Raw genomic sequence first — 72,089 nt, 5'->3', positions numbered from 1 at the left:
CAAAGCAGCTCCGGCGTTGAAGGCCACCTGACTGGCCTCATGCACCACTTTCATTTGCCCCATCACAAGGTTCAACTGAAGAAGAGCTTCCTTGGCGGCAGACAATGGGTCGTCCGGGGTTTGATACGCAGTGAAAAGCGATGATGGCAGAGCAGTCGGAGCAACCGCTGGGTCTGATGCGTGGGGTTGTATTGGTACAGCAGAAGTCTGAGCAGCTGATCCTGAAGGGCAATCAGTCGACAACGGGATAGCGAAAGTGACGTTGGTACGTGCCGGATCTGACGATCGCTCGACTGCCATCCCAGGCATCTCAGTCGACTGAGGAACCTGGGCCTCAGGCGCTTCCCCGCTCAGTTCCTTGTCCCTCCTCCTCCTTCCCCTCAGCCGCACTTCTTATTCATCGTCCGGGAGCACAACAACGTCACGTGGCACCGCAAAAAATAGAGAAAGTCAAGGAGATAGCTGACAAACGATCCAGTCGTCCAAATAAACTTGAGTCGGGCAGACTTACTGGCTTTGGAGGTAGCTGCGTCGTCGGTTTCCTCGTTGTCTGGGGTCTTGTCGATGTCCATATCAGTCACAGCCGAGGCCGGTCTGTAAAGGTTCATCATCCACGCGGTCAGTACAAGAGAATCGGTCAGAACAAGAAAATACGGGGAGAACATTTACCCAGAAGCAACAGGAACGTCCAGCTTTATTCTAGGCAAGGTCTTCCGAGCCTTCGAAGGATTGATCTTGGGCTGCTTGGTGACTTTCTCAGCCAATTCTGGAGTCGAAGACCGAGCGCGCTTTTGAGATGGAGCGCTCAAGGCCACAGCCTTGCCGTGCCTGCCCGCGGGATCATAGTGCTGCTTGGATCGATGTTCATAACGAGGTGGTGAGTCGGCTACCTCCTCGTCGTCCGACTCATCACTCTCATCTTCATCATCGTCGGCTGGTGACTCCCACTCGCCGCTCTCCTCCGCGCTGTCCTCGCCTTCATGGTACTGCTCCAGAGCCTGTTCGCCATTGGGCATTGAGTACATCTTTGTATAAATCTACAAAACAAGGAGCCGAGTGGAAATCTGTCGGATCAACAAACAGTCAGAAAACACATCCAAATTCAATCAGTTGTAAAGGCCAAACCTTGTCCGGCTGGTTGCTGTCGTTGAAAGGTTTGACTCTCCTGGCGCCCCTGGGATTGTCCTTGTTCCCGGTGATGCCGCTCAACCACTCGGCCACTATTTTGGCCGTCACCTCCTCCGGATGAACCCGAGCGGTATCACCAGCCCCGGAGTACATCCACATGGAGTGGTCACGAGCTTGGAGTGGTTGAATGCGCCGACTAAGGAAAACCCCTAGCAGATCCATGCCGGTGACACCTTGGTTGATCAGTTGAACTACCCTCTCGACCAACATGCCCGTCTCCGCCTTCTCCGCGGTGGTCACTTTCAACGAAGATGGAGTCTGAGCACGATCAAAAGAGAAAGGGGGAAGTCCAGTCGAGTGGGCTGGGGTCGCGATATCCTGGCAATAGAACCAGGTCGACTGCCAGCCCCTGACCGACTCAGGAAGAGTCATCGGAGGGAAAGAACTCCTCTTCCTCTTCTGAATACCAAGACCCCCACACATCTGGATAACATGGATTTTCTCGTCGTTCGAGTTCGCTTTCTTCACTGTTTGGGAGCGGATAGTGAAAATGTGCTTGAAAAGACCCCAGTGCGGTCGACATCCCAAGAAATTTTCGCACATGGACACGAATGCGGCAAGATATGTGATGGTGTTGGGAGTGAAATGATGGAGTTGAGCCCCGAAGAAATTCAAGAAACCTCGAAAGAAAGGGTGTGGAGGAAGCGAGAAGCCGCGGTCGACATGAGTGGCGAACAGAACACACTCACCCGGTCGCGGTTGTGGCTCCGTTTCCCCCTCCGGCAGCCGCGCAGACTCATGGACGATCAGCCCCAGCTCGGCCATATCGTCCAAGTCCTCCTGCTGAAGTGAAGATCGGATCCAATCTCCCTGGATCCAACCCGACGGCAGCCCCGAGCGCGATGCAGATCCCCGATTCGTCTCCTTGCTTTTCCCGGCCCGCGTCGCCTTCTTTGCGCATTCCAGCGCCGCCGTTTTCTCCTTCCCCATGGCGGCGGAGCGGCGGCGTCGAGAGCGGAGAAGCCGAACGAGGTAAAGGAGCGAGAGGAAGAAGAGGGAGAATGTGCACGCATAGTGCAGACGCCTCGGCCTCGCCGCTTTTAAGGGCCTACTTCCGAGTGGCTGACGCGTGGGTCCGGGCGATCCTGTCAAATCCCTTAACAGTCGCACACGGGATACGTGGCGAAAAAGGTGGCGCGGAAATCGAAACGCCCTACTTATCTACTCCGCTTACCACGGCGCGCTCCGCCTGGCGCGCTTCCACCAAAATTTCGAATCCCACGAAATCCGGGATCCTCTACAACTGATCACGCCAAAGATTCCATGACAAAGATAACACTCAACTGATGACGTTATGAAACCAGTCGGTCATTTCTGAATCGATCAAGACCACTGAAACGAGGCCGAAGTTCCAACAACTGGCATCCATTTGGAGATGAAAACAAGAGCCAGAGAAAGGTCAACTTCAACCTTCTTTTCACTCGGACCTCAATCCATTCGGGGGCTAATGATGAGGACGTAGACCTGGGGTAGGGTAATAAGCCTGACCTATACCTCCTACCTAAGGTCCTTGTCCTAGAAGCAAAGAGGTTCAGGAGTAAATAGAGGGGACCCAACAAAGGTGTCGAGTGCAATCCACTCGACCTACCATTCACTCGGAGATCCCCCTTTGTTTATGTCACTCGACCACTAAACCACTCGACGTGCAGAAGACCTAAAGCCACTCCGCGCAGCAACGGTCAGGCATTTACTCTTAGACTTAATAGTCATTTATATTACTTTACTACAGACGTTACCTATAACGCTCCTACTTTATGAACATTGAACTCCTTGTAACGTGGGCTGGCTGGGGTCCTGGCGCACTCTATATAAGCCACCCCCTCCACTGGCACAAGGGTTCGCACCCCCTGTAACACACACGCATATAATCCAGTCGACCGCCTCCGGGCTCCGAGACGTAGGGCTGTTACTTCCTCCGAGAAGGGCCTGAACTCGTAAAACTTGTCCGTACAGCTTCTGCATAGCTAGGACCTTGCCTTTACATCCCTACCCCCCATTCTACTGTCAGAATTAGAACCACGACAATGGTGTCAAGGTGTTTGACATTCATTCCCATTTCTTGCATGGGACCTAAGCATGCAACCAAGGACATATATTTGAATTTTCAACTAATTTATATGCATCAGAGCATGTTCCTGTAGTTCAAATTTGAATTATGGACATGAATGCATAGAAAACTCAGTTAATGTATAAAAATGTCCAAGTGAACCCCGAAAAATCCCAAAAATTGACACAATACTCCTGTTGTTCTATGTTGACACTAGGAAAAAAAATTGAAATCGAGAAGAGGGAACGAATATCATTTCGTCCATAAAGGTGAAACGTTCCCTACCGAAACCATCACACTTGTTGTGAGAAGCTCTAGTTTATGAGAAGCTTATACCCAAACCTGCCGCAAATGGGACAAATGTTTTACCACGGCATGTTGATGCCGCTCCATGATAGCATGCCAAGTTTCATGAATTTAGGATGAATTTTTGATTTACTAGAATTACGAAAGCAAGTACGTCGACGTTTGCCGGAGAGCCACGATGCTGTGGTGTTCGAATTTCATCCCCATTTCTTGCATGGGACATAAGCATAAACCCATGGACACATATATGATTTTACAACCCATGTTTGTGCACCGGAGCATGTGCATGTAGTTTAATTTTGAATTGTGCACCTGAAATGGCTAGAAAACAAATTTAATGTATAAGTTGTTCAACCGAACCCTGAATAATTCCAATTATTTGATGACACACATATAATTGCATGTTCATTGCAGATAAAAGGTCTAGCAATTCAAACACCATCCATTGCCGCTGTGACCCCATTATGTAATTCTAATCAAGATGAAAAATCAAGTAGATTGCACACAGTTTATTATCACCAACCGTGTGAGATGCATCACAAAATATCCTGCAGCACCGTCGGTGTATAGTATGCCTATGGCTTACGCGAGAAGGTGCGTTGGCTACAATCCACAACCGGCTTCTAAAGCACACTAGCTCGCTCCCCAAATATCATTTCACTGTTCAATCGTCGCCTGTGAAAGGTGGGCATGTGGACCCGCGTCATGAGGGCAACTTCGGTGGCCCACTCCAGTGAGAGGGCGGCCGCAGCCGCCATGCGCTTGCTAACAAGGTGCATGAGTGCGTCCGTAATCTGCGACTGGGCGGCCAAGGCAGCCCAAACGGCCGCTGTTGCTTCTCAGGTGGCGGCAGCAACATCTGCCTCGGGGATAGCAACTGGCGAGAGCGGCACAACAGCTGTCCGTTCCGCAACAGCGGCCTTAGCCCTGATGGAGGCTGCCCACGACCATGTCGAGGCCGCCCATGCCAAGCTCATGGCGGTCAACGCACAAATCGAACGAAGCTTCTACGACAACGGTCGGCAACCCACGGCCGAAGAGCTGGCAATCGCCAAGAGTATTCGAGCAGCCGTCCGTTCCTCTGCCGCATACCTTGCGACGACGGAGCCCGTCCAAGCCCAGATCACGGCCGCCCATGCCCAGCTCGTGGTGGCCTTTTCCAAAGAGATGGCGGACGCGGATGGCGAGATGCTTGCCGAGTATGGTGTGATGGATGCCATGGAGCCCCTTCCCTAGGAGACCGTCGGGCGCGAGCTGGACATGGAGGCGGCGGCGGAGATCGACGAGCACCAGCCATAGTAGTACTCTTTGTTTTGTTTAATTAAAAGTGCGGGTCTTTAATTTGTTGGAGTAATGTTTAGGTCAGCTAGCTCTGTTTAATTGCTGAACTTGCTCGATTAAGAAGTGTGGGTGTGCTGTAATCTCCTTTGTGTACCCAAATTATGCAATGACGTGGATGAGCACTGTAACCATGGAAATTCGAACCAAAATTTTTGACATTCAAACTCATCACACACGGGTTAAGCTATCTGAATTGTTTGTGATGTTCACATATCGTACACGGTTCTGAATAAGGGATCGTGTCTGATGACACTTTGCGCGCCAGTTTTTTCGCTGAAGCAATTCCAAATTTTCGGCTTCCGCGGAAATATCTACCTCCCCACCCTTCCCTTACCAAAATCCACATTTTCCTTGTTTCCTCCTTCCTTTCCAAGTTGAAACCTTCACTCCTTGCTTGCAGCGCCGCCTCCTCGCCGGCGACCCTCCTTCACGCTGCTCGGCCTCGTCTATCCAGGCAGGTAATCCACACCAGACCCCCTTCCTCGTCCTCCTTCCACATCCCACATGCCCCGACCGCCGGCGCGAGCGCGACATCTTCCACCCAAATCACCGACCCCTCCACAAAATAAGCACCGCCCTAAGCCATGGTGCACGCAGTATAGCCAGGATCCTAAGGAGCATTTGGCAGCGGAGAAGCAAATCGCGGCAGCACGTGCGGATGAGGTTGCGATGGCTGCCATTCGTGCCGACCCCCAGATCTTGGAGGAGCACCTTGCCATTTGCTAGCTACGCCGGTTAAGCATGCTCGGTTTACCCGTTGCGTGTGCTGCTCCTGCCTTTTCTTCACAAATTCTAGTGAATTGTGCTATCTAGTTTTACCATGCAATCTGTTGCTCTAGTGTATATGTTTTATATGGTGTGTAGTGTGGTGCTCACTTATTAGCTATTTTGTTAATTAGTTGTCGTCTTCAGTTAACTGTTTGGTTCAATTCTGCAAATGTGATGTTCAATTCTTCAGGCTACAATTTTGTATTGTCTTCCATGTGAGAAATAAATCGAATTTATCTTTACAAAGTACATGAGAAACGAATACAATTGCTATATTTCCAAGTTGTCAAGCATGATTGGTTTGGTTATACATTGTGCAATGTGGTGGTCAGTTAACATTTGGTTCATTTGTGTTGTGATGTTTAGTTAACTGTTTGGTTCAATTCTGCAATGCCATGTTCAATAGTTCACTACTAGAAAAATGGCTATAGCCAATATCCCTATAGTGGCGCACCATGGTGGTGGTGCGCAACTGCTATGTAGCAGTGGCGCACCAGAAGCAGGTGCGCCATTGTTATTTTTTTAGTAGTGGCGCACCTTTAGTCCAATGCGCCATTGCTATTTTTTCCCCGGGTCCACCCCCTTCCCCAGGATTACCAGTGGCGCACCTTTGCTAGGTGCGCCATTGCTATTTTAGGTAGCAATGGCGCACCTGGCAAAGGTGCGCCATTGGTAAGCCAGGGGAGGTGGGCATTTTCGGCTAGCAATGGCGCATCAGCCCCTGGTGCGCCATTGCTATGTGCTGCACCGACCGGCCCGCCTTTTTCTTTTCTTTTCTCCTCTCACCTATCCACCGCATAGCTCGAGCTCCATCTCACGATTTCTCACCTCCACCAACAGCCGCCGGCCACCACGTCCCCTCACCTGCGCCGCCGGCCGGCCACCGCAGCCCTCCTTCCGCCGCCGGCCCTAGACCTCTCCTACCCCATCCGCCTCCCAGTCCTCGCCCGAATCCCCCTTTGTCCCCGAGCTCGCGTGAGACCCAGCCTCGCCCCACCTCCGCCCCGCCGCCTACCAGCCCTCCCGAACCTCGCCACCGTCCGGGGAAGCTCCGACGCCGCCCCCCTCCATATTCCCTCGCGGACACGCCTCCAATCGAGCCTCAAGCACGCCGCCACGAAACCCTAGGCCAGCCGGGACCTCGCATCTGGATGTCGTGTCCGTGCTGGTGGAGGCGTCCAGCGGCGTCGCCGGCGTTGTGATGTCGACCACCGTAGCTTCTGGTCAAGGTATGAGTCGTACCCCAACAGGCAGCCCCCAATCCTCTTCTCCCCCCGCGGGATGCAGTGGTAGCACGACGCAGGTGAGACGAATTCGTCGATCTGCTGCATTGATTTGTAGCTGCAGGATTTTTTTAGGGGAGAAGAAATGCAGTTTCTTGTCACGTTTTGTTGTGCATCGATGGAAATCAGCTCTATAGATGCAACAGTACCACTGCATGCACTTTCCTTATCGATTTTCCGATGAGATTGTGATTGACTAGCTAAAGAAATTACTACCTGGGATGATATTTGTTTGCTTCCATAAAGCTAATGCTAAAGCAATTATTTTTCTTCTGTAACACTTTAAAGCACTTCCTTGCATAATATTGAACCTGAAGCTTGTAGTTCTACACTTCTACTGATATATTGTATATCGACTGCCTCAAGGGAGCATAATAATTGGTTCCCATTTCTTATTTTCTGCTAAGCTTCATTACGTAGTTGTTTGCTAAATGATGCCCGTGATTGACTGAATATTGTTTGGAATTTCACAATCATAATTAATCTTTGATTTGACCGTCTTGATTGATTCAGATGTGCATTCTGTGTTCTGCCAAAAAAAATTTACATGCTAATCTGCGAAAAACATTATGCTGTTAGTGGATCCTTTTAATTTAGGATCTATTCTCCTACTCTCTGAATATTGTTTCCATAAGCTCCATTTTATCTTCAATTACCTCTCCGACATGCTGCTCAAGCCCTAACTTTTTTTTGTATACACTGGTGGTGCTGGCGTCTCTGGTGCCGCCGTTCGGCGCTGTGGTGCCCACTATGGCTGGTGTCGTCTGCTGGTGCAGCAGAGGGTTCCGCCATGGATGGTACCATGGTGCTACGCCTTCACTGCCTCGCCTCTTCACTGCATCGACGCTCCTTCTGCATCGAGATCTCTAGGTAATCCTCCTTCTTCTCTCTCTGCTCTACTTCTGCATTCTGTACTGAACTGTCACTAGCCTAGGGTTCAAGCTCTGAAATTTTAGATGTTTAGATCGATTCAGTAGTTGCTTAGGTATATAGGAATCTATGTAGTGCTTAGGATGTCCTAGTTGCAGTAGAACATGTGTAGGTGTTTTACTGAATTTTACTTCCGATTCAAGGTTTTGTGAGTGGCTGAGATACATGTTGAGAGAACATGGAGGTCCCTTATTGGATGCTTTCAGATCAAAATACCCTGAAAGGTATCGCGGCTCCGGTTTTTTACTTGCTGCTCTTATTCTTCTCATAATTTTGCAACTTTGTTATAGCTTATTACTCCATGTCCTCAGAACCAACAATGTAAGTACATATTTTACTATTGGTTAAACAATCTCCTCAGAACTTTGCACGTATCAGTGCTGGTTTCCATCGTTGAACAACTAAAAGAAGTTAGTAATTTGCTGATGTGGTAGGCTGTGAGGGCAGGAAAAATGTTTAGTGGGGATTGACTTTATAGTTATATAGGATTATTACAACTATAGTGTACTTCATGACAATCACATTCTAACGATGAACCGTATGCTTCCTTCATTTGTTTTGTGCAGGGAGGGAGCTTATACTTGCTTTAATCAAACCGTTGGAGCTGAAGAATTCAGTTATGGTTCTAGAATAGATCACATTCTCATTTCAAAACGCACACACTGTTGAGATGAGGACCCTACGGCACAGCGAGCCGCACTGGACGGTGGCGCAATGCATGAGGTACAGAACTTAAACTCCTTCATCGTCACATCAATCACAATGTTTATGTCACTAAATAGTTAATTTCTTAGGAATAGAGCATGTCTCCTTGGGCTAAACTGTAACAAAGTTCAGAATATTAAAGTTTAGATTATTAACCTTAAATTTCATTTATCAAAGATCTGCACACTTTGTTTTGGATCCACACACCTAGGCTCGTCTAATGTGATCGGATCTGGCCAGATTCCTTTTGATGCATCACCTGTTACTCTTTTCGGTGAATTATGTTAGTAGTAATCTTGATTAGCTAGTTGCATGTGTGTTGTTAGCAGGATTAGCATGGCCGTAGCTTACGTCAAGCATGTACCTTATGTTTTGTCTCATGTAAAAAGGTTAGGACTGTGTTTACTAAATAATTAAGTTCTTCTGACAGGGAACTATGCATCCTGAATGGCATAGACTCTTGGCTTCATGAAATGACCCATGTCTATGATTCAAGGTATCTTAGATCTTCGATGTCGGATGCAAATAATTGCTCAATTTCACTTCCCTGCAATGTTCATTCTCACATATTTCTATCATTCTTTGTAGGGATAAAGTAAAGAAAAAGAAGAAAAGATTACTCGAAGATTAGTTTTAGAATTTTATTTTATTTCCTTGTAATTTTTCTTTTATTTGATACTTGTAAAGACATTGTAATATTCTTACTATAATAAAAATTATGATTCTATTTCATTTTTTGTTTTTAAATTATTTTTCCTTATAGGTTGTTTTCTGTAAATTTGGAATTTTTTTGTTTTCCAAACACATTACTAGTGGCGCACTTCAGCCCTTATTAGTGGCGCACCTTCTTTTATTACTAGTGGCGCACCTATAAGGCTATTAGTGGCGCACCTAGAGGGAATACCAGTAGAGCACCTAAGGATTAGTAGTGGCGCACCAGAGGTGCGCCATTACTATCTGGATTACTAATGGCGCACCAGAGGTGCGCCATTACTATCTGTTACTAGTGGCGTGTTAATAGTGGCGCACCTATAGTGCGCCATTACTAACGAAAACAGGTGCGCCACTAATAGGGCTTTTTCTAGTAGTGGTTGTGGGTGTATTCTGTTATTGTATACCATGTGAGAAATAAATTGAATTTGGTTGTAGTAAATACATGAGAAACAAATGCAATTGCTTTATTTCCAAGTTGTTAAGCATGCTTGGTTTGGTTAACTGTCTGATCTTTTATTATGAGTATGTTATATTGTGCAATGTGGTGCTCAGTTAATGTTTGGTTCATTTGTTGTGGTGCTTAGTTAACTGCTTGGTTCAATTCTGCAATGCGATGTCCAATTGTCGTGGGTAGAATTTTGTATTGTTGTGCATGTGAGGAATAAATTGAATTTGGCTGCACTTAATACATGAGAAACATATACAAGTGCTATATTTCCTAGTTCTTAATCATGCTTGGTTTGGATAAATGGGTTTTCCATGTGGCTTGAATTAATCTGATGAATCTGCAATGTGCTTATTTTCCATCAACATGTTTTATCGATAGCATGCGAACCCTTACTTAACATGATGACTAACTACCTTATATGTGTTGCAGGGAAACAATGGGAAGCACTGAGGTTTACAATCGAGGTTAGCACGTTCATGGTCCGTTGTCTAATAGCACATTATTGTGCAATTGCGGGAACCATTCTAATATTTAGGTTTTTAACAATTTGGTCTTGCACATGTAGGTCCTTCTGTTAGAGGTTTTGACCCACTGTTCGACCCTTTTTGCATATGGGTAAATGAGTTGTCCATGAATATCAATCAAATCAAGAAACTCAGAAAGACCTTAGGATAAAGAAATTAGCAACAAAAAACAACAGGATCTTTGTCTGCACAATGAAGAAGACATCAGTGCACTACAAGATGGTACTAACTATTATACCTTGCCTTTTTTTACTCCTTTGCCCCATTTGCAATATAGAGAAGATATTTATGCACACCTTTGTTTTCAGGCCTTTCCAAAGCAGTTCACTGATGATTACCTCTCAAACCACATCTATGGTCAGGAGGCGAGGAAGGTTTTCATACAACACCCATGGTTCAATATTGAAGTGTTCCCGAAGAGGACAAAGGACGGATGGTCAATCATCCACAGACACTGGCCTAAAGTTGCAAAGACCTTCAACATGAAAGAAGGCTCAATATTCGTCTTCCGCTTCAGCAGTTTTCCAGATGAGATGCATCTTTCTATATACCGTCTATGATGCTAATTTCAAAAGGTTCTACATGTTGCATGTGAAACTTGGTGCTGGTGCAGTTGTGTAATGGGGTAGCTGAGTGCTGAAGCTATATCATGTTGTACTCTGATGTATTTCAATTATGAAATTCTGCTTCCTTAATATGGAAATGAAATATATTATTTGCTTAATATGAATGTCAGTTCGATTAATAAATGGATTATTAACAATAGGGCAACTAGCCTGCTAATGGCGAATTAGCCTGCTAATGGCGAATTAGCCTACTAATTGGGTTTTACTATTGCAAATGGTTATTAAAAAATACGGTGGGCGATGACCTCAGGCAATGCACACAGTTTCTAGGAATAAACTGTGTTGGATCAATGAACTATCATACGCGACTTTCTCTTGAAAACTGTTTGCATTAGGCCACCTTGCGCAAACGTTAACACATAAAAACTGTGTTTGATGGACAGCCTTTGCCACACAGTTTCTTCTACGGACCGTGTGTCATGCATTCAATAACGCAAACGATAAAATTGTTAATATCATGTGCAAGAAACGCTATCACAAACGATTTAACGGGAAAAATTGTGTGCGATATACCTGTGAACGGAAACGTTTTCCTTGGAGCGACTATGTGGGATGTAAATACGAACGGAAACGTTTAGCGGGGACTGACTGTGTGGGATGTACTTGCGACCGGAAACAATTTTGCCTGTATAATTGTATTTTTTAGCTCTACTGTACATACTTTCGTATTTGAGCGCTCGCCGGTCGCACACGACCTCATTTTGCCGAGCGTGTGTGCCAGGAGGGCATATCCTCGACGGTTTCTGGGTCATGTGGGAAGGACCCCCTATCGCCGTCACTCACTAGGCGACGGTTCCAAATTCCGTCGCGGCAAGGGGTCAAAAAGCGTTTGTATAGCACAGACGCGTACTAGTGTATGGGAATAAAGAGGACTTGATACTTTAATGCTATGGTTGGGTTTTACCTTAATGATCTTTATTAGTTACGGATGTTTGATAGAGTTCCAATCATAAGTGCATATGATCCAAGAAGAGAAAGTATGTTAGCTTATGCCTCTCCCTCATATAAAATTGCAATAATGATTACTGGTCTAGTTATCGATTGCCTTGGGACAAATAACTTTCCTATGACAAAAAGCTCTTTACTAAAACTAACTTAGTTGTTTTTTTATCTAAACAGCCCCTAGTTTTTATTTACGCACTCTTTATTATCTTGCAAACCTATCCTATCGCACCTACAAAGTACTTCTAATTTCATACTTGCTCTAGGTAAAGCGAACGTTAAGCGTGCGTAGAGTTGTATCAGTGGTCGATAGAACTTGAGGGAATATTTGTTCTACCTTCAGCTCCTCGTTGGGTTCGACACTCTTATCGAAAGATGCTACAACTGATCCCCTATACTTGTGGGTTATCAGCGGTGGATAAGGATACCAACTTTTGTTTCTTGGAAGACCAAGAGACAAGGGATCTACCAAGAAATTGACATGTACCCGAAGTGGACTTTATATCAACCTTGTCACCGGCATAGTCCGAGTCGGAATAGCCAATAAGATCAAAAGATGACCACTTACGGTACCAAATGCCAAATTTTGGTGTATGAATCAAATATCTCACTATCCTTTTCACGACCTTAAGATAACATTATTTAGGAGTAGCTTGATATCGTGCACACATGCACACACTTAGCATAATATCGGGACGGGGGCACGAAGATATAATAATGAACCAATCATAGATCGGTAAACCTTTTGGTCAACCGGGTTGCCATCCTTAGTCCGGTCAAGATGTCCACTAGTAGGCATGGGCGTTTTCATACCTTTGCTTTCTTGCATATTGAACTTCTTGAAAAGATCCTTGGTATAGTTTGTTTGTGAAACAAAGGTACTTCCTTAGTTTGCTTGATTTCCAAACCAAGGAAAAATTTGAGTTCACTCATCATAGACATCTCAAACTTCTCCGACATTAACCTTCCAAACTTTTCACTAAAATGAGGGTTAGTAGAACCAAATATGATATCATCCACATAAATTTGGCACACAAATAATTCTCCATTAACCCTTTTATTAAAAAGACTAGAATCAATTTTCCCAATTTCAAAGCCTTTTTCAATAAGAAACTTAGTCAAGCATTTATACCATGCTCTAGGAGCTTGTTTAAGACCATAAAGAGCTTTGTGAAGTTTGTAAACATGATTAGGTTTCTTGGGATTAACAAAGCCGGGAGGTTGTTTAACATAAACTTGCTCCTCAATTTCACCATTTATAAAAGCACTTTTAATGTCCATTTGGTATAAGGTGATATCATGGTGATTGGCATACGCAAGTAAAATATGAATGGACTCAAATCTAGCAATGGGGGCGTATGTCTCACCGTAGTCCATACCTTCGACTTGAGTGTAGCCTTGACCAATGAGACACGCCTTGTTGCGTACAACTTGTTCATCCTCATCTTGCTTATTCCGGAACACCCACTTGGTTCCAATGACATTTTGATCATCGTTGGGCTTTTCAACCAATGTCCATACTTGATTCCTCTCGAAGTTGTGTAGCTCTTCGTGCATTTGTACGTCCACGTTGATGGAGACCTTTTTCTTTTGTTGGCAACTGAAACTAGGTGGTATAAATTTATCAACAATATAATTAGCATAGTTAGCATACTACTGCTTATTTTTCCTGTATTTTTGAAAATGCAGCTTATTTTCGCTGTATTTGTATAGGTTTTATACACAGTACTTTCATCATATGATTTTATGACCATGATTAGTTAGTATATACAACAGTGGGTGAAATGAATGTGGATTACGTTCAAGTGGAGGCAACATGTGGTGCATGTCGAAAGTATACTACTAATCCAAACTTGATCTAGTTTGGATCAGTAGTACTTTCGATGTGAACCACATGTTGCCTCCACTTGAACCTAATCCACATTCTATCATGATCAACATTATCGTCATATTAATATAAAAACTCTTGCATCATATCATCACCAACAACACTAGCTAATAATCATCATAGTCATTACCACCAACACTATTTAATCATCATAGTCATAGTGTACTATCTAATCACCACCTACACTAGCTAATAATAATCATCATAGTCACTACCACCAACACTAACTAGTTAATCATCATAGTCATAGTGTAGCACATCATCATGTTCAAACTCATTCTAGCTAGCTAATCACTCCTGCTGCTCTCTCTCAGTAAAATACCATAAAACATGTGTAGCACTCCTGCTTCATCATATTGGAGAACGCGTCTCCTAATTGTGGCCTGCGCGTCTGATTGCTGCCCCCTAGTACTTCTTTGCTGCGATCCTTCACAATTTTGCTCCAATCTTTGACTATTTAGACTTGCTCGCTTCGAGAAATGATGAATGCACTCATGTGCAATGCATGATATCTTGGCCGTAAGCTAACCATTGTCATGCGACCTTTAGGCTCGATCCAACGAGGCACAACACTCATCGGGAGTCCTTGTTGAAGAACGTCGTAGTAACATACTTAGCAATGAAGTTTACCTTAAAAACTAATGTATGCAAAAGATGCACTAAGGACAAATAGTAAAAGTCTTACCAACTTCCGTAAATAGATGTGACCGTAGTTCAATACGCACACTAGTGGTCACACGTTTTGAGTACTAATATCTCGAAGTGTGACACCCCAAAATTTTGACTTCGTTTTATTAATTAAAATTTTGCCAGGAAATTAAAACTTTTATTTTTCTGGATTTCTCTTTTGATTTCAGAACCCCTCTTCTCTTTAATGTTGTGGGTTTTTACCTCAAGTGGAAACTTTCCAAAAGTATTATTGGACTTGTATGCTCTCTCAATAAAACATTTCCTTATCAGTGGATTTATTTGCATAATTGTTTTTCCTGAACTTTATTCTTTTAAATTAAATTTGGAGCCTCTGTTGCTCTGCAACCATTTGATAAATGCATTTAAAATTTTCACCAAAATTTGGGGATGTCATGTGATGTTTCCACATCACTTTTATGCAAGAACATCTTTTGGTCATTGGAGATTTTGAGCTCTACATCAACTTTTCAAATCTAGTCCAGTAGGTATTTTTGCACTACAACCTATTTAAATTTCCTTTTAAAAATTCTTCCAAGTGTTTGGAGATGTCAGTAGATGCACATGATTCAACTTTATGCTAAAACCCAGTGATGTTCTTTGAAATATTTGAGTGAATCAACCTCATCTTCATTCTGCTCCAGTTTGGTGATTTGTACTGCAACCCTATTTTATTTTGCTCTAGTGCCCATGAGCTTTTTCCTGCTTATAGCCCTCCCTACAAAACCCTTAAGTCCAGGAGAGTGGACCCATTGGAGGATTTTAAGTGCATGCAATGAGACCTTTTTTCCTTTCTGTCCAAAACTGAAGTTTTGCAAAACTTGCACTAGCAAGTTTCTGGTTTTGGCCAAATGATCTTGCCATCATCACCTTCATCTAGAGAGACCCTGATCTGGAGTTTTTGGCCACGCCAAGAGTTGCCTAGATGCCCATGGCATTCTGTCGAACACCCTGTGTGCAGGAAAAGTTTTGGCATGTTTTCTAGTTTGCATTATGGACTTGAGCCCCTGACCCACCCAGCATGTCCACTAACCTCCTAGCTATCCCTAACCCAGGCCTGCTGATCCCCAACCTCATCCTAATCCTCTAGCATGCCCTGGCATTTTGTCGAGCATGTAGCGTGCGTGTGCTGGACGCGGCCAGAGCGCGCGTTTTGCACGTGCGTGCGCACGGGTCGCCGCGTCCCGCCCCCTGGCCCTTGCTCGCCTGCAGAGCCACGCCCTGCCCTCGCCCACTCGCCAGAACCCTCCAAGCCTCCCTGGCACCCTACAGTGCCCCCGTCAGGGCTCCCTTGGCGGCACGCTGGCGTCGGCAGCGGGCTCTGCCATGGACGGCGCCGCCCAAGCCACCTGCGCGCGCCAGCTGCCCCCGTGAACAGACCGAGCTCATCCGCTTACTCATCGGCACGCGCTCGTCGCTGCCACGTCGCCCTGCAGCTACAGAGCGATGGTCGCCGGCGTTCTTATCCACGGCCGTCGCGGGACCAACCTCGAACGCCTATTTAACGAGGCCCCCGAGCTCCTCCAAGCACTCATGTGACCCCAGGCCACCCCCATAGCACCCCCCACGGCCAGCATTCAACGGATGGTAGCCGTCTCCCTCGACTCCGGTCGGTTCGGCTGCCGCCACCTTCCGGTACCATTCATCGCAACCAGACCCTCCCCCGTGCCTCCAACACCATCATTCGTTTCCCCTCGACCTCACGGAGTCGCCCATCCTCTTAGCTTCGATCGAGAGCCACCGCAGCCCAAACCCCCAATCATGCCCGAAACCTCCTCCGCCGCGGAGCTCGCCGCCGGCGACTCCCTTCACCCCCCCACGGCCCCCTCGACCACCCGGACGACCGCCCTGGAGCCACGGATCCATCCCTGCCCTCCGGAGCCCGCGAGGAGCCGCCAATCGCCCGCGGCGATCGCCGGAGTCCCGCCTCCGTTCGGGCAGAGGAAGAGGAGGGAGGAGAGACTAGTCAAACCTGACCAGTGGGCCCGCTGGACCCACTGTCAGTGACCCAGCCCCCGCCACCATGTGTTTAAGTGGTCGCGTAAACACCTGAGTACGTTTCCTCTGCTTCGAAAGCGTATTTTCCCCCGAAACTTTTTCTTTTTCTGGTTTTATTAAAAACAAAACTTTGACTGGCTAGATCTTTTAAAATAAAACTCCAAATGAGTTGATTCTTTTTCCTACCTCTCTCAAATTTCATCTAGTTTATTTTAAGATTTTTCCAAAAATATTTGTGAAAACTTTTTGTACTGTTTTTGAAATGTATGTTATTTGAATATCTTTCAAATTAGGAAATGGAGAGAGAAGAAAACTTTCAAAAAGTGCACCCCCTTGTATACTCTTGAAGGCAAGCATTCTGAACTCTGGCATAATATTTTTGTGTGGTGTTTTGATACGGTTACAACACCACTTGACTTGGAGCATACGTTATTTTTATGTGACGATAAAAATCATTCGCATGAGTGCACAATGGAGATTCTTTGCTGGTAGTAATGGACATGCTGATGATAGTAGTCATCCTCGTGAGATTTTCATGCGTACCGGAAGGAAGCCGGGAAAGTCGATGTCTTGGGTAGACACAAGTTTGTCCCTAGTTCCTCGTCGAGACGAGTGTGTCTGGTATGGCATGGTGAGGTTTGATGGGTGGTGACTTTATCTGTTAATGGAAATATTTTTGTCATATGGAGAATACTTGGACCTCCTGAGTCGGCCGTAGGTCGGGTCTTGTTCAGTAACTTCCCCTACTTGTTTTGTACTACCACTTGTCCCTGCCACAGGTAGGGTACGGTTCAGTAAGTTGTCAACCCCTTACCAAAGCACACACCGTACAGAGAGGCCATGGTGGAAGATACCGGAGGCCTCCGGTAGGCATGCCACCTGGTCCGGGGGCATGGGTGTTTCCGGTTGGGACCGAGAGGGGGGCACCCCTTAGAGCGCGCGATATAAATTTGATCCCATGCTACGTCGAGGTTGTAGCCTCCCCACTTAGAGTTTTGCTTGACAGGTGTCGTGGGTGATTCCAGACACCGGTAAGTTAAGCTGGTGTGTGCAGGTCAGGCGTGTTTTCAATTAAAAGGCCGTAGGCGGAATTAGTCCCGATGGACTAAATAAATCCGTTACTCGTGGGTAAAGAGTACACCCTCTGCAGAGGTTATATCTATTCGGATAGCCATGTCCATGGGTAAGGACTACAGTCTAAGATGGGTCTAGTGACGATTTTCGGATGGAGAAACGGCTAGACTGGAGCATAGTAACGGTATTCGGATGGAGAAACGGCTAAACTAGAACATAGTGACGGTTTTCGGATGGAGAAACGGATATACTAGAACTTTGATTATGACCTATGACATATGAGGATTATGTTTATTATTATTATGGACTAACCATTTACATTATTTGAATTATTAAGTATCCCTGGGACGGTTCTACCTCCTGGGTACTCACTGCGATTATTATTTATAAGCCCTTCATGTGGCGTCGCTCAGACGCCCGACTACGGCATGCTTGTTATTTATTTATCCTTTATAAGCCCTTTATGTGGCGTCGCTCAGACGCCCGACTGCGGCATGCTTATTATTTATTTATCCTTTATAAGCCCTTTATGTGGCGTCGCTCAGACGCCCGACTGCGGCATGTTGGTCATTTCTTTATTATTTATAAGCCCTTTATGTGGCGTCGCTCAGACGCCTGACTGCGGCATGTTGTCATTTATTTATTATTCATAAGCCCTTTATGTGGTGTCGCTCAGACGCCCGACTGTGGCCTGCTTGTTATTTTCTTTTATTCATAAGCCCTTTATGTGGTGTCGCTCAGACGCCCGACTGAGGCATGATTTTTTTTCTTTCGAGGCGTCGCTTCAGACACTCGATCGGTGCATTCTATTTCTACTCCCGTAATGCATTTTACAAGAACCTACCTACATGCGTGCATCATGAAATTTTGTTTATTTTGTGACTGACGTTATGATCGTAAAATCTTTCGGAGCATGATTATCCACTATTATATTATACCCGTGTTCATAATGTTTGCGAGTACATTCCAAAGTACTCACTGGCTTGTCCCTGGCTATTGTCTTGGCCAGATTTCTTGCTCGGAGAGGAGCATTGCGGTGACAGCCCTAGAACCTACGCAATGACGATAGCAGCCTCGCGAAGATAGGAGTTATCCTGGTGAGCTGTTCTTGTGGGAAATGGAATCCCATAGACGCAGATGAACCACAAACCGCTTCCGCCATCAACCACTAGAAACCAAGTGTTGTACTCATAGGCCACAATGGTCTTGTACTACATATTTTGTACTTTGTTTGGAGTTCTTGTATCAAGTTGGTGCCTCATCAGCTAACAGTAACCCTGGGGCTGGTGAGCACAAAGGCCGTTTTCTGGGAAATTAATATCCCGAAAATCCGGTCCTGACAGACTTGGTATCAGAGCCAGGCTGACCATTGGCTAATCCTATCTTAGCCAGGTCAATAAACCTAGGTTAACCAACCCACCAGACCTTAACCCAACCCCGGCCAAGCTTCTCGTGGAAGATAGCCACACAGTGACCCCAACGCTTTTGGCTGTCGGTGCCCAACCTATCAGCCTAGCCTGTCGATCCCGCGCCAGTGACCGACACCTAACATGTCTCATCCGCAAGCGTGCGAAGGAAGACTCCGTCCCCTTTTTCTATAAAAAGGGCACGCTAGCCTCAACACAGCACAGCCTCTTTCCCCAAACCAAGCCACGATGCCTGGCCCCATTGTTCACAATGAGACCACAGCAACCAACCTTGGGAGGTTTTGTGACCGTGCTCGCAAACCTCACCCGCCGTGCCTATGCATTAGAAGAGCCCCCAGAATATGTTGTGTACCAAGAACTCATGAGCGGTGAGAGCCGTCAGTTCTGGGCCACTGTGCACCTCTATGGTAGGGGCCTATCGCCAGAACGTCCCTACAGGTTCACTGGAAGGACAACTTCCTTTGAGCCACAAGCCATCCAACTGGCAGCTCGAGAAGCTATAGTTCAACTCCGGCACTTGTCGCCCAGAGTTAACTGTCGCTCGTTCTACTACTACCCCAGTCGTAACGGGTATGGTAGGCCGCCCCAGGTTGCCAACGGAGATCACGAGACGGATCCTGCACTATTGCATCTGGTGCGCTATGTAAGCGCACTAGAGCAACTGTACGATCAAATCACACTTGATCTGATCGCAGCTCGTGGTGAACTGATTCGCCGGGCCCCGGCGAGAGGAGAAGAGGAGCCCGACGCCGACAACCCAGTCGTGCTGTTCGGACACCCAATCGAGTCCTTGCGGTCTGCCCCAGCCATCGGCCAAAATACGTTGGTATCCCCAGAAGCGCTTCGTCACCTATTGGGAACACGCTCCAACGGGATTGTGGCCAACAACCCCCGCGATGGTCATCATCACTACCCCGACCCTGCAGCCCCTCAACCTCATCCGGCTAATCCCGACGGTGAAACCCGTGGAGAAGCCTCGACGTCCGCAAGGCCAGCCCACTTAGACATTAACGAAGTAGACTAAGTCACTCGAGTAGTACCGAGCCTTAGTTTTTCCATGCCTTGTAATTGTGTGATCCTGTATCACCATTAATAAATGCTGTCTGCTTGTGCGCCCCTGTTTCTGAATAGTAGCCATGCATATGTACGTTAGCGTACAGTTACATTTTTTTAAATTCCGGGCGCAGCTACCAAAAACCAACCCCGACGACGCCCACAGTAATGCGTCACATTTATGAGATATGTGTATCTATGGCTTTGACCCCGACCCCATAGAACAGAACCGGCAACTAGTTACCCTTCACCACGGTAAATAACCCAGCCCCAATGCTATATAAAAGGCCACCTCGTGACCTTGCCAAGTGCCCCTCACCTTGTGCGCAACACTCACAACCATTTCTTTGCCATGCCGACCCCCAGTATTTACCTGAGAACTCCAGACACAACCCCGGGCAGTTTTGTTAAATTATTGTGGGACTTTACCTGCAGTACCATGAGTGCCATCCATCCACCCCAGTACGAGTTGCTCAAATCGAGGATCACCCCATCCACCTCGAAATATTGGGCAGTGGTGCACATCCCTCCCGCAGACCCAAACCAAGACCCAACGGAAGTCTCCTTCGTGGGGAAATCCATGCCGACTCCGCATATGGCCATAGAAGCTGCTGCGTATGAAGCGCTCGCTCGTCTTCGATTCGCGGTACCCTACGCCAGCGAACGAGGATATTATTATTTTCCGAGTCGTGCAGCACCTGGAGAAGTTGCATCTTTTCCTGGTGGACGAATTGAGAGAGATCCAGTACTGGCCAACCTTGCCCAGTATGTTATCGCTCAGGAGCATTTGACTCAGCGGGTAATGGGTTATCTCCAGAGCCTCGCTGACTTAAATCCTCAGATCGCCATCGGCAGACCACTGAGGCCCGACCAGGAGAGACGCGTTCATCGGCTGGTCAACCCGCTTCCCCCGATAGAAGAAGAGTGCGCCCCAGTACCAGAGACGTTCTCTCGGGACCCTGTCCATTTGCCGTTTTTATTGTAAACGTCATAGCTATGTTTATTTGTGTGTTGCAGCTTACGATTGTACCCAAAGTTTGTGCTATGAGCAAACCCTTGGTTTTAATTAATGGGAGTATTTTTTTTCTTAAACAACCCTTGGCAAATCTCGAGGACGAGATTTTTCTTAAGGGGGTAGTGTTGTGACACCCCAAAATTTTGACCTCGTTTTATTAATTAAAATTTTGCCAGGAAATTAAAACTTTTATTTTTCTGGATTTCTCTTTTGATTTTAGAACCCCTCTTCTCTTTAATGTTGTGGGTTTTTACCTCAAGTGAAAACTTTCCAAAAGTATTATTGGACTTGTATGCTCTCTCAATAAAACCTTTCCTTATCAGTGGATTTATTTGCATAATTGTTTTTCCTGAACTTTATTCTTTTAAAATGATTTTTCATAAATTTGGAGCCTCTGTTGCACTGCAACCATTTGATAAATGCATTTAAAATTTTCACCAAAATTTGGGGATGTCATGTGATGTTTCCACATCACTTTTATGCAAGAACATCTTTTGGTCATTGGAGATTTTAAGCTCTACATCAACTTTTCAAATCTGGTCCAGTAGGTATTTTTGCACTACAACCTATTTAAATTTCCTTTTAAAAATTCTTCCAAGTGTTTGGAGATGTCAGTAGATGCACATGATTCAACTTTATGCTAAAACCCAGTGATGTTCTTTGAAATATTTGAGTGAATCAACCTCATCTTCATTCTGCTCTAGTTTGGTGATTTGTACTGCAACCCTATTTTATTTTGCTCTAGTGCCCATGAGCTTTTTCCTGCTTATAGCCCTCCCTACAAAACCCTTAAGTCCAGGAGAGTGGACCCATTGGAGGATTTTAAGTGCATGCAATGAGACCTTTTTTCCTTTCTGTCCAAAACTGAAGTTTTGCAAAACTTGCACTAGCAAGTTTCTGGTTTTGGCCAAATGATCTTGCCATCATCACCTTCATCTAGAGAGACCCTGATCTGGAGTTTTTGGCCACGCCAAGAGTTGCCTAGATGCCCATGGCATTCTGTCGAACACCCTGTGTGCAGGAACAGTTTTGGCATGTTTTCTAGTTTGCATTATGGACTTGAGCCCCTAACCCACCCAGCATGTCCACTAACCTCCTAGCTATCCCTAACCCAGGCCTGCTGATCCCCAACCTCATCCTAATCCTCTAGCATGCCCTGGCATTTTGTCGAGCATGTAGCGTGCGTGTGCTGGACGCGGCTAGAGCGCGCGTTTTGCACGTGCGTGCGCACGGGTCGCCGCGTCCCGCCCCCTGGCCCTTGCTCGCCTGCAGAGCCACGCCCTGCCCTCGCCCACTTGCCAGAACCCTCCAAGCCTCCCTGGCACCCTACAGCGCCGCCGTCAGGGCTCCCTTGGCGGCACGCCGGCGTCGGCAGTGGGCTCTGCCATGGACGGCGCCGCCCAAGCCACCCGCGCGCGCCAGCTGCCCCCGTGAACAGCCCGAGCTCATCCGCTTACTCGTCGGCACGCGCTCGTCACCGCCACGTCGCCCTGCAGCTACAGAGCGACGGTCGCCGGCGTTCTTATCCATGGCCGTCGTGGGACCAACCTCGAACGCCTATTTAAGGAGGCCCCGAGCTCCTCCAAGCAATCATGCGACCCCAGGCCACCCCCATAGCACCGCCCACGGCCAGCATTCGACGGATGGTAGCCGTCTCCCTCGACTCCGGTCGGTTCGGCCGCCGCCACCTTCCGGTACCATTCATCGCAACCAGACCCTCCCCCGTGCCTCCAACACCACCATCCGTTTCCCCTCGACCTCACGGAGTCGCCCATCCTCTTAGCTTCGATCGAGAGCCACCGCAGCCCAAACCCCCAATCATGCCCGAAACCTCCTCCGCCGCGGAGCTCGCCGCCGGCGACTCGCTTCACCCCCACGGCCCCCTCGACCACCGGGACGACCGCCCTGGAGCCACAGATCCATCCCTGCCCTCCGGAGCCCGCGAGGAGCCGCCAATCGCCCGCGGCGATCGCCGGAGTCCCGCCTCCGTTCGGGCAGAGGAAGAGGAGGGAGGAGAGACTAGTCAAACCTGACCAGTGGGCCCGCTGGACCCACTGTCAGTGACCCAGCCCCCGCCACCACGTGTTTAAGTGGTCGCGTAAACGCCTGAGTATGTTTCCTCTGCTTCGAAAGCGTATTTTCCCCCGAAACGTTTCTTTTTCTGGTTTTATTAAAAACAGAACTTTGACCAAACTTTGACTGGCTAGATCTTTTAAAATAAAACTCCAAATGAGTTGATTCTTTTTCCTACCTCTCTCAAATTTCATCTAGTTTATTTTAAGATTTTTTCAAAAATATTTGGGACAACTTTTTGTACTGTTTTGAAATGTATGTTATTTGAATATCTTTCAAATTAGGAAATGGAGAGAGAAGAAAACTTTCAAAAAGTGCAACCCCTTGCATACTCTTGAAGGCTATACTATTTTTGTGTGGTGTTTTGATACGGTTACAACACCACTTGACTTGGAGCATACGTTATTTTTATGTGACGATAAAAATCATTCGCATGAGTGCACAATGGAGATTCTTGGCTGGTAGTAATGGACATGCTGATGATAGTAGTCATCCTCGTGAGCTTTTCATGCGTACCGGAAGGAAGCCGGGAAAGTCGCTGTCTTGGGTAGACACGAGTTTGTCCCTAGTTCCTCGTCGAGACGAGTGTGTCTGGTATGGCATGGTGAGGTTTGATGGGTGGTGACTTTATCTGTTAATGGAAATATTTTTGTCATATGGAGAATACTTGGACCTCCTGAGTCGGCCGTAGGTCGGGTCTTGTTCAGTAACTTCCCCTACTTGTTTTGTACTACCACCTGTCCCTGCCGCAGGTAGGGTACGGTTCAGTAAGTTGTCAACCCCTTACCAAAGCACACACCATACAGAGAGGCCATGGTGGAAGATACCGGAGGCCTCCGGTAGGCATGCCACCTGGTCCGGGGGCATGGGTGTTTCCGGTTGGGACCGAGAGGGGGCACCCCTTAGAGCGCGCGATATAAATTTAATCCCGTGCTACGTCGAGGTTGTAGCCTCCCCACTTAGAGTTTTGCTTGACAGGTGTCGTGGGTGATTCCAGACACCGGTAAGTTAAGCTGGTGTGTGCAGGTCAGGCGCGTTTTCAATTAAAAGGCCGTAGGCGGACTTAGTCCCGATGGACTAAATAAATCCGTTACTCGTGGGTAAAGATTACACCCTCTGCAGAGGTTATATCTATTCGGATAGCCATGTCCATGGGTAAGGACTACAGTCTGAGATGGGTCTAGTGACGATTTTTGGATGGAGAAACGGCTAGACTGGATCATAGTAACGGTATTTGGATGGAGAAACGGCTAAACTAGAACATAGTGACGGTTTTCGGATGGAGAAACGGATATACTAGAACTTTGATTATGACCTATGACATATGAGGATTATGTTTATTATTATTATGGACTAACCATTTACATTATTTGAATTATTAAGTATCCCTGGGACGGTTCTATCTGCTGGGTACTCACTGCGATTATTATTTATAAGCCCTTTATGTGGCGTCGCTCAGACACCCGACTGCGGCATGCTTGTTATTTATTTATCCTTTATAAGCCCTTTATGTGGCGTCGCTCAGACGCCCGACTGCGGCATGCTTATTATTTATTTATCCTTTATAAGCTCTTTATGTGGCGTCGCTCAGACGCCCGACTGCGGCATGTTGGTCATTTCTTTATTATTTATAAGCCCTTTATGTGGCGTCGCTCAGACGCCCGACTGCGGCATGTTGTCATTTATTTATTATTCATAAGCCCTTTATGTGGTGTCGCTCAGACGCCCGACTGTGGCCTGCTTGTTATTTTCTTTTATTCATAAGCCCTTTATATGGTGTCGCTCAGACGCCCGACTGAGGCATGATTTTTTTTCTTTCGAGGTGTCGCTTCAGACACTCGATCGGTGCATTCTATTTCTACTCCCGTAATGCATTTTACACGAATCTACCTACATGCGTGCATCATGAAATTTTGTTTATTTCGTGACTGACGTTATGATCGTAAAATCTTTTGGAGCATGATTATCCACTATTATATTATACCCGTGTTCATAATGTTTGCGAGTACATTCCAAAGTACTCACTGGCTTGTCCCTGGCTATTGTCATGGCCAGATTTCTTGCTCGGAGAGGAGCATTGCGGTGACAGCCCCAGAACCTACGCAATGACGATAGCAGCCTCGCGAAGATAGGAGTTATCCTGGTCAGCTGTTCTTGTGGGAAATGGATTCCCATAGACGCAGATGAACCACAAACCGCTTCCGCCATCAACCACTAGAAACCAAGTGTTGTACTCATAGGCCACAATGGTCTTGTACTACATATTTTGTACTTTGCTTGGAATTCTTGTATCAAGTTGGTGCCTCATCAGCTAACAGTAATCCTGGGGCTGGTGAGCACAAAGGCCGTTTTCTGGGAAATTAATATCCCGAAAATCCGGTCCTGACACGAAGTCCAGGAAAATAACGTGTCTTGACAGTATCAAGATCCTCAAGCCATAAAACATAATGACCTATCTCCTCGCAGTTTAGTTCAGCCCCGGGACAGTAGTAGGTGCTGTCTACCAAGCTTCGGACATGTCTGCTTGAATGGAAATAAGCTGTCAATAGAAATTAGTTGTCAACAATCTTTAAATAAACAATATAAATTAGTTAATAAATATGGTTGAGAAACTCACATAATGGTAGAATTGGAGGCGTCTGCACATCGTCCCAGATGTCGATATTACCTTCAATTTCATCTTCCGGACGAATATCAAAGGTGATAAGCATATTAGGCTCAAACGCATAAGCGTTGCATAGCGCTCTCCAATTTTTGCATTCAAAATAGGAGTAGGTGTCTGCATTGTATAATTTTATGGCAAAAGTATAACCATGCTCGGTCCTCAAGTGAAATCTCTTTACCTCCATACTTTCCATAGTACTGAAACCAATCTTATCCAAGACATAAATTCTTGCATGGCAGGGGATACGTTAGTAGAACAGTAAAAAAATTAAAATTATAAGTTGAAGCAAAAGAAGCAGAAGTCATGCTTAATTACGAAAAAAGACTGGTCATTGTGACTTACTGCATCCACTTTGAAGTTCTCATCCAGCACGATGCTGAAGCGCCTACCAGCAACTAGGTGAGGCCTGTCACACAGGTCGCGCTCGTCTTCGCAGTATTCACACATAACGAATTCTCTTTTGTCGTCAGACATTTCCTATGTTCATAGTTGAAACATTAATTGAAAATCGATCGAAGGCAACTACCACGAAACTCAACACACAGATCACTATTACTCAATATGCGACGGGTTGACTTTAGGTCTGTCGAGTCTTCCTTCCTAAACTCTCATCTCACGTATAGGTGGGCACTCCCTCTCTGATATTGTGACCAACGGTGATGGTCGCTACTCCTCCTTTCCCTAGTGCATTACAAATATCTAGCACAACGAAAAGAGGGAGAAGTGACCCCCACGACAAAAGTCGGCATTCTTCTTCTCTCATATATGGTGGACACTCCCTCACCGATTTTTCGACTGTCGATAATGGTCGCTAGTCCTTCTTCCCCTAGTGCATAACAAAGTTCTAGCACAAAGAGAAGAAGGAGAAGCGACCACCACGACAACAGTCAGCATTCTTCTTCTCTCATATATGATGACTGTCATGTATGGAGCCCCACAGACTTAAAGTCAACTCAAAATGTCGTTTAATTCTCTTTCTAGCAAATCCGGGGCACTCGATATTTCCTACATATTCTAGCACAAGTCATGCTTAAATTCACGGAAAAATCCGGCATGAACTTTGCTAAAATAGGACATATCGAGCGCCTAAAATTTGCCGGAACGGAAATGAGTCAACACTCCGGCAAAACATAGGCCACTCGGATTCTCCCTGCGATACAAAGATCTCCATACATATACAACGATGCATTTCAATGGTTCAATATTGACAAAAACATTTCAATATATCTTATAACCCGAACATTTCATTTGGTTAAGAAGCATTACTAATTACCCTTGTTCTACTCTATTCAACACCGAGGAGTAGAGAAGGAGGAGGTGGACTTTTAGCTCACCGACTCGGGTGTAGAGGAAGTAGAGGTAGCTCGGATGACGATCACTCGAACGAGGGCACGACTCTACAAAGCCTGCATACTCCACCGAGAAAAAATTTAGATCATCAAATCTCATATAGCATTCTTTCATGACAAAGTGATAATGACATAAAAATAATTAAATTTTCCAATACATATCTATATTGAAAAACAAAATTACAAAAAATTTCTCTACCTAAATTTTCTTACCAAAATTTTTTTTACTAAATTTTCTTACCAAAAATTTTCTAAATTTTCTATTACTAAATTTTTTTATATTCAAAAACCTATTCACTAGTCTATTAAGCACTTACTATAAATAAACTGGTTCTATTAACCACTCACTATAAATAAACTAGTTCTATTAACCACTTCCTAAATAAACTATTTCTATTAAACACTTACTAAAAGACATCCTAGTTCTAGCCCTAACATTTACTAAAAATACCCTGTTCTAACCCTAAAAATTGAAAAGACCTGTACATTTACTAAAAATACCCTAGTTCCAGCCCTAACATCTGTCCATCCATCCATCTCTCTATATATCCTGATAAACCTACATTTACTAAAAAAACCTACATTTGATACCGACATCGAACGAAATCTATTGTATTCAAAGACCTACATTTAATAAAAAATCTCATATAGCATAATACATTTCTGTACCTAAAATTTTCTATTATTAATTTCTTTTACTAAAAAACTTATTACTAAATTCTATTACTAAAAAACTTTCTATTACAGAGAGGAGGAGCAGGAGGTGGGAGGAGGGAGGAGGATGGAGTAGGAGGAGAGAGCAGGAGGAGGGAGGGGGAGGAGAGAGCAGGAGGAGGGAGGGCGAGGACGAGGGAGGAGGAGGGGGCCACCGGAGGGAGGAGGAGTAGGAGCGAGGAGGGGGCCGCCGGAGGGGGAGGAGGAGGAGGGGGAGGAGGAGGGAGGGAGGGACCTTGGGGGCGCTGGTGGGCGACGGTTGGCGACGGCGGCGACGACGCGGCGACGGCGCGCGGCGGAGTGAGTGAGAGTGTGAGGGGGAGAGTGGGGACGCGTGCGGGCCGTGTACAGATAAGGTGCCCCGTAGTAGTAGCGCTGGTTATCAACCACGTATGAACGGTACTAGTATACCTAACCTACCTACAACCGTGTGGCAATTATAGTAGTAGCGTGTTTTCTATATACAGCGCTACTGCTATGTGCATAGTAGCAACACTCTTACAGACCAAGCGCTACTGCTATTTAGCAGCAACGCTTCCTTTTTAAAAGCGCTACTGGTGAGCACCTGTGTATAAGCATTTCCCTAGTAGTGAGTGTAGATTCACTCATTTTTCTTCGTATGTAGTCTATATTGAAATATCTAAAAAGACTTCTATTTAGGAACGGAGGGAGTATTAGGACATCTATATTTAATACTGCACCCAAGACCGCTATTCAACAAGCATATGGATATAAAGTTAAAAATACAGAGTATTGCAATTATTATGATGACATGAATGAGATGGTATATTGTCTTCACCCCACGTTCGAAGGAAAAGTACACAACCAGCTTTTTATCACTAGCGGCAACAAAATAGATACAAGCCTTTTCCACTTTCTGCCACTATGTTAGTTTACTTATACGGTTGAACCCAACTATCATACACAACTGGTCAAACCCCAAAATTGGCCAAAGAAAAAGAGATAATAGATTGAAGAGCATATATAAATAATAATTATGCAGCAAAAGAACGAAATAGATCTCAAGAGAATTCATGAATAAATCTGATCTTACAGTGACAATTCATCATATAACATCGAACATACCACCAAATTACGTCAGATGGATCACAATCATGTAGGGCAGCTCATGTGATCTTTGTATTTAGAATCAGAGAGAGAGAGAGAGAGAGAGAGAGAGAGCGCCATCTAGCTACTTCTACAGAACCATGGCCCAAAGGAAACTATCACGGGCGATCATTATCGCCTTCATGTTGATGGAGATGGAAACCATGAGAACCCCCTCCGACAAAGTTCCAAAAAAGGCCTCTAGACTAGACCATGAAGAAAGAAATGTGTGCGTCGGCGGAAATTTTGGAGCATAAAATCCCGAGGGTTTTCAAAAGCATATAAGGAAGATGGACCAAGAAGCAGTAAATCAGAGCAACATAGGGCCCATGCATCAGGCCCACGTGTCCCCGGGGCGCGCGGAGAAGACGCGTGGGGGCCACAGGCAGCCCTTCTGTCTATGTTGGTTACCCCTGAAAGCTTCTGCACTTAAGACTTCCACTGATTTGTTTCTGAGTTTTTCAGCCTGATAAAATTTAATCTCCTGCAAAGTCCAAAAACAACAGAAAACAAGAACTGGCACTGTGCACTAAATTAATAGGTTAGCCAAGGAAAAAAAATACAAAGTGTTTGCAAAACTATGCCAAAGTGATATAGATATAGTATGAAACAATAAAAAAATATAGATACATTTTAGATGTATCAACAGTTGCTTCTATAATGCGCGAGGCGGCACACACGACGCGAGACCAATGCCCTGAGCTATCATGCACATGCACGCACAACCGGACATGAGAACCAAACATCCAGGGTGGGTAGAGAGCCTAAGTAGGAGACTCTCAAGCACGTGAGGAGGCACACAACCCCTAGCCGGATGGCCCTTTCCGACCACCCAGCACGCGCTGCTCCGATCTAGATAGTCTCGCTGGAGTAAATGGCACAACTGAACCAACCCACCCGGGGGCCAAGGACGCTGAAAGAAGGACCAAACCTATCCATAACGTATGAGGCAATGTGCAATAGGCACAAGCGGGTGTGATAGAAAACACCACATGACGGTGGCCCATGGCATGCCCGCGGTCCACCCGTCATGGACCCCAAGGCAAGCCGCCCGGGTGCATGCTGTCCGGGCCGATCGGATGATGTGGAGAGCCCGAGGGAGTCAACTGTGGGAGGCCAGAGTGAAGTGGATGGTGCAGATGTACTCCAACATCCTTTATAGGATTAACAAAGTGATGATCTAATATCAAAGTATAGCATTTTGTTGGGACTGTCCAACACCCTTGTTCTAGCAACAATATTTTCCCATTGTTACCATCATCCTTGTTACTTTAACAATGCCCTATGATCAGGAAAACAAGATTATCACACAACACATAAGCCAGTCTTAGAGGCGATATTAAGGAACTACTTAGTGTTTATCTTTCCACACATGGAACTAGGTTTTTACTCAATCTCATACTCTAGAAGCGATTGCTGATAAACCATATAATTTATTATTGCCTCCAGGGTATATTTCCAAGAAATACGTTATTTAAGAGTGAAATGAGGATATGTCCTAGGACCTATAGTACTAAGCCAACCACATAGGACGAACTAGTGGTCCACTCCTTTGCTTGTCGATTGTTGTCTCAATAATCTTGCATAGTACCAGGCGATATCCATCGATAACCTGTGAGTTGTGAGTCACGTACTCTGGAGCACAACTTGCGCTCCAACATATATTCTTCCCTAGTGAGTTGTCCGATATTGGTTTGTTGAGGATAGCATAGATGATGCCATTGCTTTGAATCTTGGAAGAGGGTAGCTCAAGTTCCATTTTAAGAATAATGATATCGATAGGTCAAAGATTATCCACCCTCATAGGGGCTGCATGATCTAATATTTATTTATCCATACAATAGAGATGACAATGATTGGTTACAGGACTCGAGGTACACGAAACAGATAGAGATAGACTACCATATGAAAAAAATGATTAGGTAGGTTTATTTGATTGTAAATGTAAATGGTGATAGGCGATCTGTATACCTAAATTTGACTTCAGGTCTGTTGATCCAATGGTCTAATTCCAAAAGTTTTGGTCTTGAATACATCCCTTTGATGGAAATCGTCTGACTTTGTATAGGAAATTTACACCAAAAAAGTGAGTGTTTATATATTTATTTGCATAAAAATTATTCTCTCATAGTCAATGGATTCACACAATTGTAGACATAAATGTATACAAGGAAGAAATCTTAATGTGCCGAAACGACACAGTATCCTCGAATGAATTTCAGGACATTACCAACAAATTCTAGAATAAAACAAGGAACTCTATGTGATATACACTAGAAGGGTCATCATTACATTATTCAATCTCAATATTAGAGAGGAATGATATCCTAGCATCTGTAATTTAAGCAAGCACTGCAAAAAGTGTCAAGACATACAAATCATTAATTTTAAGTTAATTTTGAGGTATGCTTGCTTTGCTCTATGATGCATCAAGGGTTCTTTTTCTTAATTAGGTTATATAGTTCTCATTATGTCTTATATTTCTGCTAGAAAACTGGAAGTACCAGACCAAGATGCATTTTAATGAGAAGATCATTGTTTATGGGGTTATATGATTTCATTCCGGTACTTCTCCTATGAATTTACATGGAGGCCGAATTGTTTGTCTGGCCACATAAAAAAAGGAGATGAAAGGAGTCAATGTGCCACATGGCAAGAAAGAAAAGAAGAGTCAACACGCCACTCGATAAATGGAGATGAAAAGATTCGATGTGATACATGAAAATTGGAGATGAAAGTAGTAAAGGCGCTATACGACAAATATATATCTTGAGAATCAAGAAGTTCAGATCTGGAGGATTAGACCGACACTTAACTATTAGTATTTAGGAAGACCTAGGAGCACCACTTAATCTGGTTCCTGCAAATTAGTATATACAATGATCTACAAGAATTACTAATAATTGTGCTATTTAGTGAATTGGATATTAGGTAATATTCATCCTGGTACTTTGTAAAGGTTGGCATTAGAATAGTGTTTTGTGAGCTAATCTATGGTTTTATCTTTTTGAAAAAATATGGAGGGGATGATATACTATGACTTTCCATGAAGGTTCTCGTTGTTCATCAAAATCATGAATTCTCATGTGAATTATTACGAGATACAATGAACTGACAAATAATCTGCCGAACCTTTCGAAGACAATTAAGGGAATAAACTAATGCATACCATATACATGTAATATTTTGTTATGGAAAAAGAGTAGATGCACCATGTGAAATATGGAGATGCAACGTAAAAATGTAGAATGTTTTCATTTCCATTGGGGGAGTCATAAAGTTCTCCAAGTTTATCTAAAAAGAGAAAATCATAGATGTATTACTATAGATCATTGCATCCTGTTGGACTTCATTTGAAGCAACGAGCTTAAGTGGTGTCTCGGGGTGTTTCTAAATATAAATCGCTGTGTGTCAATTTAAACCTCCACATCCGAACATTCCAGTTCTCATGACATATATTTGTCGCATAGTGCGTTGACTCATTTAATCTCTATTTGTCATGTGTTATGTTTGAATCATTTCATCTCCATTTGTCACGTGGCATGTTTACTCCCAATATCATTGTTTGTCGAGTGGTGTGTTGACTCCTTTCAGCTCCAATTGTCGTCTAGCATGTTGACTCCTTTCATCTCCAATTGTCACGTGGCATGTTGGCTCCATTTATTTACATTATTTAGGTTTTCATAAGCATTTTTCCACCATGGTAGTAAGCAGTACTGATACATCACTTAAATAATATCAATAGGATATGATTTATCATATGTTTGTTTCTCACAACATAATTATTCATGTGCATGAATAATGTAAGCTCCAGGTAAATTCAATAGATCATCATTGCTCTCTAATATTTTGCGAAAAAGAATATGAAACTAGTAAAAGGTAACTCTTGCAAGTAAGGGCTGCCACGGCCTGGCTTCTTCTACAACGATGTATTTTAAGTTGTAGGGAGGTCCACCAGCCTAAATCATAACCATAGGCTTTTGGCCAACACTTCAAATTTAAAATTCAAATTCTTCGTCGCTTCTCTGTTTTCGTGTGATTCTTTGGCAATCAGTAAGCATTGTCAAATTTTCTTTTGTGCTTTGGTTTTTAAAAGGATTCACGACAAAGTTTTATTTTGGATCCAGGACTCCAATGAGTCTTGGTTTTTGAAAATTCTGAATAATAAATATTTGAGGTGTAAAGTATGGCTTTTTTTTGGACATGCACATACAGATATGATCTTTGCAGCTATAATTTTCCATGTAATTCATGTTTTTATACATACATACATACATACACAAAAGAGCCACTACCTGGATTTAGAAATAACAAACAGTACATAAGAGATACATACGGCGACGTACGGCCGGGAAACGCGTCCTCTCGCTCTCGTCCCTAGCGGCTCCAACCCTAGCTGCCGCTGGGAGACGCCAATCTTTCAGCGCCGTCCTACGGCGGCTCCCCTCCGCCGGCGACCTCGGTCATCAGTGGTGACGGGGGTCGCCGGATCCACGCGTGTGGATCGTTTTTCCTTCCTCGTAGTCTAAGATTTTAGACTGTTCATCGTCTTGGCTTCCGTGGTGAAGATGACGGTGTTGAATAAAGATTCTTCGTATCCTTCTTTGACAAGGCCATCGGCCGTATTGTAGGAGATGGATTTGGAAACCAGTCTGTTCAAGCAAGGATGGCCTGGTGGTGGCGGCATCCTCGTGGTGGACCTGTGTCCTCGGGCTCCGCCGTTGCGACGGCATTTACCCCAGCGTCGGCGCGGAGCTTGGGAGGTAGTCCAGGAGCGGATGCAGATTGTGGTGTGCATCGACGACATATGGAAGACGGAACGTGTGCCGAGTTCGTGGTCGTGGATGGCAGGTATGGTTTCCTCCTTCAGCGTCTTAGTCATGGCGGGGTGCTAGATCTAGAGTTCAATGGCGTGTCTGGGGTGTAGCCCCGGTCTGATTCGTTTAACGTCAATGGCTTCACTTTTGGTGAGCCACCTTGGAGGCCCGCAAAGCTGTTTATCAGCGATGGAGCCGCGTCGAGTTCGGGTGAGGAGGTGATCTGTCATTCTTTTCTTTGGTGGCTGCTGTGGTGGTGCCGGAGACAGATGACGGGCGTTGGTGTCAAGCTCAGAGATGTTCTGCTATCTTTTTAGTTTTGTCATGTCGGTTATTACGTGACTTGTACTTTGATCATTATGATATGAATGAGACACGTACTATCATGCAAAAAAAAAAAGTACATGCTGTACGTATGCTCATGCAAAGTATATTTTAATACATTTTTACACATATGTAATATATACATACAGGTGGAATTATTTTCAGATTTCGTAAAAATCTTTTAAATAGGATTTCTATTGAACAAAATTCTGGGTTCACTGGGCCCGGCCGCCAAATCACCTCGCTCTTTCAATGGATCATCTCTTAGATTGTATATCACATGATGCAGTAATTTTTGATAACTGAAAATGGTTAATGGATTTGAGATACTGATCATACTCTTTGGACGCACCAAATCATCTCGAGGACCCTCTTTTGGAATACATATGATATCATCTGTAGCTCGAACATCTGGGGTGAGAAAACAACAAAACGAAAACCAAGAAAGTAGACTGGGTCATGTGCCAGGCCACGAAGAGATATGTTGACATTTGACAAAGGAATGGAGACAAAAATAGGAAGCTTCATGGAGGAGAATGAAAACAAAAAAAGGCACTAAACTACAGACATCTATCTCCTGCACGATATATATTTCCTTCTCTTCTTTGTAAATGATGTATCTTTCTTTCTCTCTCGCTTCTTTGTAATCAAGACATGTAACGTATGCACATGTTATGTATATGAGTTTAGGCCTCCACATTTTCACGGTGCCATTCAATCACAAGTATACGAAAGCACACCCTCTCCTTGCCCGGTCAAAGCAAGTAAAAAGACGCTCTCTCCATCTACATTCAACTGAAAAAACCAAGAACCTCTCCTTCGCTATTAGCATTTGGTGGGAAAACAACAAAAGAGAAGATATAAAACAGGAACAGACCCATGGTTTTGCTCTCCTCTCATGGAAGGAACCTAATCACCTCTTTCAAAGAAATATCTGGGTTCACACTAGGCCCGTCCTCCAAATGACCTCGCTCATCGAATGGATCATCTCTTAGTTTATATATCACATAATGCAGTAATTCAGATAACTGAAAACATATGATCGATTTGATATACTGATCATACTGTTTCATCAACGCACCAAAAAAATTAGGTGAGAATCGAGATGAGGCTGGGTATTAACTTGAGATATCATCTCCAAGACCCTCTTTTGTAATACAGGTGATATCATCTATAGCTCCAGCATCGGGAGAAAACATCAATACGAAAACCAAGACTGGCCCACGAACAGATATGCTGACATTTGACAATGGACGGAAAGAAATATAGGAAGGTTCGTGGAAGGGGAATGAAAACAGAAACGGCACTAAACAACAGACATCTATCTCCTTAGGATATATATCTCTTTCTCTTCTTTGTAAACGATATATCTTTCTCTCTCTCCATCTCCATTCAACCGAAAAAACCGAACGTCTGCAGTGCACACACGCACGGGGAGCAGAGTGCCTTCCACCTCTGGACCGCAAGACTTCCACCCCCGTCTCCTCCTATAAATAGCCCCCTGCATCCTCCAGCCCTCTCACCACCGCGGTCCTTCTCCTCTCAAATCCACATTGTTCTGTTCTTCCTGTCGCGAGGAAGCCATTGTAGGAGGTGAAACAATAAGGTATCTAATAGAGGTTTTGGGTTGTGCTCTTGATTGGTGCGGGGTTTGTGTTGGTTACCCCTCGTCGTTTTCTAATTAGTGGTTTCTTGATGGCGTTTGCCTTGCCAGGTGGGAAGAATTTAGGGAACATGGCGGCTATGGGTGGGGACGAAAGGCAGAGGATGGAGGCTCCGGCAGGGGACAAGTTCCCCGAGGGGCTGCGCGTGCTCGCTGTGGACGACGACTCTGTCTGCCTCAAGGTACTGGAGGTCGTTCTGCGCCGCTGCAAATACAACCGTGAGTCTCTCCGCCCTAGTCCATTAGAATCGGAGCTAGGTGATCCTTTCTTCTTTCTGTGAGTAATCCTTGCTGCTGTACAGCAACGACCGTGACGGACGCGAAGACGGCGTTGAAGATGCTGAGGGCGGGGAAGGCACAGTTCGACCTGGTGATCACCGACGTGCACATGCCAGGCATGGACGGCTTCAAGCTCCTTGAGCTCATCCACCTTGAGATGGATCTGCCCGTCATCAGTACTCTCACTGCTCAACTTAAAGTCTTTTTTATCCATTTTAACATGCCATGAGCTGGCAATTGTCTTCAAGAGCGTACTTTTACTACCCCGCAAAAAAATAGAGCGTACTTTTACTCCTGAATTTTGGAGATCCAGGATATTAATTAATTAATTTTGGAGAAAGTATACAATTGCGCCGCACCCATTTGCTAGGTTGGCATGAAATATACAATTCGGAAATTACCTATATTGTGTTCACATTATTAAAGGATTACTCATCTTTTTTACGGGTAAATGATTACTCTTCTTCAATCTCCTTGAGATTATTAGTCTTGAAAACTATTTACTCTTGAGAATATATAGCATATAAAGTAGGAGTGCCACTTTTAAGTAGATACATTGAGTAGGCTAATGATAATATCCACAATCTTGCAGATTTCTTGACATTGTGCTATAGTTACTTTTTAGCCACTGTTTCTGTTTATTTCTATTGAATGTGTGAAATTTGTCCCATTTAATTTGCTTTGAAACACCAAATTTATCATAGCCATGATATTGTTTGAAAATCATGTGTAATACATTTGCTTCACCGATTGCATCGCACATTTGAAGAACATTTAACTTTTTCTTCTTTTAAGCATTGGGGAAAACATCATGTCCAGTTCATAGATTTTTGTGAAGTTACAAATTCCAAAGCTAAGTTACGGGCCATATGTCATGCAGTGCTATCTGTGGATTGTGACAAGAAGGCTGTGATGAAGGGCATAACACATGGAGCGTGCGACTATTTGGTGAAGCCAGTGTGCACCAACGAGCTAAAAAATATATGGCAACATGTTGAAAGGAGGAGAAATTTTGAAGCAAAAACACACATCAACAACAACAACAACAATGATCATGATGATGATAGAGTGCAGCCAAGGACTGCTGCCACGAGCAAGGACTCGGGGAATAAGGGCAATGAAGGATATGATTCTAACGAGAACCAAGAGATCACACACGTATCCACCACCTGGAAGAAGCCAAGGGTGGTATGGACAACTGAGCTTCAGAACAAATTTCTAGAAGCTATTGACCAGATCGGCCTAGACAGTAAGACTTCATATTTTTTGCCTCATTCATTGATACAATTCTTATATTTCTGTGATTGTTTCCACTAAGAAATTTTATTAGTTTTTTGTAGAGGCCGTTCCAAAAAAGATATTGGAACTAATGAAAGTGGATTACCTCACCAGAGACAGTATCGCAAGTCATCTACAGGTTTATTTTTGACCAATATCCTTATATTCACTCCCTGTGTTCCTATTTTTTTCATTCTAACATTTTTTTCATAGATAAGTGCAAGCTTTTATTTTGTGGGGAAACTATCAATGTAAGCTTTGGTAATGCACCTAACATGAAGATGTATGTAATTACAATTAATTTTTTCCCGATAATGAGTCTTGTTATACCGTGGATGCTCTACACTTTCAAGTATTTTTGTCCCTATAATGGGTCTTCTTATACAATGGATTCCCTACACTTTTTGCTCCCACATGTCTATCCTTACTTTTTCCCATGAGCATGCTTCTCATACCTGGTTTATTTGTCTATCTTTTTATTTCAGAAGTATAGGTTGCACTTGAGAAGAGTCAAACCAAATCCAGTTGGTGATGCCTCTGAAAGACATAACTCATCCTACAACAACATGAACAACCAGGGGAGTTTCATGCGTAACCATGAACATGAAATATGGTGTATGTCCTCTGGTCTTTTAAGTCCAAACAATTTTTCTGCAATGGGTCACTTAGCTCAGCCGGCGAACACACAAAGAAACTCGTGCATGGGGTCATTCATCCATGATGGTAGAATGTACAAGTATGTCGCACCAAAACTGTCGGATGCGGGAACATTCGCTGGCTCCATTGACCCTCCTGCCAACCTATACAACAACATACCCAATGAAACAACTTTAGATGAATTTCCTTCATATAGTTTTGGCGATTCCTATGCTGGCTGCATGCGTGGTAAGCTGGTGGAGACAAACAAAGGCAAGTTTCCAGACCCTTCATACAATTCTGCAACACATGCAACATTGACTGGTGTTCTTCATAGAGGTATAATATCTCCCATCTCATCAAATGTGAATGTAGAGGTGCAAAATGAAATGGCAACGGTCATAAGAAATGCTACATCTATGGCAGGCTTCAATGAGCAGATTGTTCCAAAAAATGCACCTAGCAACCAAAGCTTCGTAGGGATGTTGAATGCCTGCGGCAGTCGTCCAGTGTCATCATCTGAGATGGTTAAGGGAGGGAGCAGCAGTATATCAGTAGATGGCTTCAGTGAGCGGATGGCACCATTCAACGTAGCAAAAAACACAAGCTCAGTCGGAATGATGTTGAATGAAAACACCGCACCTGGTAATGGTAGAATCTCAATGACACATACAGATATGGCTAATAGTGGAAGAACTATTTCTACACTTTCCAACCATCAGACAGAAAATGTTGTAGCAATAACTGACAAGCTTGATGGCGGGGATGCAGTTAGCAATCACCCTATGCAAGTGGGTACTATTGGTCAGCATGCACTTAATGATCAATTTAATGACATCAAGGACTTCTCATGGGATGATCTTTTTCTCAACCCGCTGGATGCAGTAAGTACTTTTCTCGTTGGCTTTTATCTAGGCATTGTATATGAATTGTTGAGTTGGACATGTGTATTTAAATCAAAGTTTTCTTTCTCACTGTAGGATTTCACTATCGAGGATGATTTCATGGGTGGAGAAGAATAGTTCTATCTATTAGCCCAATCTATGCACGTGATGTTTTCTGCATGTGCGTTGGCAACTTGTACACTAATCATTCGTCTGTTCTTGCACATTGTATCATGAAATTGTGTGTACCAGTGTATTCTAGTTGGAAGCATGGTCTTGGTGGGTAATCTATTTTACATGAGCTTTGGATTTTAAGTTGGTGTTGTATTTTGAAATCCTAAATGATGTTCTATTATGTTATGTCAATTGTAGTTAGTTTAATTATCTATGTTACCATACGATGCATCTCTTTTCTGAGAGAACCTTGCAAACTAAAAAGCACGTTACCCTATCTATGAGAAGGGCCTTAGGACCCATGCTTCGGACACACCCGAACGAAAATGTATGATCGATTTGATATACTGATCAAACTGTTTCAATGCACCAAAACAATTAGGTGAGAATTGAGATGAGGCCGGGTATTAATCTGAGATATCATCTCCAAGACCCTCTTTTGTAATACACAGATAATATCATCTATAGCTCCAGCATCGGGAGAAAACAACAAAAACAAAACCAAGACCGGGCCACAAACAGATATGTTGACATTTGACAATGGAATGAAAACCAAAATAGGAAGGTTCGTGGAGGGGAATGAAAACAGAAAAGGCACTAAACAACAGACATCTATCTCCTGTAGGATATATATTTCTTTCTCTTCTTTGTAAACGATATATCTTTCTTTGTCTCTCTTGTTTGTAATCAAGAGATGTAACGCATGCACAAGTATAAGAGTTTAGGGCACTACATTTTCACGTTGCCATGCGAGTAGGTAGGGTTGGGATCTGACCGCTGAGACGATGACCGTACACTCTTTGTCTGCCCGGTCAAAGGAAGTAAGAAGCAAGATCCCTCCTCTTCGCCATAGTCCATTACAAATTTACAATCGTCGCCATGTGATCCTTTTTTCTCTGCTGCGGTACAGCAACGACGGTGATGGATGGGAAGACAGCATCGAAGATGCTCAGGGTGGGGAAGGAGCAGTTCGACCTGGTGATCACCGACGTGCGCATGCCAGGCATGGACGGCTTCAAGCCTCGAGCTCATCCGCCTCGAGATGGGTCTGCCCGTCATCAGTACTACTCTCACTGTTCAAAACAAAGTCTTATTTTTTAGCATGCATGAGCTGACAATTGAGTATCTTTAAGAACGTGCTTTTACTCCTGAATTTTGGAGACCCATCATATATTAATTAATTACTTTTGGTAGAGGATGATATCATTTTACATTCCGCAAAGGTACATGTTATTTTTGGTTGCACTCAGATTGTGCATCATCAAAATTTGGAATTCTCACGTGTATTATTATGAGATACTACAGCCGTTTTTTTTGGGGGGGGGGGGGGGGGGGGGGGGGATACTATAGCCGTTTTAATTCACCAGAATATTCTGTTACAGACTTCGCTCCCTTGATTTAGATGAGTTAACTCCTCCATAATGTGGGTTGCCTGCATTTTGTTTGATTTCCCAGTGAATTGCTCCTACAAGTTGGTCCACACTTAGACGCAGTTGACATAATTTCGACCTATTGTCTCACTACTGTCTCCATGCTTCCCAGTAGCCATGTATAGTAATACGCAGTTGACATAGTTGCCAGGACGTAACAACCTCACCGGATTCGGTTCCAGGGCATACATTTTTCCTATACTAGAATCCCTTGACTTTTCCTTAGATTGTTTTGTCATTTCCAATGCAAAAGCACACTCAACAATTGTCTTAAGGTTCACCATAGCAGGTGCTAGCTTGTTTGTAGCGCACTAATTTGGTTTAACTTGGCCTCTCCTTTGTTTGTGATGGAGACGTCACGCGGGAGAATAACAACCAAATAAAAACTTGGAGATGAACTAGCTGTTGCCGTGATAGGTACCAGGAAGAAGGACGACGCTTTGGGGATGAAGTTGACCTCATCACAAACTGGTTGAGCTTGACACCAAACCGGGGCAGCGCTGCATACCTATATCCGGGTCCAACGGCGGCGGTACAACACCTCACTCCGGTGGACTGCGGCGGGGATGAAGACAGGGACTCAGAGATGCCACACCATCCCACACGATATGAATGACCGCAAGCTTCGGACTGCGGCGACACAACGCCTCGTTGGCGGCTAATCTTTGCTCAAAATTGCGGGGAGAACATGCAGGAACGATCCTGCTCTGATGCCATATCTTTACCTAATAATAATGGACGGAGGCTTTCATAGTTTTCTATAGGTCATCTATTTACAACCATTGATTTTATGATAACCAATAAAGATTGACAGCTGAGATTTAAAAGAATAAAAATCACCAATCACCAATGAACCTGTTACATGATCCAAACCCAGGGTGCACGTAAGAGATTGGATCGGGGCTAGCCCTGCTATGGTTCGATCGGCTTTGGCTGGTAGGCGGAATAGGCTGGCAAGGTGGGTTTATTGGGCTAGCTAGGCATTTGGCTTGCTGGGCCGTGCAGGCTCTCTCTCTCTCTCCCTTGTTATTTTCTTCCTTTACCGATTGATAAAACAAACTCCCCTAATTTTTTTGATAAAACAAACAACAATTATAGGAAAGCATTAAGGGCCTGGAGAGGCGTTGTGAAGCAAGCATAATTTTCCTGGACTTATTTATATATGCTTGATCACCAACGCAGAAGTCTACCGTACCTGCCTTGCACCACGACGTTTTCCCCTAGGTCGAACCGGGACGCCCCTGGCATAGCTGCATGCTCGTGTGTCCCCTTAGGCCAAAACATTGTTTAAATGAATAGTGCGAGGCCGGTGGCGATGTTGCATGTGCCTTGGTAGACTTTCTCGATCATGCTTGGCTTTATGTACACCAAATACTAATCGAGGCTACCATTCCTTGCCGGTGATAGTAGACGGCTACTTTGTCACGTCATTGTATGTAGTGCAAGAAGGGTGTCAACTAGGACGCGGCAAAGAGGTCAAACCATACATAATCTTTCACTTTTACTTTCTGTTCTGCTTCCGCTGAGATGGTAGTGTTTTACTGATGTATCCCCATTGCAAGGCGGGCAACTTTCCTATAAATATATACAGTTAGGGCTAGCGCAATCAATCACAGTCGGCCAGCAGCTCAGATGGAGTCCTGTTGTTTAATGTTTTCTTCCTAATAAACTCAATCTATATACATGTTCGATAAAATCAGTATTAGTCCAAGCCCAACTCTATTGTTTAATTTTTATTCCTAATACCAGTCAGAGTGGTCCTGAACACATGCGTGTATGATATGCATGTCCATATGAGGCACCACATTTTTCTCAAAAAAAGGATGATACACGCCACATGAAGCCTATTTTCGTAGCATATCAGCCACAGAGAATTTGCATTTCGTAGAATATATAATTACGACCAAACAATTAAAATGTGTTCCATCTCACAAGATTAATAAATATAGAAAATAGAAAACACAGAATTGCAGTGTGTTATCGACTTAAATTCTATGTAATTTAAGTTTGTATCCTTTTTCATATCAATAGAAGAAAAAAAATCTGGATATTTGAGTGGGATGGAAATTTACTTTTAACATGTACCCAAGGTGAATAGTTAGGAAAATTTTCAGTCCTCCAAAATTTTAACAAAAAAGAGTATGAATATGCCAGAGTCCCTGTGAAAGAGAAGCGTATTCCATGTGCGACACAAGCAAACAAAACTACAGTATGAATAGTCTATACCTATAATATAAAAATAAATGAAACAAAGGATTGACTATTGAGATTTAAAAGGATATACTATAATCAAGGAAGAAAGGTTTCATTCTCCCAAATTTTGGTATATCATCTGTCTTTTCATTTTTCGATCATCTGGCCATACGTTACGCCACATTTGTTCGTCGCTTGTCCGAGTGGAGCGTCATCTGTCACGATAAAACGTTGTATATATTGTATACAACTAGGAAACAACATCCTCCGTTTCTAAATATTAGTATTTTTTAGATATTTCAGTGTGGATTGTGGACCATATACGGATGTATACAGACATTTTTTAGGGGGTATATAGACATATTTTAGAGTGTAGATTCATTCATTTTGCTTTGTATAGTCCTTGTTGGAATCTCTAAAAAGAGTTACATTAAGGAACGATGGGAGTGTAATCCATCTGAGACGCTATAGGTAGGAAAATCCGTTTTATTTTTGTACTGTATAGAGGACTAAATTAACAATTTTATTTTATTTTTCAGAGTAAATAATAATAATGTGAGTAGCAAATCATTAATTCAAGTATATAATAGATAAATCCAATTGGGTGCTCACGTAATGATTTGATTCCTTAATGAGGAAACACATAATTTTTAAATAATATCAAAGTGATTTTATTAGATAGCCAAAACAGTTACAATAAAAGCTCATAAAATTTGATAACATCTACTATAAATTATCTCTGTGCTATTCATTATAAATGGTAGGAAATTGTGTAGAGAAACACATGCTACTCATTTCTAGCAATGTGTGCTTTGCTCCATAGTGAAGCATGGACGTTGTCTCGGTCATTGGGGCCGCTATCAATGACGGCAGGGAGAAGGATAGACGGTGAAACGGGTGGGATGTCATGTTGAAAAAGAGGATGTCGACATGTGAAAGGTCTTTATCCATACTTATTGCAATAGGGGCCTGCATTATTTTCCCCGTTGCAACGCACGGGCATTTTTGCTAGTTGATTCTCATATGAAAATCATGAAGATTTGAGTGAGCTGAGTGGAAGAACAAAGAGGGAGGCATGCATGTGGAAGTGCGAGGTAGTGGTGAGGCCAATGCATCAGAGTTGGTGGGATGCGAGATTGCCTCAAGTGCCAGGAGGAGTAGCAGTGCCGCCATGGTCGACTTCCAGCGCTTTCGGCCCCGGCCGCCTCGCCTCCTTGCTCGCCACGCGCACCAGCAGGAGCAGTTGCTGCAACGTCGTGAGAGTACTTCCGGTGCTAGGTGGAACAGCACGGCCGACGGCTTCTCTCTCGCATGCGCGATGCAGGCAAATGCGCCGCCTGCCTTCCTGCTGGCTATCCTCACAACGACCCTGGTTTATGTCTTGCCTCTCTTTGAAGTAGGACACGAAATCCTGAATTTTATTTAAGAACTCACGAGTATATGGCAAAGTTTAGATATCAGCGTGTGCAAGCTTTCACCCTGAAAGATTGAAGAGCGGCCTCAACTGGGCATGCTTGACTGGAATGAGCAAAGTTCTACTCCCTCCGTCCCATAATATAAAACGTTTTTGTAAGCTAACATAATTTGTACAAGACAAATGACGGACACATAGACTTATGGATTCGATAGACAACTCTAATCGCTAAAACTGCACCATGGAATTGAGGTCCATTTTAACTCCAAGTGGATTGTTGATGATTGGATATGTTGTCTGCACAGGGAATGCTAGAAGGCGTGCTGGTTTATAGTTGATATTTCCTAATAAGTACCAACCGGCTATATATTAGGTACATTAAATCATTGTCAGTGATAGAATTTCTTAGAAGAATTTTCATGCTAAATATTCTGAAAGTTTTTAATTTCTGAAAAACATTTTTTTCATTAGCAAAAACATTGCACTTTCTTAGTGTGTCTTATTTGTAAAAAATAATGTTGTACTCCCTCCATCCTAAAATAAGTGTCTCAACTTTAGTACAACTTTGTATTAAAGGTAGTATAAAATTGAGACACTTATTTTGAGACGGAGGAAGTACTAGAGAAGAACTGTCTTCCTATGGAAAATGTTGTTCTGCGTGGCCGTGTAATGATCAAGGACAAGGAGTTTACCAAACATGGTAGCCAGAAAAAGTAAAATAATGCTCCTAAAAACGGAGAAGTAAAATAAAATTGACAGGAAATAAACCTCAAAGTCTAGCTGAAAGTAGATGCCTTGATCCCACATGGCAGACAAATACGCAAAAGTTATTCAGGTTCGTTGATCGTGCCCTCATACTAATCCCGACATGAGAGGAATGTATCCTCTCACGCAGGGTGCCGGCGGCAAAGGCGGTGGAAAAACGGCGTCCGGAGTCTACACCTTCGTGGCCAGGTTGCAGTGGCACGGGATCAATCTTCAGTTGTGGTTTAGAGTTGGTGTTGGGTATGTAAGTGTATCATAAACTAAATTAAGTGGTGTTGAGAAAACTAAATTAAATTGTACAACATCAATGTTAATGTTTATGTACGTACTGCGAGCATCTGAATTGTTTTTCATTTGAATATAGGGTAGTACGGGCCATGGACTACATGTACATCAAAGGAAGACCTCTTATAGAACGCGTTTTTGCCGCACGGATCGCTCCGGGCGCCCGAAGGGAGCTACCGCAGCCCATTAGCCCGCACGCTCGTTGGCTGGATCGCTTGGACACACGTAATTCTCCAAAAGATGTTAAAAAAAGGACCTCAATAAGTCCCGAACGTTCGGAATTTAAGCATGCTAATCTGAACTCTTTTCATGGCAACTTTAGTTAAGGCGATGTTGACAAACATGGCAATTTTCTGACAAAATATCGAACTGGAACGAAGTTGCCATGTGTTAACAACTAAAGTTGCCACCTCGCAGCAACTAAAGTTGCCATCAAAAAACGTTCGGGATGACATGCTTAAATTACAAACGTTCGGGATTTATCTATTCCATAAAAAAAGGCCGCTGCTAGGCGTAAGTCGGATGACGGGCAAGATTTGTAAACCGCCTTGGCGACCGTTCGATGGAAGTAACCACGTCCGTCTGATCCGTGACAGCTGAAGCACGTGCACACTTCCCCTCAACAACGCAACCCCATCGTCTTTCTCCTCTGTCTTGCATCCTTCATGCTCGTCGAACCACACAGCAGCTCTCTCTGTAGAAGCAGACAGTGATGATGCATAACCCACCGTGGCACTCGCTCCGGCGACCTCGCAGCATCGGCATCGCCAGCGACCGCTCTAATACAACATTGAGTGCTGCATCGCAGCTCTGAGAGCCGACCGTGACTACTGCATCGCAGCACCGGGAGCCGCCGCTGCTGCTCCATGGCAGCACTGAGCGTGGCAGAGCTCCAAAGCAACACCGCCGACATCCAGCGAAGCTCCATTGAAGCTCCATGGCAGCACCGCGCGGCACGATAAAGCTCCAATGCAACACCGGTGGGCACCCGGCGAAGCTCCATTGCAGCACCGCGTGGAGACAAAGCTCCAACGCAGCATCGACGGCTCTCGACGACGAGCGGCGCCCCCTCTGGCCTTCCTGTGCTCCTTTGCAGCACCGACGACGAGCGCCGCCCCCTCCTGCTTCCCCGTGCTGCGATGCAACACCAGCGACAAGCGGTGCCCGCCTCCCCGTGATGCGTTGTAGCATCGACGACGAGCAGAGCGGCGCCGACTCCCCTTGCGTACTTCGTGTTGGGTCGCCCCGCCTCCGGCACCACCCCGCGGGCTGCGTATGCCTCCCCCTTTGCAGCAGTGGTGCCGTTTCAACCGCCGGATTGCAGCACCGCGACAATGGCGCGTGAGGTGGCCGGCGTCAGCCCTTGTTCGCAGTAAAGGTGGTGCCCCCATGGTGAGGTCGCGCTGCAGCGGAGATGTTTCAGAGAGCTAGTGGCTGCGTCGCCCTTCGTTCTGGGATGCAGCAGGTGGTGGTCATGGTCGCGTCGCCATGGGAGCCATCCCCTCTCGAGCTAGACGAACAAGAGATGAGGGGAAAAAGACGAGGAGGAAGAAATCGTGTGGAGAAGAAACGTCTCGAAGAGATAAGGCTGGAGCGAAGCGGTGGACGAGCCGCAGGGGCACGTGTCGCGCAGTGGACGCGGTTTAAATTGTTGTTATATCAGTCGGTGGAAAACAAGTGTTTTCCTAAAAAAACCGTAATTCTCAAAAAAAAAAATCTAAAAGACATGATTCTCCCGGAAAAAAGGATCGGTTGCACGCTCGCTATATTCGCTCGGTCGCTCGGTCTGCGCTAGTAATCGGTTGACCTGTGACCATGAACAACGACCGTTGACCAAGAAGTTAATGTTGACTTTAAAAAATAGTGTATTTCAAAAATATCATAAATTTTAAAAAAAATCATGGATTTGAAAATATCCATGACTTAAAAAAATTCATCAATTTTAAAAAAATCTTTAGGGATTTGGATAAAGTTCTTTATTTAGAAAAAAGTTGATACATTCAAAAAGCATTCACGACCTATAAAAAAAGTTCACGAAAGTGGAAAAAGTTCACGATCTAGACTAGACATAGTCACGCTGGATGGCCGAATCTCTAGTCTAGACTAGACCTAACGTCGTCACTGCAAACGGGCCCACACCCCCGCTTTGCTATGGGCTGGCCCATTTTCCTTTTTTTTTTCCATTTAAACATCCAAAAAAGGTGCTGGCTGGCGGCGGGATCAAACTGGCGACCTCATTGTTTGAAGGGAAGGGCAGCAACCACCAGGCCACTCACCCGCTTGCACACACATACTTCGTTTTCCTCTTTAATTTCGTTCCTCGGTTCTGTTTGTTCTTATTCAATTTTTATGTCTTGTCTGTTTTTTCATTTTTTTCTTAAATGGGCTTTTTTTTTAATTTGTGAATGTCTTTTTTCAGAATCGATGAACTTTTTATAAATTAGATGAACTTGTTTCAAAGTTGATGATTTTTTTCAAATTTAATGAACTTTTTTTCAAATTTGATGAACTTTTTGTCGATTTTTAATGAACTTACTTTTCCCAAATTCGATGAAATTTTCAAATTCGGTAAACTTTTTTCAACTTTGTTGAACTTTTGTAAAATTCAATAAATTTGATTAACTTTTTTTTTCAAATTCATGAATTTTTTCAAAACCCATAAACATTTTTTGAATTCACAAACTTTTACGTTTTTATGAATTTTTACTATTTTTTCATTTTTGCAACTACGATCGAGCGCTCGCGTCCACATGGGCCGGCTCACCAGCATTGGCGAATGAAAGGCAAATAGGAGCACACTTTTGCTACTGGTAAGTTGCTTGAAAATGGCAAATGCCTCAGTCAACTTTACTTGGTGAGAGTGAGGCAGCATGGAGTTTCGAGGTCGAGCTAGGAACGAGCAAAGACGGGGACGTCACAACATCGGTATGAACGGAATGGGTCAAAGACGTAATGTGTTAGGGTGCAGGGTGAGGCTGTCACCGCAGAAGAGGAATGATTGGTGGGCGGTGCCCTTAGACGGGAGGCCAGGGTGACGGCGGAGGCAGCGGTGGGCAGCGGGGGCACGTAAAGCAGCATGATTCACAGCCGTTGTCAAACAGGGAGCTAGATGGTAGATACGCTCATATGCTGAACGATGGGACGGGCTCCTCTGGCGCTTCCACGGGCGGCAGGGGAGGAATCACTAGTCGCCGCCGTACCGTGACGTCCCCCTTCCCTCGCCGCCGCCAGGGCGTGCCGGTGGGCAAAGCCCACCCTGCATAGGCGACGGCGGGGAGCTTTCTCCTTCTCGCGAGGCGGGATCGCCGTGGGATGATCTACCCTGAGCGCAACACGGCGTGGTGCGGGGCGCGGCGACACTGGGCTGCCACAGTGACTGCACGAGGTGGACTACGTGCTGGTGATGGCTACGGTGGCAGGCGGACGACCTACCGGGTCTGGATGGCGCGGGGGCGGTGGCACCTGTGCTGGGCGGAGTCGGGCGGTATCCCCTTGGGGCTGGCATCCGTGGTGCGCACGGTCTTGTTGGTTGCTCGCCGGATTGGTCATGTCGCCTACGCTTGGCCTTCTTGATCGGCGCCGAGGCAGGTCTGAGAGGCATCCCTGGGGTGCTCGTGATGTGCAATTGGTGGTGGTGTTTGGCCTGGCATCGGGCGCGGCTGACGGTGGTGGAGCTGATGGCCCTTCTCGGCATGGAGGCGGGACTTGGCGGTGGTGGTCATCTCCTCCGTCGGAGGTGTCGGCCTGAGGCTGGGTGGTCAAATCTCCAGATCCGTCATCTAGTCCCGGCTGCGAGTCGGGGAGACATGGTTGACGGTGAAAACCGAGCCGACGGCGGACGATGGTGGCGTTCTGTGCCGTTACCTTGATGAAGGCATCGTCGTGTAACTACTGTCGACCCACTCATGCTGTTCCGGGGGCAACCTTACGATCTGGTCTTCAGATCGGACGATGGTGGCACTGCAGTGTCGTTTTTCTCTTGGTATCATCGTTTTGTGGAGCAGTGCCTGAAGACAGAGGCAGGAGGTGAAGTGGCTTCGTCTTGCACGGAGCTTTGGCGGAGATGTCAAGTCATGCCTGGCCGACAGGTGCTACGCTATGCCATGCCTGTTCGGCAGGTGCTACGCATGACAGATCTTCCGGAGGATTCAAGCTGTGTCGGCTGGTGGTACTCGGTGGCATGGTGCTGCGGTGTACCCGCGGCGACTGCGACGTGCTCAGCAGTTTGCGCGCAGGGAGGTGGTGCCATTGGACGCCATGGTGGCGTCGACGAACGGCCGGACTGGCAAGGATGATGCGGATCTCTTTCCTGAAGATGGGTCAGCGGTTTGATGATCATGGCGACTTCTAAAACGTGTGCATGTGGTGTATGCTTTAGGTTTGTTGCACCAGCTGTAGGTTCCGATACGTTATGTGGATGGATCGGCGACGGCCCCGGTTTTAGATATGGGGAGTGAGAGCACTCCACATTATTGAGTTTGTAGGTGTGAGTGATGGCTTCGGATGGCTTGATGTATGTTTTTGTTAGACCTTTATTGAATACTTGATAAAGATGACCGTATGCATTGATTGATGTAGAGATCGGGGGTCTTAATCTCCTTTAAAAAAAACAGCCGTTGTCCTAAAAGAAATTGTTCGATGATGAATTGGCAAAAATGATGGACCGTCGGATTTTTCTTCGATTTTTACTAGCCATTGATTTTAATTCTCGGGCTCTCGGCACCCCTCACTATCTCATCCGCAGCCGCCTCCTCTCTCGCACCGCTTCTCTCCTCCGTCTTCTGCTAACTTCCTCACGTTGGCACGACGGCTGCACACCTCCCTCCCTCCCTCGCCACGTGCTGTGCCTCTTTCATCCCATTGCTCTCCACCCGTAAAGCCAAACCAAGAGCAATCAAGGGTGAGAAGGATCGGAGCGACTTGTAGCAGTTGACGCTAGCTCCGGTGATCGACGACGGGGTTGAGCTCCAAGTGCTCTTCTGTCCCGCCCACAGCATGGAGCTGCGTTTCTTATCCCAAGGTTCGATCCTCCCCCCTTCCTCGGAATCCTACTTTTTTTTCAGTTGGGCAGTGCACTCTAGGGTGTTTGATGAATTGCTGACATGCTGAGGCTTCAAGGTAAATCAATATTTTCTGGGTCAGGAGTCAGGACTCAGCAGCAGTCCACTTCCCCCCTCTGTTTTTACTGCAGTAGAACATGCCGCTGATGGCTCCCAACAACAATGACAGTCATAAGATGTGATGCTGGGGCATGTTTACATACATAGAGCTAGCATCCAATGGATCATCACCAATTTAGCATTTCCCCCCATCCCGTGCCAACGTGCACTTTTGAACAGAATTAACCCATCCCGTGCTTTCCATCTGAGTGGCAACTCTAGTGTAATCATAATCATGGTAATCTTGCTAATATTCTGATACTCCGGGTAAGGACGGTGCATGGGAGTGCTTGATGGACTAATACTCTGCTCGACCTGACGCCTGTGTCCGACAGAAAACTGAAGCAAACTGAAATGCAGTTGAGCTAGGGCTATTCTTCCGGCAGTGCATGAGATAACAATGATTAAATCAACGAACGGAGCATGCAGTAAACCTGAGTACACCTAAGAGCAAAATGCTCCCCTTCTTCTAACTACAACTACAAGACGAGAAGAGATCTATTTTATATTTAACACAAGGAAAAATAAGTATTAAACAAATCTAAACATCCTTTGAGAGGAAGGAAAACTGAAGGTAATCAATATAAACATCTTTCTACTGGTGTAATCCAACGAACTCGTTTGTGCTGCCACATCGTGACAGGCTTGTTGCCAGCATCACATCAACCACAGTCCACAATGCACTTTTAGTAATGACAAGCAAAAAATCCAACTGCCCGTAAAGAGTGCACATAGGTAGTGTATTTTTACAAAACTTGTTTATTGCCAATAAACACACAAGCAATGTGGAAAACCAATATACAAAAAAGCGACGGTTTGCGAAGGCTGGATATCCAGCTAATTAGTGATAGCTGAAAAAAAAAGGAACTCTTCATGTTGATGCCGGTAGTTTCTCCAGCTTCACGGCAGGCTTATTTGGATGACTGGCAAGCTGGCTAGCAAACTGTGTCCGGAATGCTTCATCATTGGTACCCTTGAGCAAGACTTCCTTGAGTTCAGTTTGATAATTCAGGCCGGTAAGCTTATATGTTGCACTGGAACAGTCAATCTTGAGCAGCTCAAGATTCTTCATCGATTTTGATCCAAAGATTACATGCAACTCGCTGGAGCTGCAACCAATCTCAAGGATCTTCACCTTTTCGAAGGTGGCCAACTGCTCTGCATACATCTCTGCGTAAAAATGGAGCTTGCCATCCTGAGGCTGCTTCACAAGAAGACGTAGAATGCACAGGTTGGGTAGCTTGGCAAGGAACTCAATGTCAGTTTTCTCCAAAGTGGTCATCTCCACATCCAACTTCCTGAGCTTGCTAAGTTGGTTCCATGGTAGAGGTAACTTTTCTTGAAGACCATACAGTTTAAGACTCTGTAGGTTTTTGCAAGGCAGGGGGATGCCATCCAGGGAGCCTTGATTGTCCTTGGCAAACTGCACTAACAAGGATTCCAAATGCACATGACCTGAGATTGCAGAGAAGAAGTCCTTGCTGTTCTGCCTATTGATACCAGACACACCAAGCTTGAGCAATTGGGTGAGTTTCTTGAGCTCTTCCACAATGGCTTTTCCCCCAGAAGCACTGACATTGACAACACCTAGAGTGTGCAGTGCTGTCAGTTTTCCAATCCCTTTAGGCACCTGAACACCAAGAAGGCCACGACGTCTGCGGAACTTTAGCAAGCTGCTGGATGGGGCAGGTGGTGTCAATGCTGAGACGGTGGTGCCAGCTCGGATATACTGCAACTTCTCTAACTTCACGACGTTCTTTGGCAGTCTGACTATGGAGGTGTGTCTCACATCCAGAGTCTGGAGCTGCCTAAGATCACCCAGTGAACTTGGCAGATGGAAAATCTCTCTACATCCTCGTAGGGAGAGAAACTTGAGGCGACGTAGCCGCTTCACCATCTCAATTAGATCTTCATCCTTTAAACCCGATGCATCCTCCAGATCAAGAACACGAAGCAACCTCATACTTTTGGAGATGAAGAATGGTTCCCACTTTCCAAACACTGTGAGCGACCGTAGCCGCGAGAAGTCAATGCTCTCAAATACAATTATGTCTCTGTCCCAACTCTCCAATATGATAAGGTGTCGCCCTGTGCGTTGGGTTGTCAGAACACAATTGGCCCCAAGTTCAAAGACAAGGTTCTCTTCCATTCTTCGCGAGACTATATACTCACGGATGAAGCCATTGACCTGGCATGAGACCATCCTTGCGTCATCGAATGCAGTGGTGACTAACTGTGGTATCTGCTGGATTATGCTCAGATCAAGGAGCTTGGAGAAGAATTTCTCCCCTTTCTCCACCGCAGATTCTTCGTCGCTGTCCCTGGAGTAGCCTTCTGCAATCCACCTCCTTACTAGTCGCCTTCTTCGAATGATTTGACCTCGAGGGAAAATTGATAGGTAAAAGATACATGGCTTGAGTGAATCCGGGCAAGTACGGAAATAGGAACGCATCCATTCAAATAGGCCCCGCAGACCATCATACTCCAGATTGGTCTCTAGGCGGTGCATAAATTTGTGATTCAGTGAATGCACCGTATCCATCAATGTTACTGTCTGCGTGGCCAATAAAGCAGCTATAGAAACTATCACTTTGGGAAGACCTCCACACTTCGAAATAAGTTCTTCGAGTTCCACATTCTTGTGACTTTTTAAAGGGCATGACTGATTCTTCCTGTATACCTATTGTTCAAACAATTAAACAGTTAATAATATCAAGTAATTAGCATCATATTCACTAATTACATTCTGTTGTTTCGGTTGCCAAATAAAGACTGATCAAATCTATGAACACATATAGTATGGTACATGCATGCATCAGTTCAGTGAACATTTGCAGAAAAAATAAATGAAATATTCATCGATACGTCTCTAAGTTATCCTATTCGGTTGCACAATGAAGAGTGATCGATCTATGAACACACATATATAGGATGGCACATGCATGCATCAGTTCAACATTTGCAGAACAAATATATTCATCGACACGTCTCTAAGTTATCCTTTAATTGTGAACACCTTATATTTATCTATGGAAAATTAACAGTTTCTAATTATATAAATGGTGTTTAACAAGTTGTGCGCCAAATTACTTCTCTTACTTTGACAACTAGTGCACACAAACTGACTAGAGTTGCTAGGTGACAATGATATCATCAAAACAATGAAGAAAAATAGATACGTAATACGACAATTTCAACATAAGCATCGAAAATAAATTTCAAAATGCATATTAGTCTATGCATAATGATACTATTGTTACTTTTATAATTACTTTGCTGATGTAGTTTGCACCTTCCATTTTTTTAGAATACTTTGCAAAATTTGGAAATACATATTAAAAATGTCATAGATATATATAAATGTTGTAATACTATTTCCACTAGAAGCAAAAATGAATGCTTGTATGTAAAAGGGTAGTTTTCTTGGCAAGAAAAGCATATATGGTTGTATTTTTATATTTGACAAATATCATGTTTGTTTCATTTATTTTTTATGCAGGTGGACATGAGTACTATAGCTCCATCAAAGAACCAAAAGCAGTTAGATACTGTTTCTTGTAAGAAAACACACCTCGTTTCTGAAGAGCTCCATGGCAGCAGCAGCTTCTAGACATTTGACATTAAAGACTTGCTCTTCGTTATTTGCGCAATATGTGGCAAGGCTGGCTTCAGTTGTAATGGCAATGATAACACTCGAAGAAGGCCTAGATACCAATGCAGCCTTTATTAAGTCCCATTCTTCTTTGGACTGGAGATCATCAATAACAATGAGACACTTATGTTTTCTTAGAAGGTCGCGGCACTCTTTAATGGGGTCTTTGTCTGAATGATGGTCCGAAAGAAGGCTTCGTGAAAAATCCCTTAAATTGAATGGATGTGATATGTCCACCCAACTATACTTGGTAAACTGGTTGGTCTGAAGCATTCTGTCATAGTACAAGTTTCTAACAAGTGCAGATTTCCCAATGCCAGCTATCCCCCAAACAGATATAATTGGGGAATCGCTGAAACATGCCTTAGCTGTATGATTGCGAAGTTCACTCATTTGTGACTCGCGTCCAACAAGGGGAAAGTTACCCATCCACTCAGTGACCGCTGTCATGTCGGAGGATCGAAGTTTTTCCAAGGAGGAATTTGGGCCAACTTCATGCACCATTGGTTTCTCTTCTTTGTCTCCATTGTCCTGAGAACCCTGAAGGTGGGGAGAAGTGTCAATTAACAAGCAGCGACCAAGGCAAGGTACATATAAAGAACTTAATTGAAGTACTATAATCCTCACAAAAAAAAAGCAATCTACTACTTGTGAAAATGACTATCTAGTACCGTTAAAATGGCCACACTTCTCAATGTCCTGCGCAGCTGGCATCCCGGAGGTAGAACTAACGGGTGTGTGACTTAGTTAAACTATGGTTTTCTTAAATTGTGATCTGAACATGGTTTGACACTAATGTATATTTCGGTAAGCACAAACATTGTCGCGCATATGCATATACAGTATCTGACATACCTTGGCTTCATGTTAGTTATTTTGAAATTCAACATTTTAGAGTTCCCCGATGAAATTAGCATGTTGAGTAAATTAACAAATTCATAAGCTGAAAAACATTCCATGGATGTAATTGATGATGTTTCGTGCTCAACTAATTACCTCTTTGAAGAAAGCACAAACTGAGTGCTCAGGTGAGAACTGCTTGAGCTCCACTGGTTGGTAAGCATGTCCAATGCACAAGCTTGCAATCTCAAATTGCTGTGTGGACACGACGATCCAACTGCCTTTCTTCATGTCTGGAAGGAATGTCCTCACGGCATCCCAATCCACCATGTCAGTCAGGTTCTCCAAGACAACAAGGTAAGTCTTGGTGTTGACTTCGTGCACAAACTCCTTCAGGAGTTGCTCTTGTTTGGCCTTCATCTTTGTCAAGACATGTACACCCAGATCTGCTCCGTGTTTATCATGAGTGTCTGCGGCGTAGACCTGAGCCATGAAACGCCGCACAAACTCATTGGGGTTGAAAGGATGCATGAGCTTCACCCAGGCGCGACATGCGAAGTTCTTTCTGATTTCTGGATCATTGTACGCCTTCCTGATGATGGAAGTCGTCCCAAGATCCCCACCTGTTCCCCAAACCGAGATAACCTGAAGGGGAATGTCATTGCTGCCTTTGTTGGTGATCAACTGGGTGAGATCCCCCAAGCCTTGCTGCCTCCTCGCGGCGTCCCTTGCCTCGACGAGCATGTTGAATGCTGACGAACCAAGGGAGGCGCCTGGCGTAGCCATCTGGTGCTGCGTGGCGGCTGCCTTGGAGCCAGAGTCGCTGATGAGGTTGTAGCGCGAGTTCCTGGTACTCACATCCTCCACCCTCGCCTTGAGCTGCCCGATTTCGCTGACGGCCTCGTCAAGCGACAGTTGAGACGGTGGCAGCCCTATGCACCAAGATGGGTCCATGCGCCACCACCACCCGGCCTTGGTGTCAAGGTGGACGACGAACTCGATGCAGTCCTCCACATCGTAGGCCAGCTCGCGGACCTGCCGCACCCAGGTCATCACCACCTTGTTCTCCACACGCTCCGTCGTAGCGACGTTCAGGAATGAGTGCATCATCTCAAACTCGCCTGTGATGAACACGAGGTCGCGCTGCGCGCTCTCCCGGAGCTTGGCCTCCTCCTCGATGGCCGACTGGGCCTTGGTCAGTGCGCCCTCCACCACCGACTTGGCCAACCCAACAACCAGGTCCGCCATGGCTGCAGCCTGGTACCTCTCAAGATTGTGTGTTTCTTGTGGGTGATGCTAGTGCTTGATGGGGTTGTTGTGCATCGACTTGTGGAACATGGCATTCTTAAAGGGGGAGATGGCTAGCCCTAAGACAACAAATTAATCATCTGCCAAACTTGCTGGCCAGATCTGTGAGATGTGGTCAAGTCTTCGCCGATCCACTGTAAATTAAATTAATCTTCCGGCCTGGTAACAGCTAATGGCTCTCTGGAGCAGGTATTTTTCAATGAGTACTCGTACAACTCTTTGTTTTTCTATCTTTCTTAATATTTTCCCTACAACTCTTTGTTTTTTATCTTTCTTATTAATACCCTCACAGAAGTAGTACGCGATTAGCTGTATTACGCAGAAGGTCCTGGAGCTGTTTAAGACCAAGGACCATCACAAACTCCCTCTCGACGATGGCAATAAAGGGGCACAGGCAAGGTTCTGTAATCATGATAAAATATGAAAGGGTTAGTTTCTCACGATCTATGCATCATATGTTATGGCACTTGGCACATCAATAATTTATTTTATACAAGGATATGTATTATGGCCAAAAACCAAGCTCACAAAATGGAAATAACAAAAGCGAATTAACAAAACATACTATCATATTTTGGCTATCACCGGACTTGTGAGTTGTGACAATGTGTTTTCCTGTCACCCGCCAGTAAATAAACAAGGATGAAGCCAAGTGAAATTACTTTTAAAGTCAACAATCAAAGAACATGAAGATAATATTTGCATGTCGTTGTCGCATTATCAAATTCTAGATCTAGCTAGGGTTTTCACCCCGGATATCAGATCCGAAATTCAACAAAAAAACACAAATATGACCATGCTGTCAAATAAATATAAATTTTATATGACATGCAAGTTTGTCTTTGGATTAAGTACTTACCGTAGTTTCCCAAAGAAAAGTACTTGTCGTAGTATCATGTAGACTACATATTGATAGAGCAATTAATTGTTGGAAGAGCGAGTAGCTTCATGTCTAGTCGAGGCGTTCCTACCCTAGCCGCCGCCACCACCAGGCGTCTAGGGTGAGGCGATCTATTTCCTCCGATCTCCACCGGCCGGGGCGCTGGCCCCCTCTCCCTTCGGCCGCTGCTCCGGTGGCAGGAGGGAGGGGGGACCTCGTTCCTCCGCTCTGTAGTTAGAATTTGGATTTGTAGGTCGTGGTGCTTCGTTGGGATGGTGGGAGCGGCGCCTGGATGAATAAATCTGCCTCAACTCCACTCCCACACCGGTGATGTCTTTCATGGCGGCGTCACGGAGTTGATGGCATCGTGTCTCTGTCGATCCCTCAGATCGGTAGCGTTAGGGTTCATGGATGGTGTTGGCGAGGCGGCAGCGGCGACTCCATCAGGTGTGTCTCTCCTTCTGCTCTGTCCCCGTTGCTGTGGTGTTGTCTTCGACGTCATGGTGAAGCAGGGAGGTTTTGTCTGTTCAGGAGTACGCGTAGGCGGTTGTCTACGCAAGTGACAGCTGGAAGATGGAGTATCTTGTGTTGGGTCTATGGTCGAAGACTAATAGTTCTGGTTTCCTCCTCCGACGTCGTCGTCATGCGGGGGTGTCAGTTCTGAAGTTTGATGTGTTGAGTATCGTGATTATTAGGAAAGACGAGATAGACTAGGATTTGTTCTGGCTTGTCTTGTACTCCAAGTAGATCATTGTACTCCTATCTATATGCCCACAACTATTCCATTAATCCCCTCTCTCCCTTCTAACATGGTATCAGCCTTACCTCGATCCTAAACCCTAGCCGCCGCTGCTTCCGCACCCGCGCGCCGCCCCCGGGGCGGTTGGCCTCCATGACCACCGCCGGGGGCCGCACCGCCCGTATCTAGGGTTCGTCCGCCGGTCGTGTTGACCGGCTGCCCTAGAGAGTCTTTTTCCCGAGCCCTTGCTCCGGAGTTTTCTCTCTCCCGCCGGTCATCTTGATCCGCGGTTTCTTTTTGGTTTTCCGATCTAATCTTGATCGGTTTGCGTCGCCCACCGCCGCCGTCGACCCCGTGCGCCTCTACTCCAACACTGGCGCGATAGGCGGCTTCTTCACCGACCCAACGGCCTCGCGCGTCGTCCGCGCGTCTGCCCCCCGGTCGCCCCGACCCGGCGGCCTCGCGCCATGCAGCGGCCCTTCACCGCCACCGTTCACGCGCCGGCCCGCCCGTCGGTCTACGCCGACCGTCACCGCCCTGCTCCGACCGGGACTCCTGCATCACCCCGATCCGGCGGCCTCGCGCCATGCGGCGGCCAATCATAGCCACCCTGCCGCCCGCCGTCGCCGGCTTCATCTCGGACTCCGCCGCCACCCTGCCTCCACCAAGCGGCGTCCCCGACCTCGCGCGCGATCGGATTGATCACCCACCCGCCGCCGCGATCCGCCTCAGCTATGCCGTGCGAGCGACCTGGCCCATCGATTGCGCGCGCCTTCGCAGGCCCCGTGAAGAGCGTCCCCGAGTTCAGCGCGCCCCTCCACCGATCGAGCAACGGGTTGCCGCTGCGTCGCCCCATCGGGCCGCAGCGCCGCCGCCCCGTGGTTTTTCTCCCGGCTGCACCGACCCGCGTCACCGCTGCGTCGCCCCTTCGGGCCGTAGTGCCGCGGCCCGCGGTCCACCGCCGCCCCGAGGTCGTCCGATCCAGGTCGTCCCCGTGGTTGCAATGAACCTCATGCCGCCGCTGTGTCGCCCCGTCGGGCCATAGCGAGCGTGGCACATGGTCTCTGCTGCCGCCCGAGGCCGTCCCCGCGGCTGCACCGACTCGCGCGCCGCCGTTGCGTCGCCCCCTCAGGCCACATCGCCACGGCCCGCAGTCCCCGTCGCCACCCCGAGGTCTTCTCGCCGTCGCCCCAACCCGCCCGTCTGCCGCTGCTGCGTCGCCCCTTCAGGCCGTAGCGCCGTGACCTGGGGTCCACTCCGCCGTCACAGCGTGTCGACTTCCCGTGGTATGCACCGCGCCGCCTCCCTTGGCGCAGGAACGCCACCGTCCGCGCCGGTCTTCATCACGCTGTCAGGGTTCTTCGCCTACTTCGAGCACCGCCGTCGCGCTCCTAACCTAGTCGCCGCTGCCGCTCTTCTTTGGCCGCTGCCGCTGCTACCCCCGTAGCCGCCGTCGCCCGTCCAGCTCCTTCGGCTTCGTCCAGCACCAGCCCGTCACCAGCGTCGCCATCATCTACCCCGACCGCTTCATCTACTTCGACAATCGCGGGTGACATCGGTCCCGCGCTGATTGGCGCCGCAACTGTCGTCGAGTCCTTTGCTGCTGGCCCCTTCGACTTCTCCGACATGGTGTACAGCTCGTGCAGGTCCCTCGTCTACGCATGCCCGGTGCTGGCAACACCGGTGCGTGGCTTCGTCCACGACGTGTCCCCGGGCCTGGCAAGCCTGGTGTGGCGCTTCGTCAAAATCTTCTTCGTCCGTCTACGCATGCCCGGTGCTGGCAACACCGATGCGTGCCTTCCTCCACGACGTGTCCCCGGGCTTGGCACACCCGTCGCGACGCCTCGTCAACATCATCTTCTTCCCGGCGCACCACTACTCCGACACTACTGCGGCCATGCTAACTCGGCGCCTCCTTGAGCCCGCGGCTCCACGGTGACATCCTCGACACCGGCTACCCCGACTCGACATCGACCATGGCATTCTTTGCACGGCTACCTCGACCACACCTACACCACCCTACACTCTCGGCTACCTTGACAACGACACAAAGGGCTACCGCCTTGCTTGAGCAACCTCGTCGGTTTCCACTCCAGCCACGACTCCGCGATGCATCGGCCGTTACGACTGTGTGGGGGGGGGGGGTGTTCGTCGGCTTGCCTTCGGATTCTTCTCCAGTCTCACCGTCTGTGTCGCTACCGTTGTGACTACGGGGGGGATGTTGAGTATCGTGATTATTAGGAAAGACGGGATAGACTAGGATTTGTTCTGGCTTGTCTTGTACTCCAAGTAAATCATTATACTCCTATCTATATGCCCACGAGGCTCAAGCAATACAACAACTATTCCATTAATCCCCTCTCTCCCTTCTAACATAATGGCATGTCCGGGGACATGTTGCCCCGGTCTGATTCTTTCAACGACTATGGTTTTGCTTCTAGCAAACTACTTTGGTGGTCCGTAAAGCTGCTGATCAGCGATGGAGATGCATCGAGCTTGGGTGAAGAGGTGATCTGCTTTTTATCCTTTGGTGGCCGCTTCGGTGGTGTCGAAGGAAAGGAACAGGCGCTGGTATTCTGCATAGGATTTTCCTATCTTTTCAGTTATGTATGGTCGGTGCCTACGTGCCTTGTAACTTGATCTCTATTCTATATAAATAACACACATATTACCATGTAAAAAAAAGAGCGAGTAGCTTCATCTTAATTGTTAAACAACGATGTTTCCTGATAAAATGGAGAAGTTCATGGATATTTCATTAATAGAATCAAACCATTACAGCAGTGCCTTAAAAGATAAACAAAGGGGAATGACTTTCTTTTTGCAGGCCTTACTTGTATTACTCAAACTTCATCAGGATTACAGTCCGCTAGGCAGAGTTCTACTGTCTTGGTGGGACAAGGTACTTTCCAAAGAGCAATTCTAGCTCCTAGACAACTAATAGCACACACGTTCCCGCATCGCCCCCGCTCGGGTGACTCAGGTGGTACTCCAACCCTAGCCGTCGTCGGGGCTGACCCCCTCCCTCCCTTCCTCCTGCCGCCGCCGGAGGACGCCGATGGCGGTGGCAGGGGTTCTCCTTGCTCCCGCGTCTCAGGGCGGTGCGGGGCCCCTATGCGCGTGGAGGCGCGACCGATATAGGGAAGCGGCAGCGATGGCTGCGGCGCCGGTGGCGGCGGCGACCGATCTAGCGAAGCGGCGGCCATGGTTGCGGCGACGACGGCGATGACCAGTCCTGCCTCGGGCCGGCGGTTGCAGGCACATTGGGCTGCTCGGTCACGGGCGGCTGCTCGCAGCGGTGGGCCTGGTTCGGGCAGCGGGCGGTCTATTCTGCGGCGGCGCGTCATCCGGCTTTGGATCGGCGGCGGCATCGAGGGCCTGACGGACTGCTTGGCAGCACCTCCGGTCAGATCTGTTCTGGCCGGTGCAGCCAGCGGTGGTGGTCATCTTCTCCGTTGGAGGTGGCCGGCCAGAGGCTGGGTAGTCGGATCTCAAGATCCGTCATCTAGTCCCGGCAGCGAGTTGGGGAGACAGAATTGCCGGTGAAAACCGAGCCGACGGCAGGCGATGACGGCGTTCTGCGTCCTTACCTTGATGAACATGTTAGAACAAACCCTCTCACACTCACTCGGATGTAGGTGGAAGGAGAGGGACACACATATTTTTTCGGCGCACAAACGCCTCCGCCGCACGAACGGCGCCTCGGCCGCTCGAACGGCCTCACTTTACTAGGCACAAACCCGGGCGCGGCAACACACCGCAGCCTACCCAGAGGAGCTCTCTCACAGCCGACCGGGCACATACCACGGTCCCGGCGGAGACTACCTCATCTCTGGCTCCTAGGCTCGGCTCATACCGGCGCAATCAACCAATACACAGGGAATGGGTTTTATACCCGACACGCACACACACCTAGCTAGCTACCACGCCTAAGGTCACCACGCACACACGCACGCACGACCCAGCCACCACCGGCCACTAACTCAACTAACCCACGGCCTGCCTAACCAACTATGCATGCACACGCACATGCAGTAACAAACTACTGCTAGCTACATGCATGGCTCCAGCACTTGAGCAGCTCCTCAACGGCCGCAAGACCGAGCCTCTCCACGCGCCAAAAACTGCTGCACGTCTGGCTGCCCAACTTCATGCGCGGAGTCTCGGCGAGCACAACCATGTTGCGCCAACGGACGCGCTAAATCAAGATTATGGCTGACAGAACGCATCGTCGTGTAACTACTGTCGACCCACTTGTGCTGCTCCGAGGGAAACCCTAGGATCTTGTGTTCCAGATCGGATGATGGTGGACTACGGTGTCGTTTCTCTCTTGGGAGCATCGTCTATGGAGCAGCGCTGGAAGACAGAGGCAAGAGGCGGAGCGGCTTCGTCTTGAACGGAACTTCGGTTGAGATGTCAAGTCATGCCTGACCGACAGGTGCTACGCTGTGTCATGCCTGGTCGGCAGGTGCTACGCACGACAGATCTTCCGGAGTCTTGGCGTCGAGATGGACGAGCGTAGAGCGGTGGAGTCGTTGAGCGCCGTGATGGCGTCGACGGATAGCCGGACTGGTAAGGATGATGCGGATCTCTCTCCTGAAGATGTGACAGTGGTTTGATGATGATGGCGGCGTTTAAAATGTACATGTGTTGTACGCTTTAGGTCTGCTGCATCGGTTGAGATGGATGGATCGGCCACGATATCGGTTATAGATTTGGGGAGTAAGAACACTCCACATTATCAAGTTTGTAGGTGTGAGCGGTGGCTTCGTGTGGCTTGATGTATGTTCTTATCACACTTTCGTGGAATAATTAATAAAGATAGCTGCATGAATCGACTGATGCAGAGGCTGGGGGTTTAACCTCCTTCTCTAAAAAAATAAAAAAAATCTACCATAATTGGCCAAGAAGTGATTAATAGTATTCTGGGTACACTTTATATGAGTAAAACAAGTCTGAACAAAGCAAGCTTAACATCCACGCAGAAAATGGCATGGGAAGCAAAGTCCAACGTGATAATACTCGAGGATCTTAAACTATGTAATGACATCAAAAGAAAACAAAAGGACTCGTGGCTCAAGTCCTTGAACCTCACATATTTCTTGCTAAACAATTCGTCTATGGCAAAGGCCCCATTGGCTTTATTTTTGTCATTTCTTCTGTAAGAGTAGGACATTGGGAACACCCTTATTAAGAGATTATTCTATCAATCCTAGAGCAGACAAAAAGCTAAGATGGCTTGGATCGATGGATCTGTCTGGATATGCTTCGTTAACCACCAACAATTATATGATGGGGCCTTTGCCATAGGCGAAAAGCCAATGGCTTAGATTAAAGGATCTTCCTTGCTATACTTCGGAGTTATGAGAAGAGTTGGGTATTTTAGACGAGAATTACCAGATCCGTGACACGAGCTGGATATGTATTCCAAATAAGAATTGACAGATCTATGAGGTGACAGTATTTCTTAAAGGGAGACTTCTGTAGAGACCAGAGCTGAAGTCATTACAAACCATGTGGGTACTAGCCATTTCCCTTGTCCTGGCAACTGCCATCATCTATGAGATGAGTAAATTTTATATCAATAGGTGGGTGAATCACATTAATTGGATGGGTACAATCCTCACATCAATACGGGTGGCATGTTGTGAGAGGTGGAGGTCCACAAAAGCAATAAGACTGTTTTCTTTAACTCGCTAACTACCTCAGCTTTGTGTTAGTTGGCTAAATCTTTACTACTAATGCCTGAGATCAATCACCAATGCATTTGGCTCGGCTGTAATACGAGTATGCTTTGCTAACCACCATCAATGGAGGCTGAGCTCTCCTTTTCGATCGGTGACTGAGCCTTGGCCAGCGGTCCTTGGCCCCAGGCCAACCACAACGTTCCCACTCACACTTGCTATTATCACCTACCTACCGTCGGTGCACTGGCCCGAGATGTTAATATCCTGAATTATTCATTGGCTTTGGGCCAAATGCATGATAACTAATTGATTTAAACTACGGTCTTCGATGACTGAGGTCATAAAGTTGGAGTAATCAACATAGTGAGCAGCATCTTGTGATCAATTTGCCCACATGGTTTGTAGGAACGAGCCAACAATAGCACTACATTAAACAACCATCGACTAGATCTGCCAGCCTAGATTGGACCGTTGGAGTGTGTAGCCTTCCTTGAAAGTGTTTTCTAGGATTACTGTCTTCTGCCTTCATTTGTTCTGTTTTGATGGGGGTGATTGATTTTACTTTTTGGATTAATTTGGTTTTCTTGGATGGTGCTGTGTCTAAGTTCATTTACATTGGTTGCTTGCATGCACTAGAACAGTACGCGGCTTTAGAGGTGATTCTGGGACACAACTCTCAGTTGGCCAATGGGTGCGCCTATGGTTGTTTCTCACTGTGGTAGAGAAGTCGGAGCTGTGTGTGGCAGGACCCCTGCGGGGTGGCTTCAGTGGACGGTGTTCTCCGGATGTTGCGTGAGAATAGGTCGGTGTGAGGCTTGCAACTTTCTCCGGTGAAGCTCTTCAGCAAAATCGGAGTTGCCATGTCCGCGATGCTTTGGTCGGCTATTTGGCGATTCTTTGTGGCTCGGTGCAACCTCTCGACGGTTTGTAAGTTTGTGCTTGTCCTAGGCAAAGCCAAAGTCATCTGATCAGGTGTGATGGATGATGCCAACATCGCTCTTGGTTGGCGCCGATGACCTGGTTAAGTCGTTGGATGGGTCATGATCTTGTGAGAGGCCAGGTCGTCCATGGGTGCTCCTTTTGGTGTTTGTAATCTAGGTTACTTTCTGGTCTTTCTGTAATTAACTAGGCAACTGTGTTTTCCTTAATCAATGAAAGTGGCAAATATTTTGCCTCATTTAAACACAAACTCTCTGATGGTTTAGGTTCTGCATGTAGCTAACCGTCGCTAATAATCAATATTATCAGCGAAACCGTCTGGAAACGAAATTACCTCAAATGGGAAGCATCCATTATCTCTCACAACAAACAAACAAATGATCTATGACATCCACATACAAATTCATCTCATAATTACCAAATCTAAATAGTAGTATTGGGCAAATGGATTATTTTTTGTTATGTCGTTGTCGTCTCGCTTATTCATGTCTGTTGAGGGGTGAACATCGAGATCTCCTAGATTATCCGACCAAGGGTTAAAACACTCCAATCCCTTCAGAGACAAGGACGCAATTTACCCAGGTTCAGCCCACCGGTGAGGTGTAACACCCTACTTTTGCTTTATGTGTTATTGCTTGTATATTGAGAGCTCCCTTTCTTATACCAAGTGCAGTGAGCTCTAAGTGTTCTAATGGGGGTCCATCCTCTGGACGGCCTCCTCCCCTCTCTTATATCTCTTTGGATGGAAACTCTTTCTCTTACCAATCGTTAGACCGGCCGGGATGGAGGAGACGCTTCCCCCCCATGTCGTCCATGCAAAGAGCCCACCATGACACCACGGAGTGGGTTATAGTAGGTGACAGCCTCACGTACAGTTGTGTCGTCATACCCTTGCAATACATGGCACTATGTCCAATCACCCGCTAGAGATAAACTAATCACATAATGCTCTCCTCTATGCCCATGAAAGTGAAGTGATATGCAATATATGTTCACACATCACAATTAGAGAATTACATCACAACACAATATCAAAACATTAAACTATATTCAACTTCACAAAATTACTAGCAATAAGGTTTATCCCATGTCCTCGAGAACATAACAGACTACTCACAACACATCATATGAATCATTATCAATGGGATGAAAATATGATTAGCAATCTGAACATATGAATCTTTCACAGACAAAACTTCTAAGCATCAACTACACATAGTAATCAACACTGCAAATTATACTCACCAAAGGATCTGAGGTAATAGTTTATATGGATCAGAAAGCTGGAGTTGAGGGAGACGATGGTATTGATGAAGATGTTGATGGAGATGACGATCCCAATGATGATCGGAGTGTTGCTGATGGCGATGGATTCAATTTCCCCCTCCCGAGGGGATCAACTTGCCAGAGGGCAAAAGTTCTTCGCATATGTTCCGCATCACAGAAGGCTAGAAAAAACCCATAAAAATCCCCGTAGGGTTTTCCCCCAAAATGAAAATAGGCCAAGTGGAGTCATGAGGAGGTGCCTATGAACCCCACACAACCACACCACGCGGCTAGGGGGTGCCTGCATACACTCCACATGGGCCACCCTGGCCCCATCTGGTGGCACCATAAGTCTTTTCTTCCAAAATATTTTTGATTTTTTTGGTGATTTATTGAATTCTTGAAAAATTCTTTCTTCACTACCATCATTTTGCTCATTTTTTCCAACTTTTTTGTAATTTCCCTACTAGTGTAGTACATGAAAATTTGAGGGGAAAATATATTAGAACTAACACTAGTAGAAAAAGGGCCATTTGTCCCGGTTCATAAGGCCCATTTGTCCCGGTTCAGGAACCGGGACTAAAGGGTCGGTACTAAAGCGTTGTACCTTTAGTCCCGGTTCTTATATCAACCGGGATAGATGGGGCTCCACGTGGCCGCTGCGGCTTGCCCTGGCAGGGGGGCCTTTTGTCCCGGTTGATAGCACTAACCGGGACCAATAAGCTACCACGCGTCAGCAGTTCAGGGGCTAGGGTTTTTGTTTTTTTTTGAAGGGGGGGGGGGGGGGTTGGGGGTTTTGTGGGGTTTTGTAGGGTTAATTTAGGTGTTTCATATATTGTGTTAGCTAGCTAATTAATAGAGAGAAGTGTCCTCTCTTATCTCCGTGCTTGGTCGATGCTACGTACTATACGTATAGAGAGGACTCGACACGCTAGCTAGTAAGCAAATGAAGGAAACCATTAAGTACAGAAGATCGTCATGAACATATGCTTACAGAGAGAAGTGATATCGAACAACAAGTTTTCGTATATCTATCCGACGCTACTGGCTACATATATACAATATAAGATCTCTTACAATATAATCCCCTAATTATATATGAACTCATGTTCCATATGGTATTCTCCGTCTTTATTGATCACGTGGTCAAGAAAGAATCCCGCCAATTCCTCTTGAATTGCTCGCATGCGATCTTGTGCTAGGAGTTCATCCCGCATCTGAAATATCTAATTTGAAGAAGGGGGTCAATACAGATATATGAATGAATGAAACTCAACACAAATGATGGTAATAAAATAAAATTGTGAATATTATTGCTTACGCACTTCATATTGTTTTTTAGAGTAGCTCCGCTCACAGGTCGTGTGGCGGATGGACTCGCAAACGTAGTATCCACAGTAATTATTCCCGGGTTCCTGCCACAACCACTTTACAAGAAATAGAGGTCAATCAAACTGATAAGCAAGCATGCTAAATGGTATTGATGAAACTAGCGCTTGAATCACTAAGAGATGCACGGAACTAGCTAGTAGTACTTACTTTCGGTGTGTAAATCGCAGCTTCCCCGGCAGTCCCGGAGCTTGTGCGGTGAATTTTTTCCAAACCCTGCCAGACAAAGAAAACAATTACTTGATATCAGGAAATGAACAAAGTTGCCGATATGGTGCGATAATGATCGATTTAACTTACTTCTCGAGCATTTCAGTCATGTCCGCATACTCCTGGGGATCTTTTCGTCTCGAGTCTAAGACGGTTACTAGTCCCTGCTCAAGCTTAATCTCTAGGAGAATATAGTGGAATCTGCGCAGGCATGCATAACTCATCAATTACATTACTATAACCTCGACTAATAAGGGAAACCGAATATGCACAAGACAGTAACACTCACTTGAAGTTGTAAGGAAAGAGTATTATATATTTGTTTTGATTTATTACCAACGATCATAGCAAGTTGGCCTCGATCTCTTTGGCATGAAATTTAACCGTAAATTCATCTATGAGATTTCTGTTAATGAACCCAATATCACCGATTTGTCTTTTCTTGCATTCGGCGATCTTCAATCTGCATAATATAGTGAGGATAATTATATATATACATGCAATGAAAGAGCTCAGCTATATATAGAGACTTAATGACAGAAGTGGTACTTACAGACAGTAGCAAGTAACCGTTAATTTATCAAGGGCCTTTTGATTGAAAAACTAAAAGAACTCCTCAAATGGAACAGACAACAGATCTATTTCAACGAGATCATGCTCCTCTTTAACTCTCAGCGTCAAAGTATCCTCCCCCCAGACTCTCTGCAGGTTTTCATGTACCAATCATGGAATCTTCGCATCATCGTTGTTAGAGGAGGATTACCAGGTTTGACGAGAGGCTTCCCGTACTAGTATCTGAATTCGTCCACCTCCATTATATCAAAATGTGCATCATCGTCGTGCATGTAATCTGCAGGATTGGTACCGGGCAAAATCCCCGGATGATTAGCGACGATATCGCTAGACACCTTGAGCAGGGGGCACGATTGGTTCGCTTGTTCGCCGAGCTGGGGAATTGTTTTCCCACTTCTTCGTTCTGCTAACTTCGATCAGTACAAGTACTTCCCGACCGGGACGCTTCCTTATATGTCCTTTCAATAATGCAGTCATAGTTGGTTTGCGGCGGAGACGATGGTGGTCGCTTCAGGGCATCCAAACTGCGCTTCACTTTCACCGGATCTATCTTCTCCTCCTAAGGTGGAGGTTTCCTTGCAAAAAAGTCCTTCACTTCGGCTTTAGAGATCTTTGCATTTTCCTTGTCGGTCCTCTCGTATGGTAACTTCTCTAAAGGCTTGAGAGATGGACCGAATCTGTATTGCCTCCCGCCTCTGGCTGTACTGGTAGATACTGGAGCAGGCCGAGCGGCTGCGACTGTCTTCTTTCGTTGCTTACGAAGCGGAGAAGGCGGCGGGGTGCTACGACGCGCCGGAGCAGCCGGAGCGGCGGCGGCTCTCTTCCGCCCTTGCTGACGAGGCAGAGGAGGATGCGGGCTGCTCGGACGCGCTGGCGCAGGCGGAGAAGGAGGCGGAGTGCCGCCACGCGCCTGAGAAGCCGGAGAAGGAGGCAGAGTGCCCTGATCACTCGCCGGTGGAGGAGGCAGAGGAGGAGGCGGAGTGCCCTGACTCGCCGGAGGAGGAGGAGGAGGCGGAGGCGTCCAGTTAGGAAGGTTGATGAACTCCTTCCGCCATAGGCATGGAGTCTTTAGAGCAGAACCCAGCCGAGTCTCCCCTTCACCGGTAGGGTGGTCAAGCTCGAGCTCCTCAAATCCCTTCGTTATTTCATCCACCATCACCCTAGCATATTCTTCTGAAATCGGCCGGCAGTGAAAAGTTGCGCCGGGTTCAGGATATATTTGATCTTTTTTGTAATTTCCCACGCGGTCACCACATGCACTGGTGCAACGCGGTGCGCCAGGGCAGCCAGACCGTGTCTAGGCTCAAGTCCTTTTAACACTGAGTCTCTGCATGCCCTTTGTTTGCTACTAGGTCGACCAGATAAGACTGCAGCTTTGAGACAAGTTTCTGGATAGAAACTGTTGAGCAAATTTGTGAGAAATCCATATAGAGATAAGGTTTGAAACTTGGTGGTTAAGCTATAGGTTGGAAGGTAGTCATGCTATAAAATTTCAGCTCAAATGGACCAAACAAAAATATACTTCCTTCACAAAGTGACCTTGTTGTCCAGAAGTGAAAATATTTTCTTGAGCCAAATTCTCCACATGACTATGGATATTTTTGCATAGGGAGGTGAGTCGTGACTCAAAGAATATTAGGGAATTTATTGGGATTTCTCAGAGCCATAAAAATGATGGTTGCTTTGTAGCAGATTGAGAAAATATTCAATAAAATCAAGGCATGATCTTGGGAGGTATGAAGTCTAGAGATGATTTGAGAGTGCTAGGATTCACTTGGAAGAAAATCAAAAAGAATTCCCAAGTGGCAAGTCCAAAAGAGTTGAATGAAATTTCGTATTCAAACCAAGTATTCAATAAATCCCAGAAAAAGTAAATTGTAAAAAATCCAGGGTGTCACAATTTGGAAGGCCAAGTTGCCTGTTAAAATTCAAATCTTCATGTGCCAACTTTTCCAGGATGCCGTGCTTACCAGAGATGTTATGAAATGGAGAAAATGGGCTGGTAACCCAGGATGCTCATTCTGTGAGTGCAGAGAGACTTACTTGCATCTCTTTTTCTAGTGTCCTAATGCTCGGGTGGTGTGGCGTACGGTTGGTCCGGTGCTGGGCACCGAGCTTTGCCCGAATAATCTTTTGTCAATTCTACATCTTTTTGCCTAAAGAATATGTATTTTCATATGTATTTTCTTGGCTAAAGAATATGGTCCGAGGCCCGCCCCCGCGTCGCTCCAACAGGGGCGACACGGGCGGCTAACCCTAGCCGCCGCCGGCCTCCCCTCCCCTTCCTCTCCTCCTCGCCGCCACCAGAGGAGCCCCCGTGCGTCGCGCGGCTGCCGAGGAAGGTGGCGGCGGGGCCTTCGTCATCCCTTCGCGGAGATTCGGATCCACGGGGCGGCGGCCCCTGCTGGTTCGGCGCCGCCGTTCGCGCCCTGGACGGTGTGCGCGGGGACTCTGCTCGGCGTCCTCGACCGCTCGGGTGGTGGGGAGTCGGCGCTTGGCGGCGGTAGTTCGGGGGCCTTCGTCCTCGCCAGATCTGGAGGCTTGTTGCTCCCTCGTTCCCGCTCCTTCCCCTTTGCGCTTGAGGCCAGTGGATGCTGCTGGTTCCGGTGCTTCTGGGGATGGTGGTGCAGATTGGGACCGGGGGAAACCCTAGGCCGGCTAGTTCGGCTCGACAGCGGCGTCAGCTTCGGGCGACGCATCCTTCCTGAAGGCGGTGTCGTGGTCCTTATTCTTGCCACCTCCGGTCCTCTCCCGGGTGAAAACCCAAAATCCGGCCTGGATTGGGCAGCGGTGGCGCCATGGGCGTCATCTCCTCCTTGGAGGCGTTGCCTGGGGAGCTAGGACTTGGGTGTGGGCTCATGAAGGTGGGGGCTTTGGTCGCCGGCTGGTTCTCTGCAGCTGCCCGCGGCGGCTTCATGTTGTGCAGAGTGCCCCTTGTATCTTTAGGGCGTTTCTTGTTTTTGGTATTCGCGTCGGAGGAGCGGCGTGGCATCTGGCACGTTGACAACGGCGATTCTCAGCGGCATGGAGCAGTGGGGGTTTCGCCGGTGGGCATGTGATGATGGACGAGCGCAGGATGGTGGCGCTTTCTGGCGTCGTGGCGGTGTCGATGGCAGAGAGACCTGGCACGGTTCATGCAACAGTACAGCTCTGAAGATGGATTGATGGTACGTGGCTGCGGCGGCCTCATACCCGGCAGGGGTCCTGGTTGAAGAGCACGCCGGACTGGTGGGTGCCCATACCCGGCAGGCGTCCTGGTTGGGACCTGAGGTCTTAGATGTTAGGTTTGACTGTGAGGTCTGTTTGGTATTAGCCCAGACTATCAGCGCCCCTTCATCAGTTAGATAGGAGTAGCGACAGAGGTTGCGAAGATGGTGGCTTTGGTCTTACTGTTGTACGACTTTGTAAGGTCTTGTGTTAATAATTAATAAATTGGCCGTATGCATCGTGCAGATGCAGAGGCCGGGGGTCTTCCTCCTTTTAAAAAAAAAAACATCTTTTTGCCTGACGGGTAACGATACTTTACCAACGGTTTGGCTGGCATCTGTTGCGCTATCTGGAATTGTAGGAATCGAGCTACGTTTGAGATGAAAAAAATTATATCTCCTTTTGAGATTGTGTTTGAGGCTTGCGTAAACGTGAAAAACTGGGCAGGGCTGCTGAAGACGAACGATCGCTTGGATCTGGAGCGGGGGGCAGCACTATTGAAGGAGAACGCCAAGAACACGATGAGGATCTGTGCTACAGCCTACTCGGAGAAGATCCTGAAGTGAAGTTCAACTCTGGAGCGGGAAAAAGCTTCCATTGGCGTCTGCTCTTTACTTTGTTTTCTTTTTCTAGACTTTGTTATTGCCTATGCGTAGGCCCTTGTTAAAACTGGTCCTGTAGTTTTTTGGGGTGAGACACCCCTTGATGCTGCGGTTTGGAGGTGTTCCCGGGTTTTTGCCCCATAGCGGACGTTTCGATTGCGAGCTTTCTGCAGTGGGTTTCCCGGGAATGCTTTGAGCTCGCTTTTTCCCTTTCCCTTTTAGACTCCTGGATTTGGCTGTATTTCCGTCATTTCAATATAATAGAAAGGGGATTAGCCCGGTTCAAAAAAATATATTCTGATGCTGTATGAAACCTTAATTGAATCATATTATGTAACTTTTTTGTATTTTGCTAAGTAATCAAAACCATCTGAATCTCCCACAACGTGAATGCACAGGCATACACCGTACCTTAGGGAGGAATCCGACGTGCTATCTTTTTTGTTTCAATCAGACAACTATGTAGGGAGCAGACATACTTTTGCTCCGGATATGACGTTGCGATGCTAGTCACCCCTTTTAACACTTTGAGATTGGAAATTTTCTTTTTTATAGAAGAGTTAACTGGTACTAGTACCATCTTAATAACTATCTAGGTCAGAGAAATTAAATCTTATTTAACCT

The 72,089-nt window shown here is 46.1% G+C and overlaps 3 protein-coding genes across 3 annotated transcripts in view; 1 reads left to right on the top strand and 2 right to left on the bottom strand.

Annotated features, from left to right (window-relative positions):
• Positions 1-35,475: 35,475 nt before the first annotated feature.
• LOC109784783 (two-component response regulator ORR24-like) lies at positions 35,476-40,973 on the top strand. Its single transcript, XM_073505542.1, has 9 exons — positions 35,476-35,619; positions 35,728-35,895; positions 35,979-36,131; positions 36,836-37,204; positions 37,296-37,372; positions 37,719-38,753; positions 39,380-39,548; positions 39,838-39,973; positions 40,775-40,973. Exons 2-9 carry the CDS (start codon positions 35,748-35,750, stop codon positions 40,971-40,973), a joined length of 2,286 nt encoding a protein of 761 aa, XP_073361643.1. The 5' UTR covers positions 35,476-35,619; positions 35,728-35,747.
• Positions 40,974-50,780: 9,807 nt separating this feature from the next.
• On the bottom strand, positions 50,781-56,038 carry LOC109784788 (disease resistance protein Pik-2). Its single transcript, XM_020343385.4, has 3 exons — positions 54,822-56,038; positions 53,745-54,365; positions 50,781-52,853 (listed from the first exon to the last, which is right to left on the bottom strand). Exons 1-3 carry the CDS (start codon positions 55,911-55,913, stop codon positions 51,045-51,047), a joined length of 3,522 nt encoding a protein of 1,173 aa, XP_020198974.1. The 5' UTR covers positions 55,914-56,038; the 3' UTR covers positions 50,781-51,044.
• A 15,909-nt stretch (positions 56,039-71,947) lies between these two features.
• LOC109784785 (cysteine-rich receptor-like protein kinase 6) overlaps positions 71,948-72,089 on the bottom strand; it is a 3,766-nt gene continuing 3,624 nt past the window's right edge. Inside the window, exon 7 of the mRNA XM_020343383.3 lies at positions 71,948-72,089. This exon is cut by the window's right edge and continues 243 nt beyond it. The gene's annotated coding sequence lies outside the window, so the exon portion shown is untranslated.

This window comes from Aegilops tauschii, chromosome 7, assembly GCF_002575655.3.
Source record: "Aegilops tauschii subsp. strangulata cultivar AL8/78 chromosome 7, Aet v6.0, whole genome shotgun sequence".
Classification (NCBI taxonomy): Eukaryota; Viridiplantae; Streptophyta; class Magnoliopsida; order Poales; family Poaceae; genus Aegilops; species Aegilops tauschii.
The sequence above is the reverse complement of the archived record's forward strand: the minus strand, read 5'-3'. Positions and strand labels throughout refer to the sequence as shown.

Excerpts from the sequence above, each read along its gene's own strand:
- LOC109784783 (XM_073505542.1), top strand. The coding sequence starts at position 35,748 with ATGGCGGCTATGGGTGGGGACGAAAGGCAGAGGATGGAGGCTCCGGCA. Across the intron at positions 37,373-37,718 it reads GTATCGCAAGTCATCTACAG|AAGTATAGGTTGCACTTGAG; the intron begins GTTTATTTTTGA and ends TTTTTATTTCAG. Across the intron at positions 38,754-39,379 it reads TTCTCAACCCGCTGGATGCA|ATAATATCATCTATAGCTCC; the intron begins GTAAGTACTTTT and ends TGTAATACACAG.
- LOC109784788 (XM_020343385.4), bottom strand. The coding sequence starts at position 55,913 with ATGGCGGACCTGGTTGTTGGGTTGGCCAAGTCGGTGGTGGAGGGCGCA. Across the intron at positions 54,366-54,821 it reads TTTGTGCTTTCTTCAAAGAG|GGTTCTCAGGACAATGGAGA; the intron begins GTAATTAGTTGA and ends CCCCACCTTCAG. Across the intron at positions 52,854-53,744 it reads TGGAGCTCTTCAGAAACGAG|GTATACAGGAAGAATCAGTC; the intron begins GTGTGTTTTCTT and ends TTTGAACAATAG.